At 36.8% G+C, this 57,815-nt stretch overlaps 4 protein-coding genes and 2 long non-coding RNA genes across 9 annotated transcripts; 2 read left to right on the top strand and 4 right to left on the bottom strand.

Moving 5' to 3' along the window:
- Nucleotides 1–9,359: 9,359 nt before the first annotated feature.
- Nucleotides 9,360–11,719, bottom strand: LOC109793127 (serine/arginine-rich SC35-like splicing factor SCL30A). The gene is made up of 5 exons (XM_020352618.3): nucleotides 11,399–11,719; nucleotides 11,246–11,323; nucleotides 10,688–10,849; nucleotides 10,089–10,214; nucleotides 9,360–9,803 (listed from the first exon to the last, which is right to left on the bottom strand). Exons 1-5 carry the CDS (start codon nucleotides 11,554–11,556, stop codon nucleotides 9,596–9,598), a joined length of 732 nt encoding a protein of 243 aa, XP_020208207.1. The 5' UTR covers nucleotides 11,557–11,719; the 3' UTR covers nucleotides 9,360–9,595.
- Nucleotides 11,720–33,940: 22,221 nt separating this feature from the next.
- LOC114916363 (uncharacterized) lies at nucleotides 33,941–36,514 on the bottom strand. The gene is made up of 2 exons (XR_003804781.2): nucleotides 36,372–36,514; nucleotides 33,941–34,194 (listed from the first exon to the last, which is right to left on the bottom strand). It is a non-coding gene; the product is annotated as an uncharacterized LOC114916363 (long non-coding RNA).
- On the top strand, nucleotides 34,191–36,853 carry LOC109797971 (IQ domain-containing protein IQM2). 2 transcript variants are annotated; one of them, XM_020358164.3, is made up of 8 exons: nucleotides 34,191–34,523; nucleotides 34,620–34,734; nucleotides 34,855–34,920; nucleotides 35,035–35,123; nucleotides 35,230–35,317; nucleotides 35,410–35,649; nucleotides 35,767–35,868; nucleotides 35,955–36,853. In XM_020358164.3, the coding sequence occupies exons 1-8, from the start codon at nucleotides 34,321–34,323 to the stop codon at nucleotides 36,651–36,653; spliced, it is 1,602 nt and encodes a 533-aa protein (XP_020213753.1). In that variant the 5' UTR covers nucleotides 34,191–34,320; the 3' UTR covers nucleotides 36,654–36,853. The 2 variants fall into 2 exon arrangements, with proteins under 2 accessions (XP_020213753.1, XP_020213746.1); XM_020358157.3 differs by having other exon boundaries at nucleotides 34,620–34,920.
- A 912-nt stretch (nucleotides 36,854–37,765) lies between these two features.
- Nucleotides 37,766–43,141, top strand: LOC114916354 (uncharacterized). Of its 2 annotated transcripts, XR_014432705.1 has the most exons (4): nucleotides 37,767–37,970; nucleotides 38,364–41,955; nucleotides 42,117–42,276; nucleotides 42,732–43,140. It is a non-coding gene; the product is annotated as an uncharacterized LOC114916354 (long non-coding RNA). The 2 variants fall into 2 exon arrangements; XR_014432704.1 differs by having other exon boundaries at nucleotides 37,766–37,970; nucleotides 38,364–42,276; nucleotides 42,732–43,141.
- Nucleotides 39,584–45,201, bottom strand: LOC109803803 (alpha/beta-Hydrolases superfamily protein). Of its 2 annotated transcripts, none has more exons than XM_083071475.1 (8): nucleotides 44,951–45,201; nucleotides 44,784–44,876; nucleotides 44,360–44,571; nucleotides 44,127–44,229; nucleotides 42,180–42,252; nucleotides 41,391–41,537; nucleotides 41,153–41,278; nucleotides 39,584–39,874 (listed from the first exon to the last, which is right to left on the bottom strand). In XM_083071475.1, exons 1-8 carry the CDS (start codon nucleotides 45,085–45,087, stop codon nucleotides 39,788–39,790), a joined length of 978 nt encoding a protein of 325 aa, XP_082927601.1. In that variant the 5' UTR covers nucleotides 45,088–45,201; the 3' UTR covers nucleotides 39,584–39,787. The 2 variants fall into 2 exon arrangements, with proteins under 2 accessions (XP_082927601.1, XP_020221068.1); XM_020365479.3 differs by having other exon boundaries at nucleotides 44,085–44,229; nucleotides 44,951–45,200.
- Nucleotides 45,202–47,612: 2,411 nt separating this feature from the next.
- On the bottom strand, nucleotides 47,613–48,912 carry LOC109802789 (acetylserotonin O-methyltransferase). Its single transcript, XM_020364555.3, has 2 exons — nucleotides 48,091–48,912; nucleotides 47,613–47,994 (listed from the first exon to the last, which is right to left on the bottom strand). Exons 1-2 carry the CDS (start codon nucleotides 48,853–48,855, stop codon nucleotides 47,698–47,700), a joined length of 1,062 nt encoding a protein of 353 aa, XP_020220144.1. The 5' UTR covers nucleotides 48,856–48,912; the 3' UTR covers nucleotides 47,613–47,697.
- Between the last annotated feature and the right edge of the window lie 8,903 nt (nucleotides 48,913–57,815).

The following is a 57,815-nucleotide window of genomic DNA, read 5'->3' as shown; positions in this document are numbered from 1 at the left end:
ACGGGTACGGGTACGGGTACGGGGCGGGTAAGTACATACCCGTACCCGTACCCGTACCCGATTCAATATATCGGGTTTTACCCGTACCCGTACCCGTACCCGGTCAAACCGGGTATTCCCCGTCAAAGTCGGGACGGGTTCGGGTATTACCCACGGGTACGGGTATATTTGCCATCCCTAAAGAGGAGCCCTCCGCTATCTTTTTTCAGCCGTGTAGAGGTGATGGAGGGCCGAACCCAGATTTCGTATATTTGGACCAAGGGTCGAGCAAATACCAGTTCTTCTATGTGTATGATTACATGTTCCGGGATTTGAAGATCACTCTACCTTTTGATGATTATTTTGTCAGTATATTGCGCCTACTAAACGTGGCGCCGAGCTAGCTTCACCCCAACACTTGGGCGGCGATGCAAGGGTTTAGGCAGTTATGCTTGGCTCTTGGTATCCGCCCCACTCCACATCTGTTCCTACACTTATATTCGTCTCGGCCAACGAAGAAGATTAAGTGGTTGTCCCTGGTTCGGCACAGTGATTGCCTGCTACAGCCTTTCACCACCTTGTATAAAAATTTTAAAGTAGGATTTATGAAAGTGATGATTCGGCCAGAGCCAGGGAACAAGTATTTTTTTGATGCCGAAGGGAGATCATTGTTTCCATTGTACTGGACTCGGAAGCCGAGGAAGTACGACACGGTCTCCAAATCTCGAATGTCCTCGGAGGAGAGATTGAGTCTGAATTTTTTGGAGAAGTTGCCTCGGCCTTTGCCGTGCCGTCCTCTGGTCCGGTTGTGTGAATCGGCCGACGTAGTTGAAGAATTGATTGGTATAGTACCTTTCTTACTTTTTTTAAATTCTTGCGTTATCATTGATTTTGACTAATGATGTGTAGGTATCATGGCAAATCACGGAGAGGACGATTTGGATATTCGCACACTGATCAGGAATCAAGTAGCGGCAACTACTACGAACAGGGCCCCGACCGGTGTGCGCGGGAATCAACCGTCTGCCCAAGGTAGTGGAGCGGGGCCAACAGTCAGGCCGAAAAAAACCCTCTCGGCCCCAGCCTGAAAAAAGATGGCCTGACCCCAGGGCCGAGGAAGAGAGCCGCCGGGCCAAGCAGCGTCGAGGGGCGAGTTCACCTGTTCCGAAAAGCTTGGCTGGGCCGAGTTTTCTGGCCGGCAATGTCAACGCTCAGGATTTTCTGAGCCAAGACTTTGACCTCCGAATCGGGTCAGGGGGTGCTGAGTCGTATGACCTCGGCTCAGAAATGGAGCTTCTTTTGTGAATTCCAAGTGCGTGCTGTGGCTTTAGCCCAAAGCATCGTGATGGAGCCGAATGGCGAGGCCGATGGATTGCGTCGGCAGCTAGCTGAGCAGGAGAAGTCTCTCCAAGAGACGCTAGAGGCGCTTACTGATGCCCAAACGGCCAACACCAAATACCAGGCCGAGGTGGATCGCCGAGGTCGAACAGTTGATGACCTGGCTCTAAAGGTTCAACGTCTTGAACTTGCTTTGAAAAGCAAGACAGAGAAGGTTGCTGTTTTGAGCAAGGAGCTAGAGGCCGAGAGGGTTGCTTTCGGGGCTTACAAGGAGAAAGCGCGCAACAAGATCTTAACTCAACATCAGGCTGGCTTTGCTCAGGCCGCCCGACAAGCATGCTTCTTCAGCGACTTCCCCCCTAAATTTCACCTCGACATGACCAAGGACTTCTTCCAGGGGAAGTTGGTGGACATGACTTCTATCCCTCCTGACCAACAAGCCGATGAGGAGGCCCCGGCATGGCCAGCTGGGCCGAATGAGGAGGTGACGGCGTACGAGGAGGGTGCGCCGGAGGATGGTCCGGTTCAGGGGGAATCGGAGGTTAGGTCTTAAGCTTTTTTCTTGGTTTTTGTAATGTTGGGCCGATAGTGCCCCTTCTTTAATGTATCTTTTGCAAGGCCGGTAGTGCCTTATTGAATGAATTTTACTTTCGTTGTCGTTGCATATTGGTGTAAATTTTTCTTTAGATGATAACAACTCGATTGATGTAAGCCGCCTCCTTATTCGAGAAAGATTTCGGGAGGGAAAACTATCTAAAGCCGCATCCTTGGCCGAGAGACATCTCGGGAGGGAAGACTTGTAAAATCAGTGAAAGTCACATCCTTGGCCGAGAGACATCTCGGGAGGGAAGACTTGTTAAATTAATGAAAGTCACATCCTTGGCCGAGAGACATCTCGGGAGGGAAGACTTGTTAAATCAGTGAAAGTCACATCCTTGGCCGAGAGACATCTCGGGAGGGAAGACTTGTGAAATTAATGAAAGTCACATCCTTGACCGAGAGACATCTCGGTAGGGAAGACTTGTAAAATCAGTGAAAGTCACATCCTTGGCCGAGAGACATCTCGGGAGAGAAGACTTGTGAAATTAATGAAAGTCACATCCTTGGCCGAGAGACATCTCGGGAGGGAAGACTTGTAAAATTTTAACATAAGGACGCAATAATATTGACAAGCTTGAATACTGAGAATGCTTTTTCATTAATGGACTGATGCCTTGTTAAAAACCTTGCCGACCAAAAACCCCTTTTCACAATTTTATAAGAGGAAAAAAGATCGGTTCTAGGAAAAAAGTGCATCATTTTACACGTAGTTGAAATGTAAATACAAGTTTAGCTGTAATATGTCTTCAGATGAGTGGAGTTCCAAGTTCTTGGTATGATCTTGCCCGACAGTTCTTCTAACTTGTAAGCCCCATTGTGGAGGGCATGTCGTATCCGGAATGAGCCATCCCAATTGGCCGCCAGCTTTCCTTCAGAAGAGTTGCGCCTTGCCGACCCGGTTGCTCCCCACACGAGATCACCCTCATGAAATGTCCTCGGCTTTAGATTGAAATTAAAGCGTCGGGTCATGCGTTGTTTACATGCCTCGGCCACTATCTGCGCGTTCGTTCGTATTTCATCCAGAACATCCAATTCAGCTTGGAGTGAGTCGTCATTAGACTCCTCATGAAAGTGTTGTCGCCTGAAGGACGGTACCCCTACTTCAACTAGGATCATCGCATCCGCGCCGTATGTTAGGCGAAAAGGCGTCTCCTTGGTGGTTGATTGGGGGGTGCATCGATATGCCCAAAGGACTTCTGGTAGCTCTTCGGCCCATGCTCCTTTTGCCGAACCGAGTCTCTTCTTGAGCTCAGTGAGTATAACCTTGTTGGCTGCTTCGGCCTGCCCGTTTGACTGAGGATGCTCCACTGATGTGAATCGGTGTCGAATGCCAAGGTTTTCAAGGAAAATGTTGAATTTCTTATCAGTGAATTGAAGACCATTGTCCGACACAATGGCATACGGGATGCTGAAGCGGGTAACCAGATTTTTCCAAACAAACTTCTGAACGTTGTCTGTGGAGATGCAGGCGAGCGGTTCGGCTTCTATCCACTTTGTAAAGTAATCTACTGCGACGAGAAGGAATTTAACCTGACCTTTTGCAATAGGGAACAGACCGAGCACGTCTATCCCCCACAAAGCAAACGGCCACGGGGAGCTGATACTGTGCAACTCGGTAGCCGAAGCGTGGATGAGGTTTCCATGCTTTTGACATTGAACACATTTTTTCACAAACTCAGCACAATCTCCTTTCAAAGTTGGCCAATAGTATCCGGCACGCAGGACCTTGGCTGCCAAGGTTTGCCCCCCGGAATGAGAACCACAAATACCTTCATGGACTTCCCGCATAACATAATCGGCTTGTAGGTTGTCGACGCATTTGAGCAACGGGGTGGAGAATCCTCGCCTGTTAGCTCGTCGGCACTATGGAGTACCGAGCCGCTTGTGTTCGTATCTTTTTGGCTTCTATCGGATCAGTTGGTAATTCCCCTCGGACAATAAAGCTCCGGATGGCCGTCATCCAGGTCAATGTCTGAGTGTCAGTTACTATGCACTCCAGGTGAATGGTTGTGCGCAATGGTCCTGGTTTCCGGCTGCTGGCGAGCCGAGCTAACTAATCGGCTCGTTCATTATTGCTTCGTTGGACGTGTCGTATCTGAACCTCAGTGAAGTCGTCCTTGAGTTTTTGGAAGAGGTGGTAGTATTGCAACAGATTGGAGTCTTTGACCTGAAAGTTATCATTGACCTGTTCGGCCACGATTTTCGAGTCGGTCCAGCATCTGACTTTTTTCACGCCCATCTCGGTTGCTAACCGCATCCCGGCCAGCAAGGCTTCATATTACGCTTGGTTGTTAGATGCTCGGAAGCCGAAGCAGAGGGATTGTTCTATGGTGATGCCTGAGGGACTAGCCAGAATTATACCTGCCCCACTTCCTTGGGCATTAGAGGATCCATCGACATGCATGGTCCATGGTTCGTCTTCAAAACGACCTGGAGGAGTGAGCTCGTTGACAAAGTCGGCTAAATGCTGTGACTTGATGGGGCCTCTTGGCTCGAAAGATACGTCAAACTCTGTAAGCTCGACCGACCATGCCATCATCCGGCCGGCAATCTCTGGTTTTCTTAGGACTTTTGCAATTGGACAATCAGTTCGGACAACTATCTTGTGACTTTGGAAGTACTGCCTGAGCCGGCGGGCGGTGTAGATGAGCCCTAAGGCTACTTTTTCTATCAACTGGTAGCGTCGTTCGGCATCCTGTAGTGTCCGACTGATGAAATACACCGGTTGTTGTTCGTCTTGCTTCTCTTGAATCAGGACGGCACTGATTGAAGTGCCGGAGACAGCTAAATACACAACCATGTCGAGGTTGGCAACTGGTTTGGAAAGGATCGGAGGTGTACTGAGACGCTCCTTGAATTGTTGGAATGATGCTTCACACTCCGGGGCCCATCTGAACCGCTCCGTCTTCTTTAGTAAGAGAAGGATAGGTTTAGCTATCTCGGCTAGGCAAGGAAGGAACCGAGAGAGTGAGGTGAGTCGGCCTGCCAACTTCTGAACCTCTTTTAGAGTACCTGGACTTTTCATATCCAGAATGGTTTGACATTTGTCGGGGTTTGCTTCAATGCCTCGGTTGAACAACATGAACCCCAGAAATTTTCCACCTGAGACCCCGAACACGCATTTTTCGGGATTAAGTCTCATCTGATGTTGCCGAAGCGCTTGGAAGACATCAGCCAGGTCACGCACGTGCGTGGAAATGTCGCTTGATTTGACGACCATGTCGTCAACATACACTTCCATACTTTGACCAATCTGTTCATGAAAAATTTTATTCATCAAACGCTGATACGTGGCTCCGGCGTTTTTCAACCCAAACGACATGACCCAATAGCAGTAGTTGGCCGTTTCAGTAATGAATGTCGTCTTTTCTTCATCTTGGGGATGCATACGGATCTGGTTGTATCCCGAGTATGCATCCAAGAAAGACAAGAATTTGTGACCCGATGCTCCATCAACGAGTCGGTCAATATTCGGCAATGGGTAGGCGTCTTTCGGACAGGCTTTGTTCAAGTTTGTATAATCAGTACACATACGCCACTTTCCATTCGGTTTCCGAACCATGACAACGTTGGCCAGCCATGTCGTATAGTGCACTTCTCGGATGAATCGAGCATCTAGAAGTTTTGATACTTCAACTTCGATCGCGGCTTTCCTCTCTTCTCCGGCCTTTCGACGCCGCTGTGCAATCGGCTTTGCCTCTTTGCTGATTGAAAGCTTGTGGCAAAGGAAATCCGGGTCAATGCCAGGCATGTCGGAGGGATGCCATGCAAACAAGTCTTTGTTGTCAAGAATTACTTGTCCGATAGCACTCTTTTCTTGTTCAGAGAGGACGGTCCCTAGGTAAGTAAGCTGGGAGTCTGAAGCTCCAACTTGAATGGATTGCTTATCTTCAATAGGTTCTACCCTCTCTTCTTGATCGATCCGGGAGTCGAGGTCCATGGTCGATTGCTGTGACACCAAGTGAACGCCTCTCGGCTCCTTAGGCGCTTCGTCCTTCACTCTTGGTAATCGCAAGCTGGCAAAGTAGCACTCTCGCGCAATCTTCTGATCAGCATGGACCGTGATGACTCGTCCTGACTCGTCTGGGAACTTCATGGCTAAATGAGGGGTGGATACAACCGCCCCAAGCCGATTCAGGGACGGCCGGCCGAGTAGAATATTATAAGATGTGCTGACATGAACTACCACATATTTGACCGAGATGTCACGATATTCGGCTCCTTCAAACCCAAACCGGGTTGACAACTTGATATATCCTTTTGTCTTGACTCGTTTGCCTCAGAACCCAACCAGAGGTTCATCATAAGGAATTAGCTCGGATTCTGGAATACCCAACTGCTTGAACGTGTTCCAATACAGGATGTCGGCTGAACTTCCTTGATCAACCAATGTTTTACGTACAATACAATTGTGAATTTCAACACTGATTACCATCGGATCATCTTGGTCTGGGTCGATGCCTTTGAAGTCGGCCTCGGTGAAAGTGATAGTAGGAAGGCGGCGATGAGCTGTTTCTACTGCATGCACGTGTCGAACGGCTCGCAGGTGTCTTCGTTGGGCCGATGAGGATGAGCCCCCGCCAGCGAATCCACCGGCTATGGTATTGATGACCCGCCTAGGTTGCGTCGAAGGCTCTTCCTCTCGCCTATCTCTCGACCTACTACGTTCCCTGTATGAGTGCGTTCCCGTTCTCCTCTACTTGGGCTGATCATGCCGCCGAGACCGGTCGGCGTGTCGGGATGAGGTCGGACGGTCTATGAAGCCTTGCAGTTTCCCCTACTTGATTAAGTCTTCAATTTTGTCTTTCAAAGCCGCGCATTCCTCTATGGAATGCCCCTGATTACGGTGGTACCTGCAAGACTTTGTTGTATCAGCCCTGGGAGGGGTCAAAGCTCGTTCTAGGACTGCTAGCAGCTCTGAGGCAAGTGCTTGCTCTAGGACGGCCGATCTGCTTGTATTAAGTGGCGTATATTGTGAGTATCTCGGCCCGCGAGGAGGCTTCTCGCGAGGAATCAGCTCTTTCGGACGACTCTGAAAATTAGTCTCGGCCGGCTTGTCAAGTTTTGCCGACACCTCCGCCCGGGCTTGGTTCCAGAACTCAGCCAATTCTTCCATCTGCATGTATTTGTCAGCTCGCCGACGCAAATCATCCATGTCAGTAGGGGGTTTCTTACAAATGTTGTTGGCGAAAGGCCCTGGTTTCAAGGCGGTGGTAAGGTGGTGCAGAGCTACAACAGGGTTCAGGTCTCGGATTTCAAGCGCCGCCTTGTTGAATCGGCTCATGAACGCCCGAAGGGACTCCTTTTTCTCCTGACGGATGCTAACTAGTGCCAAAGAGGTCAACTGGTGGGGCCGGCTTGTAGCGAACTGAATGGTGAACTGGGAGGCTAATGTCTTGAACGAGTCAACAAAATTAGCAGGAAGCCGAGTAAACCAACTCAGTGCTCGCCCTTTTAATGATGTTGGGAAGATTCGGCACAAGGCGACGTCATCAGTAGTGCTTAGAATAACTTGAGTTAAGAACACATCGACGTGCTCATCTGGGTCGGTGGTACCATCATACTTGTCTAGAGGCAAGGACTTCCAATGGTCAAGAAGTGCAGACTGCATGATGTTTGGGGTAAAGGGTCGGTGTGCTCTGGCTGGCGTCGGTTGTATCGGCCGGCTGACCGAAGCATGGACGGTTGGGGCAGCAACAGAAGTATGTGGGATAGAGGTGTGATGGCCGTGCGAGTGGAACGACCCCTGGGTTGTCTCAAAGGGTTTCCATGTGGGATCCCGGTACTGGTTCTTGAGGGCAGCATTCTCTGCTCGCAACGCGGCCATCTCGGCGGCATCTCTTTCCCGCTGCTGTTTCATGGCGGCCATTTCTTCCTTCATTTGGCGTACCATATCAGTCAAGTTTGTCTCCTCTACTGTCTCGGCACTGTCTGCCCCGGACTGGTGCTCATCTTCGGACTGGTGGTCTTCAACGTTGTTTCTTCTTGTCTTTGCCATAATGTCTTCAAAAAGTCTTCACAGCTATCGGTTCAGCCCCACGGTTGGCGCCAAAATGTACCTGTCTGAGGGTACACTCGTAGTCTTCTAGGTGGTGAAAGGCCGAACGGATACTTCTGGTGGACACTTCAGAGGGGGGAAGTACCTGCAAAAGGCACTCCGACGCTCAAGTCAGGACAAGCACGATTTTCTAGGGTAAAGAATAAACAGTGACGTAGCTCGTTACGTGTGACCTATTTATAATACCTGACATGAGCCTGAACATGGTAGGCCTTTTCTGACACTTACCAAATTAGGTAATACGACGCTAATTGACTAATTACGTCTTAATCATGCGCTTATCCTTGTTAACTATGATCAATATTATAATCCTTGCTTTATCCTTCGGCACGTCGCCGAGCCAACAGGTTAGGGCTCGGGGTGTTGAACGTCTTCGGCTGTAGGCCGAGTCGATAAGTATTTGATCGACTATTCTACTGGCATTTGGCTGAGCCAGTACGCTATATATGGAGATGCATCATGGTTCCGTTCAGCTCGGCATTCAGCCGAGCCGATATTGCTAGCGGACTCCTCTCAGCTTTCGACTGTATGCCGAGCCGATGCTAGCGTCAGAATTTTAGGTATGGTTCAGTTCACATGGGTGTCTGACAGAACGACACGTGTTAGTCCACGTGACCGATAAGGTCCTCCCGGTACAATATTTATTTTAAATTTTATCTTATAATAATTAATATTAATTTTTTGAATAGATAATACTGTAACAAATAAACAAATTTACTTTAAAAATTAGTTTATATCATTGAATGCTTTATAAATTGATAATATATCTAAATTCAACCCATAACAAATTTATCTAAACTCAACCCAACCCAACCCACTTACACTCCCACCCAAAGTAAATATATCTAAATTTACTTAATTTAATAATTCATTAATATCAAATTTTAACAATTTAATTATTAAATTAAAAATTCTTAATATATAAATTTAATATACAAATTTATAATTAAAAAATAAAAATTATTTCATACTTTATTTATTAATTCAAATCAACATATAAAATATTTTCATTTATAATTCTTATCATATAAAATCACCGTATAGGTTAAAATTTAATATAAAACAAATTTTTAATAAAAAAAATCTAAATAAACTTGTAAGTAAATCACCCCTATATATATATTCAAAATAACCTATAATAACGAAGAAAATATAAATAAATATGGCACAGTATTTGTTTGGTTGCGTAACGTGAGAAAAAAAATTATAAGTATTGCCCGCTGTCATGTTCTTCGTATTTGGGCAAAGCAAGATTAGGCAGGTAGACTCTAATCCCCTAATCATATTCATGTTAATTATCTGTGGAACAGCAATAATTTGACGACCCAAAACTTGCCATTAGCCGGATTTTAAGACAACAAAGGCAAAAAAAACAAATAGAAAATACTAACAAAGTCCACATCAATATCAAAATAAAACTGGATGAAAAATAGTAAATGAATTTCAAAATCCAACTAGGGCTAGACTTACCTACGATGTTTAATTCAAGCAACAAACATCTCTGATATATGAAACCACAAATTAAAACCAACTCCATCGTATCAGTTCAGTCCACAATAAACAGAAGTAACTTGCCCAAAATCCAGCATCTAAAAGTCAAAGGAAAATCTTTTCCCATTCTCACTGACTGGGGGACCTACCACGGGTTGGTTCCCTTACATCACGGTTCGGACTTGGACTTCTGCTCCGGCCTGGGACCTTTGCCGGACTCCGACTTCGGCTTCTTGAGCCCCCATTATAAGGTGGAGATCGAGAATATGACCTCTCTCTACTTTGTTGCGAATAAGATCTTTCTCGGCTGTACCTTCTATCCTCTGGGGTGACAGACCTACAGAGCAGGCAATGTATCAAAAAGTGTAAAATTACCTTACATCCATTGGCCCTTACCACCCACCAGATTAGCTGTTTACAGGGCTAATCAACAAAACCCCACTCAATTAAATCCAGTGTTTTTGGCATTATCTAATCACATGCATAGCCATAGTCCATGTCACAGAGTCTCAAATATATGAGATAACATACTACACTGACCTAAATACAACATTTAACAACACCTGCTCTTTAACAACATGCATTAAAAATAAAGAGTGATTTATTATTACTGGTCACATACCTTGAATATTCCCTTCGTTTAGGAGGAGGGGAATAATAATCACGACTGCGAGAACGAGATCTATGACGTGGTGGTGGAGATCGAGAGTAGCGGGGAGGAGACCTCCTTCTATCATAAAATCGACCCCTATTTAGAGATATTGAAAATAGACAATCAGAATTCCAGCCGACCTTAGCTACAATAAAAAGAAACTTAAGTTGGCAAAACAAAAAACAAAGCTTAATCATTACTTTCAAAGGAAACAAGGGCATTTTAGGACCAGGTAAATTAGAGCAGGCATATGTTTGGTTGGGATTAATTTTAGGGAGACAATCGTTTATTTTTTCATAATATCTTGAAGGAAAACAGCTAGAATGCTAAACAATAAAAGGAGCAGCAGTTCAAAGAATATCTGCAATACTTTCCAAACAGCAAATTTCAAGTGGGCATTTCATTTATATGAACCTTTGCAGTCATTTTTGGCCACATTAGGATATGTTCATGAAATGTTATCCCAAATAACAAGATTATGATTATGATCATGTGCAAATATATGAAAAGTGAATGCGCCCAACTCTGAAAGAGTGAAAGTAAAAGCAATAATTAGTAAATGATAGTACCTCCTCTCTCTTGACCTCATCTCAGTTGGCTTCTTCCTATTCTCCTCAGCAAAGACAACGGTGAGTTCACGACCAAGAAGAATTTGACCATCCATATGATATTTAGCATCAGCAGCATCGGCGGGATCGACGTATTGAACAAAACCAAAGCCACGGGGTTCCCTGCAAAGAGAAGAAAAGTGAAAAGGCAGAGTGAGAAGAGAGAAGAGCAGGGTGAAATAGTCAGGCAATTGGTAATGGGAAGGTGCGCAGTTTAGGTGGAAATAGGCCCCAATGATATGGATAATAAAGCAAGCAAGCACTAGGCTGCTGACCTTTGTGTAAGTTTAAAGATGAGTGGAAAATCTTCAAGACTTGGAACTCTTCATAATGTAATGAAAGTAGTAGCTTGAAATCTTCACTAGGAATAAGATCTTCTACTTACTTGATTGATGTCTTCAAAACTCAAAATCACCTAGGAAACTGGCTATTACAATGGTAGCAGTCTCTAACGGTTTAAAAAGATGACAGTGGATGCAGAGATTGGGAAGAGGGGAGGAGAGAAGGGGAGTGACTCACCCAGTGTAGTAATCCTTAGGCAGGTAAATGTCTTTGAGAGGACCAAATTGACCAAAAGGTCTGCGAAGATCCTCGGGCCTGGAAGAGAAATTGGAATAGGTTAGAAATGGGAATGAATAAAGAAAAGGTAAAAAGAAAGGGAAAGAGACGCGCCTACAGTCATGGCGAAGGTTACGAACAAGAAGGCTGGTAGGGAGATCTTGCTGTCTGGGACGAGGAGGGTAGCGGCCCCTAGGGCTGGGGCTCCTTCCTCCTCCTCTTCTGCTATATCGAGGGGGCGGAGGCGATGGACTGTAACTCCTTCCTCTCATTTCTCTTCTCTTCTGCAATCAATAACAATCACAGATCCCTCTCTCAATTTCTATTCTCTTCCAACACCAATTTTACCTTTCCCTTCTTTAACCTAATCGCACCTCTGCTCCGCCGCCCCGCCTCATATGCATCTAGGGTTATCCTCCGGCCCAACTTTTTTGGCCCACTTCACCTATCCAACTCTCTTTTTTAAACTCCCCCTATGTTTCTCCTTCACTTTATTCTTTTTACAACATTTTTTTTTATCTCATTTATTGTGATAAAAAAAAATTCTCTCATATTTATATCCTTCACTTGTACATATTTTTTGTTTTTAAATATTTTTTTATTATTTAATAATACTCTTCTTAAAATATTTCTCTTTTAATACATGACCTTTCACTTATACAATTACATTATTTTTTATATTAATAACAAAGATAATTTTAAAACATTTTATAAATTAATAAATTTAATATAAATAACTAATTTTTTAATATATATATATATATAATCATTTTTTCTTATAATAAAAAAATTAAGAAAATATGGAAAGATGGGACAAATATTTATAAACACAAAAATCAACCCGTAGATACACATACAATTATTTGACTCGATTTTTTAGCATAATCATTTTCATAAACTCATTCTTTTACTTTACTTTTGAATATAGTTATCTCTATTTTTAAGCATAGTCAATAATGTAATTCTTAGGGTGTAAGTAATTTCTAATAAAAAATACACATTTCCACGATTTTTTTTCTTATCAAATAACTTGTGATTATTTTTATTTTGTTTCTTTCAATTTTTTTTCTTCTAAAATACATCAACTCATATATATTAAACATGAATCTCCTTATATAAAATTATTTTTAGAGTTTTTTTTTTAAAAAAAATTTCATGAACTAATATTTTAGATTGTTCATTACACATGCTAATAATTATTATATATAACTTAAATTTATAACAAATCATATATATATATATATATAAATGTTATATTTATTAAATATATAAATTATATTTAAAATTTTGTATAAATAGATAATTTTTAACCATATCAATTATATTTTAAAATTTTTAATAAATAATTTATATCATAGTATTATATTATCGTTATTTATTAGTAATTTATTTTAAAAATATTGAAATTTAATTCATAAAATATTTGTGATAAATTAAAACCACATAAGATAAGAAGTTAAAAAATTTCTAACAACTCTTTCATTAAAATAAATCCTTAAGAGTGTGTTTGGATGGAGAATTTAAATAAGATAATTCATTTGTTTAAAGAATTTTAAATTTTTTTTTTGTGAAAAACTTTGTCTGGATGAAGAATTTACAAAGAATTTGAAATCCAAACATTTGTGAAATTTCTTGAAATAGTAAAATTTTAAATTCTCCCAAAAAAGTAAGAATTTGAAATTTCTCATTTTTTTTTTCTTATTTCACTTATATATTTCATCTTATCTCTTCATGTTTTCAATCATTGAGTATTAAAAAACATTTTTAAAATTATTGAATATTATCTGTTCTTACCGGAAATCTGCTGTAGAGCTGATCCGCCGGGTAAGATTGATGAGTCTCCTTCGCTGGGTGTATTGGTGCTCCGAGATGGGGGAGGTACCTGCAAAAGAGACTCCGATGCTAAAGTTAGGGTTTGTATGAGTATGAGTCTCGTATATATGTAATGCACATACCTTTGTGTGAGTTAGGGTTGTCTTGGGCCTGAGATAAGATATGATATGATACGATATCCTATAATATGATATGATCACGTTGTGACATAATATGGCATAATTGGAGAACGGTTTTGGCCTGGGACGAGATCTCCGGGCTTGGGCGTGGTCTGTCCGGATTCCGGGCTGACGTTGTTCAACGCGTGTCCGGGATGACCCTTAAATGTCAACCCGGGCTGAGAGTCGGGGTGCGAAATGCGGTCAGTACACTAGCCCCCCGAGCTCCGAAGGCCGTAGGCCGAGGAGTTAAGGTCGGGCTCGTAAGAGAAGAGGTGGCTTTGCGCGTACGCTAGCTGGAGGCTCGCCACATGTCGCGACTGTTTATGCTATGGAGACGTTTGATTGACGTATTGGGGGCAGTGACGGTTTTATAATAATGGTTTGGTAATAAGTGTGTCGTTGGGTGTGCCTTTCAACTGACACGTGTCGCGTCAGTTTTGAATTTCGGGGAGAGTTTTAGCCTTTTTCTCTTCTCGCGCCTCTTTCCTGTCTTTCTTCTGACTTCTCGAGTACGAGAGCTTTTCTTGGTTCCCTTTACCTCCTTTCTCTTTTGCGCTTCCGTCGCCGTCGTCGTTTCCGGTAGTCCCTTCTTTGGTAGGGTTGTTTTCTGAGGAGGAGTACCAGGTACTTCCTTTTTATTTGCTTCTTCTCTTTTTTCATGGCCGGTGGAAGTGGTGTCGGATCCTCTGCGTCTGCCAGGGGCAAGGCGCGTGGCAAGGTGGTGGCCGCCGGAATGGTTACTGTTGAGAAGAAAGATTCGCCGCCAGCTAGGGGTCCAGAGCCGGGCGTTCCTGGTTACGACTGGGTCAAACGCGAGGTGGCCGTGGCTCAGAGCATTTTTCGCTCTTTCCTCGAAGTGAATGCGTTTCGGAGGGCGCATAGGGTTTGCGATTCCTCCATTTCCCACATGATTCGGCTTGAGCCCTGTCAGGCTGATGAGGGCGTGTATATGGGGAGGTCTACTGATCCCCCTCATTTCTATGTATATCAATGCTTTTTTAGGGATTTGGGTGTCTGTCTTCCTTTTACCCAATCGTACAAAAATTTCAAGCAGGAGTTTTTCCGGGTCGCCCTTGTGGGTGTTGACCCTTTGGAAGACGAGGTGTTCTACTTTGGCGGTTTGCCGAGGTTTCCATTATATTGGTGTCCCAAGCCGTCCCGGTTTCACGGTTTGGGGGATCTGAAGGTGACGGCCGCGGAGACGGCCGCCATCAAGAATCTTGCCGCGCTCCCTCGTCCGTTGGATTGCAAGCTCGTCTTGTCGCTTGCGAATTCGCCTTTCAGGGAGAGCGGCCTAGAGAGTGAGTATTATGTGCTCTGGTAGGTTTTTAGGACTTGTGTAGTTGTCGTTTATTGATGTGTTTCTGTTTCTTTTCTGCAGGCATTATGGGCAGAAACTTGTGGCGTCAGCTTAAACACCGCTACAATGTTTCCGAGCTCGAGGTTCCCGAGCCTCCGGAGGAGGATGCTGTCTCCCTAAAGACCCAACGGAAGAGGAAGAGGGGGAAGGAGGAGGTCGACGGGACCTCCGCTTCTCACGATGTCAAGGAGGCGACCTCCCGGGCTGTGGACGCTGTGGATCTCACCGACAGCCCTCCGGCCAAGGAGGCCTCGCCAGTGGCTACGGCGGAGGTGGTAAAGGGTGTCGGGCTTACTGCACCGGACGCCGAGGTGAGTAGTTTATCATATGCACGCGTTTTCAGTGTTAATTCCCCATCTTCGTTTCTTGAGGCGTTATGGATCCCTTTGCAGGGCGGGGTTGGCGTTGCTGAGGTGGAGGTCTGCGTTTTCGAGCAGACCGTCCGAGTTGCCAAGGTGGTAAGTATTGTCTTTTCGGACTTTTCACTCTGGCTTTTTGCTATGTTTCCTGGCTTGTTTGATCTGGGTGATTTTTTGTAGGCAGGAAATGATTCTGGGCTTGAGCTGCAGGCGGGGAAAACCGCTGAGCCTGAGGTGCAGTCGGGAAAAGCCGCCGAGCCTGAGGTGCAGGCTTCCGGGCTGGCCTCCCAGGCTGCTGGGGTGAGTCTGGTTTTTTGTTTTGTTTTTGTTTTTGTGGCTTTCTCGCATGTCTCCTTATCTATTTGTGATGCGAGACTGGTGTTTGCAGGTGGGCTCATCGCAGGGGCCTTTCTGGACCCAATATCTGTCCCATCGCTTTGGGAAGGGGATAGATACGGTGCGGCTGAATCACATGAGCGCTTCCTACGGTATGGATTCATTATGGAGCGCGGGGGTGTCCGCGGAGAGGTTCTTTCCTCAGGGTTCGTTGAGCTCCGATGACCAGGGATTGATTGACAGGGTCGGTCTCGAGGACAGTTTTGATGCTGCCCAGGTCATGCTACAGAGGGTGATAGGCATAATGAGTCACTGGAAACCCAAGTGGGGCCAGCAGCGGGAAGACCTGGCCAAGCAGCAGCAGGAGCTGGCTAAGCGGGAGCAGGAGCTGGCCAAGCAAGAGCAGGAGCTGGCTAAGGTGAAGGGTCGGCTCCAGCCGTGGAAGGAGGCGAACAAGATCCTGAGGGAGGATAACAAGGCTCTCACCGCGGCTCTTGATGAGGCGAAGCGGCGGGAGGCTGAGCTCCAGACCGCGCGTAGCGACCTTGCGCGGGTGCAGAAATCTCTTGAGATTGCATTGCGGTCCAATGAGGCTTATGCTTCTCGGGTGGGGGAGCTGTAGGAACTCGCCACCTTCTCCCGGGCGCGGGCCCGCTCTTTGGAGGACGAGGTGACATCCTCCCGTGACCAAGTGCGGGTCTTAGAGGATGCTGTGGCCTCTCTAAAGGGGGAGTTGGCAGCGGCGGCTGAGGAGCGTCTCCGCAATGAGGCCATTCTGGGCGATCGAGAGGATGAGATTGCTGCGCTGAGAGTAGAGCTCGCAGAGCTGGCAGCGGGGAAGGCGGCCGTGGAAGGACGGCTCGCCGAGGTTGAGCGCTCCGTCGTGGCGGAGCATAAGAGGGGCTTTCAGAAGGCTGCTCGTCAGGCACGACTTCTTGCTCCCGGGTTCGACTTCTCTTCAATGCATGTGGAGAAGGTGGTCCGTCGTGGGAGTATTGTTTTGGAGGATGATGTTAACGACAGTTCCAGTGAAAATGCCTCCGCCTAGGCTTTCTTTTTAATTTTTCTTTCCTTTTTCTCTGGCTTGAATTGATGTACTGGATTTTGTGAACTTTGTTTGTATACATATATGTATGTTGCTCTATTTTGTTCATTTTTGCGTTCAGCTTTGGCTGTTCACGCTGTTTGAGGCACATGCTTGGTGTCTGTTATATGCTTTTGTATCGGGTGATACTTCTACCTTGAGCTGGTGAAGTCGAGGTTCGAGGCCGACCTTAGTTTTTTGCTTGGTAGGGTTTTTCATGGGAGTTCGAACTCGGCCGTAAATGAATGTGTTAAGATTCGTATTCGATCTCGAATTTTGACTAAGTAATTGTTGTGAGAGTTTATGAATGACCCTAGGCTGGAGTCAAGGTCAGAGTTCGACCCTAAGTCGGTCGTGCCGGGGTTCGAATTCGACCCTGGTATCGAGAGTGGGGTGTGCTTTGCCAGGGTTCAGAGTTGTCCTCAGGTTAGTGGTTTGGACTCGACCTTAAGTGAATGATTGGATTAAGGTTCGTATTCTGTGGTGAGGTTCGTATTCGACCTCGGATTTGAATTAGGCGATTTGGTTAGGTTCGGACTCGACCTTTAAGCGGGGACATCGAGGCTCATACTCGACTTTATATGCTAAAGGAGGTTCGGGCGCGACCTCAGACTTTTGTTTGAGTGAGTGTTTCTGTGAAGGTTCGATGACCTTGATTTATTAGCGTCGAGGTTCTGAGCCGACCTCAAGCCGAAGTGTAGTAAATTGGATAAGTGGTCCATGTCCGTCCTTAAGTTTAGGGTCATGTATGTTTCGTCATGGATCGAACTCGATCTCGGATATGCGGTCGAGGCTCGGCCTCCGACTGAGTTATTGAGGTTCGAACTCGACCTTGTGGGGATATCGAGGTTTGTACTTGACCTTGAATTTGCGTGTTGGGGGTTCGTATACCCCTTCGGGTTTATATACTGGCTGATGGGGGTTCATGCGATTAATTGGGTTAAGGTTCGTACTCAACCATCAACGAGAATACCGGGGTTCGTTTTCGACCTCGGATTTTTGCGAATGAATGGGTTAAGGTGCGTGTTCGGCCTTTAACGAGAGTGCTGGGGTTCATGCCCGACCTCGGGTTTGCCTTTTTAAGGTTCGAACTCGACCTTTTATCAAGGATACCGGGGTTCGTGCTCGACCTCGGGTTTGCATTTTTAAGGTTCGAACTCGACCTTTATCGAGGGTACCGAGGTTCGTGCTCGACCTAGGGTTTGCATTTTTAAGGTTCGAACTCGACCTTTATCGAGGGTACCTGGGTTCGTGCTCGACCTCGGGTTTGCATTTTTAAGGTTCGAACTCGACCTTTATCGAGGTACCGGGGTTCGTGCTCGACCTAGGGTTTGCATTTTTAAGGTTCGAACTCGACCTTTATCGAGGGTACCGGGGTTCGTGCTCGACCTCGGGTTTGCATTTTTAAGGTTCGAACTCGACCTTTTATCAAGGATACCGGGGTTCGTGCTCGACCTCAGGTTTGCATTTTTAAGGTTCGAACTCGACCTTTTATCAAGGATACCGAGGTTCGTGCTCGACCTCGGGTTTGCATTTTTAAGGTTCGAACTCGACCTTTTATCAAGGATACCGGGGTTCGTGCTCGACCTCGGGTTTTACGCGCGCGATTGGATTACGGGGGCTCTATTTTCGTGTTTACAGTAATTGATGCGGTAACATTTAAGGAAATGCCATGAGTGAGCGAAAAGGAGAATATTATTAGATAATCCTGCCGTACCTCATTAAAAACCCTCTCCGTTTAGGACGGAGGCGGGAAAAGAGTGCGCAGTTTCGCTTTTACAAATGTGAAATTAGAGTTTAGGGGCATGTAGTGGGGGGACTCTTCTTGCCCTCCTTGCCGGACGCGGAGATCCTCAGGCTTTCGGCGTAGCATTGCCGAGCTGTCTTCTGGTTTGCTCTAACAGAGATAATTGTTCCGTCCTTTCCTGGGAACTTCATGGTGAGGTGCGGGGTGGACACCACCGCGTCGAGATGATTTAAAGTCAGCCTCCCTTTTATGATGTTATAGGAGGTGTTGGCCTCCACGAGGAGGTATCGGACCATGATTCTTCTGGCGTCCGGGGGTGTGCCAAAGGTTGTGAGCAGGTCCACGTATCCGCGGGTGTGGACCCGTTCACCGGCGAAGCCAACTAGGGGCTCTGTGTGCGGCCGGATGAGAGAGTGGGGGACGTCGAGGTTGAGGAAAGTTGGCCAATACAAGACGTCTGCCGAGCTCCCCTGATCGATGAGTGTCTTTTGGACTTCCCAGTTTGCGATTTCTACCCCGATGACCATGGGGTCATCCTGATTGGGGCTGATCCCTGCGTAGTCCTCATCGGAGAAAGAGATTGGTGGTGAGCTCTTGTAGGGGATCGAGGCAGTGGAATGGGCGCAGTTGATACTGTGGAGGTGTCTTTTTCGGGCTGAGCTGCTGGCACCCTCCTCCGGCGAAGCCGCCTGCAATTGTGTTGATTATTCCCCGCAGGGGGGCTGGTTCGGTCTCCTGGCTTATTTCAGCCTGTACTGCGCCATTGGCGTTTTGCTGAGGTCCTGTGGGTAGGTCCCCCCGAGCTCTTGATCTGCGGCCTCTCCCGCTTCCTCGGCCTCCAGAGCCACCTCGGGAGCCTGGCTGTCGCTGAATGTAGTGGCCGAGGTGTCCTGCCTGGATGAGTTCCTCGATGCGGTCCCGGAGTGTGCGGCACTCGTTTGTGGTATGGCCATAGTTTCTGTGATACCGACAGTGTTTGGACTTGTCAGCACTGTTTGGTGTGTGGCCGGGTGGGGGGAGGTCTAGCGGGTTGCTGTTACTGGCTTCCTCCAAAATGTGGACTCTTGGGGCGTTTAGAGGGGTGTAGAAGTCGTACCTCCTGGCTCTGTTTGTCCTGGCTATCTTCTTGAATTGGCTGTCGTTGTTGACTTTAACCTTGTCTTTGTGGCCCTGTTCTGGTTTTGCGGGGCCCTTACCGCGAACCTGGTCGCGAAAGGCCGCGTGCTCCTCCATTTGAATGTAACCGGCGGCGCGGGCGCGCAGTTCGTCCATATCGCGAGGGGCGTCGCGACATAGGCTGTCGACGAACGATCCGGGTTTCAGTGCCATGAGCATGGCGTGTAGGGTGACTTCCGGGTTTAGATTTCGGATCCGGACTGATATGTTAGAGAAGCGCTCCATAAAGGCCCGTAGGGGCTCGTCGTCATTCTGTCTGAGGTTGGCCAAGGCGGCCGAGGTTGTGTGGTGAGGTCGGCTGGTGGCGTACTGTGCCGTGAACCGCCGCACCAAGGTGGCGAAATTGTCAATGGACCCTGCCGGCAGTTGGGTGTACCAATGGAGCGCGGGTCCTTTAAGCGAGGTCGGGAAGACCCTGCACAATATAGCGTCACTGTTAGTGTAAAGGTTTATCTGAGTCGTGTACGCGTTGACGTGCTCATCGGGATCCGTAGTGTTGTCGTAGCGGTCGAGGTGGAGGGGCTTCCACCCGCGGGGTAACGAAATCTCCATGATGCCGTTCACAAAGGGATGACAGCGGGAAGGCTCTTGGCCCTCGGAGACGTGAGTGGGGGCCTTGCTGGTGCCCTGCCTTGATCTGTGTGTTGATGCATGAGACCGGTGCGTGGCGGGCTGCGAATGTGGTGCCCTGGTGGTTGCTTGGGAATGGGGGGCTGAATGCGCCTCCTCCTCATGATCACCGCTGTCGTGCGGTGGCTGGCCGGGGCGATGCCGAGGGAGCTGGGCGCGGATGCGCTCGTTCTCGGCGCGTAGCGCCGCTAGGTCTGCTTCGTTAGCGATGCGCATCGCCGCGAGGTCATTCTCGTGCTGGGCACGCATATTCTACAGGTCGGCGTCGTGCTGTCGCCGCATCTGTTCGACTTGTTCGACCAAACGCCTCAGGGTCGCGGTATCGCTGTCCATGGTAGTTGAGTTGCTCGTGTTATCTGGTGCTCGTCTAATATGGCTTCTGGTAGAAACCATGCAGGTGGCCGATGAGAGCTTGGTCTGATCGACCCCACGGTGGGCGCCAAATGTTCTTACCGAAAATCTGCTGTAGAGCTGATCCGCCGGGTAAGATTGATGAGCCTCCTTCGCTGGGTGTATTGGTGCTCCGAGATGGGGGAGGTACCTGCAAAAGAGACTCTGATGGAAATGGTAAGGAGGAGTGATGAATGTTCTTCTCCTTAGCTCTCCTAATGCACGGATCAACTTCAATGGAGATAAACCGAATGTAGAACACCTCTAGAAGATGTAGAACCTGCGGATTAGGATTCCTAATCCATAGAAGGAAGCATCCAAGCTCAAGCCTCAAGGGATTGCACACTTCAAAGAGAAGGAAAATAGGTTTTCCTAGGGTATTTTGAAGGCACTCTCTAAGACTTTCTCTCTTGGAATTTCGGTGACTTTGAGGGAGAAACTTGGCTCAATGGCTCTCAAATTTCTGAATATTCAAAGTGAATACAAAATGGTGAAGGAAACACTTAAGTAAGCATGGTTTTGCACACTTTGGGCGCCTAAATCAAAAGGTGACATGTGGCGCCCAAAATTTGAATTCAAATTTGAAATTTGAATTCAAATTTTGGCTCCCATGTGCTACTCCGAAAATTCAGGTACCTAAGGTGCATCTAAGTGTAATTTGGAGTGTCATTTAGGGTTAATTTGAGGTCACATGTTCAGCCACCAAAGGTGCAAAACATGTGACTCAAATGTAACTTAAATGGCTTCCAAATTAAACATAATTTAACCTAATTAGCCTACTTTAGTATTCCTTGTATTTTCCTAATCTAATGACCTAAATACAATGGTCAAGCAAATACAATGGAAAGGAAAAATTACAAGAATGAAAATGAGCCCAATATTGGGTACCAAAAGCCCAAAGGCCCATGAAGCCCAAAACTAGGCCCAACAAGCCTAAAACCTAAAATGCTACTCTATGTGGTCCAAAATACAAGACCAAAATATATGATACCTATACTAACATGATGTATACAAAGCATATGAAAATAGCTATAACAAAATATGGCCCATGAAAAGTTCAACTTGGGCCTTCCCAGGCCCATCAGGCCCATTGGGCCCTGACTGGCCCAAACCTTCATGTCTAGCCAACTCCTCTTGGCTCCTTCAATATGTCACCTCTTGCCTTCCTAGGCATGATTCCATCATCCCCTCCCTCTTGAAAAGGATTTGTCCTCAAATCACGAGGATGCATGGAATAAGAAACATCACCTACATACACAACAAACCATGTATAAGAGGTGACATGTTTATGATGAGAAAATGGATTATGGATCCTAAGAGGAGTCCTTATATCTAGCCTAAGAAAAAATAAACTATCAAAATTAGACTCCCTAAAAGTAGAAATAGGCTCCTCTCCTAAGCATAACCTAGAAGTAAAACCTAAGAATGTAATAACACTATGACTAAAACAATGAAAAGAATGATTTTTAAACACGACAATATCTTGCCTAAAATACCCTAAATGGTAGCCTAGGCTTTTCCTAAAATATAAAGAAAAGAATACTAGAAAACGTCCTAAACAATTTTGAATCATATTGTTTGGTAGATAAAATGTCTTGGAAAATCTTGAAAACTCATATAAACTATTTTTGTCTTGTAGGGAAGGGTGCAAATTAAGTTCAAATAAAGATGAACTTCCCATAAGATCAAAAATAGAATATGAAATATGACAAGATGTATCTATCAAACAATATATTCCAAAATTTGGGTGCTTTATTAGAACAACTATGGTAGAAGGATTCCTAAAGAGAGGAAGGCTATCTTCCTTGGGCACCTCCAAGGAAGTAGCACAAGAAGTGGAACTAAATGTAGTCCACTCCTTCTTCACTACATCTTGAAGTTGAGATTCATTTTTCTTTAGAATGATTTGTTCTTGAATCTCTACTTCATGACTAGTGGTAAGATTAGGGTAAGAGTTAAGGTCTTTATTTATGAAGAGAGTATTTTGTAAATGATTTTTAGTGGTAGAACAACTCTCTTCACTCACAAGTCCTTTAGAGGAATTATTTTCCTCCTTACTCTTCCCTAAGAGCAATGCCTTTTTTCTTTCTTTTTCTCTTGTTTTTCTCAATTTTTCTTTTGCTAAAAGTTTTTCTCTCTTTCGTTTAATAATGTGAATTTCTTCCTCTAAAATTGCAATTTGTGCTTTTTTTTCAAGTTTTTCTTTTTCTTTTTGTAAAGCTTCTTGCTTTGTCCAAGGTGTTAGTGATTTAAGCCTTTGAGTAGAATGTGAAAAACCTTTTGGAGAGCTTAATTCACTACCACTTGAGAAATATTTTCTCATGATTAAACAAAAGAATTTTTTTTTGTATATGCTATGCAAAAAGTTATAAAATGTTTTTGGTATTTCTAGGAATGAAAATAGCACTTGGAAGTCTAAGTGTACAAGTTGCACTATCAAGGGAGGTGAGCTACAAAGAGCCACTTAATAACCAAGCCTTTTCAAGTGGAAATCACTAAACTCCTTTGTGGTATTTCCAATTCCCCAAAACTTTTCACAAAAATTTTGAATGCTTTTTCACAAATTGTTTCTTTTGACACTTAAACTAAGCGTGAACAAATAAACTACACAATTCTAGACGTTTCAAGGCAGCAAAATTAAACAATTAAGGACAAGAAACTTAAAGGAAGCAAGAACAAGTAGCTAGTCGGATAACCCTAAGTGGAAGCTTGAAACATATGAAATTTCCAAGCCACTTCCACTAGTACTACACGTGAGATGCTATCAAGGATGTAGATATACCTGACCAGCTTCTTAATACTCCCTCCAAGCTTTACAAATTGATTTAAAATACAAGAGTTTTGACAAAAATGTAAACTAGCCTAGGAAAACAAGTAAATGATGGCTTTAGTGACCAATTAGTGACGGATTGTTGTGCAAATTTTCCAACACTTAACCAAGTGTTTAATCCGCCACTAATCCTTCAATATGATGCTCCTGGACCTGCAAAAGAAACACAACAAAGAGGTTAAAGTGGCTGCCTCACAAGGTGAAGGGATTGGTCACTCAAGTGAAGGAAATTTAGGAGGATTTTGGTCACTAAATTAGGTCAAATTTGGTGATTATAGTGTCCAAAATTTTTCCTACTCTTTGTTGAGCAATGCTTGATCCTTGAGCAAGGATTTAAGGCCACTTCCAGCACAGGAAATTATTGAAAGAAAACTAGACAAGCAACAAAGCACAATTTGGAAAGCTTATACCAAAATTAAGAGTAATATGTGTATATGACAAGACTCAAAGAAGTTCAACAAGTAAAACTGGAAAATTAAGACTCCAAAATGAAGCTAGCACTCAGTTAGAATGAATCCTAGATAGGTACTAGAGTAGATGAAGAAAACAAAAAAAATTTGAAAGCAATTGGACAAGTATAGCAAAAGTAGTAGCCAAAAAAATAACAAGGAACCAAATGAATTTTCACCAATGTACACCTCTCGGCTTTTGTATTTTAAATTGTCTTATATATATTTTTTTTAATTCTTTCTTTTTCCAGTATCAAATTAAGATTCCAGAGAGTGTTTTTGCCTTTTATTTCAAATTTTTCTAAGGTTCCAAGCTATAGAAAACGAGAATACAAATCAGCCAAAAATTAGGTCAAATTTCAAGTGAGAATGATAAACTAGTGCACTAGTTTTAGGTTTTGGTTTGGATTCTTTTTGAACTATTTTTCTTTTCAACTTTTAGGTCTTTTAGGCTCTGTTTTAAACTCTGTTTTCCAGCCTCTTAATCATCATTTTTTTTATAAATTGAATCCACACGAAGAGTGCACTAGAAGTAGGATTACACTTGAAATTTTGAGTCACAAAATGTTTAGAAGATTTTCAAGAGAATGTGATTTGAAAACTTAAAGAACACAATGGAAACCTAACTCTAAGGAAACTTGCTAGGACTAATAGCAAATCATGAACACAATAAGGTAAAAGAAAAAGCACATATAGGAGGCAAAAGAGACACAAATCCGAGAGCAAAATATGAGACAAAATTCAAAACAAAAACAAGGTTAAACATGCTATTCAAGGAATTTGCAACATATAAGGATTAAACACAAACTTCTAAGACAAAACATAGATTCAAAACCAAAATCTAAATGCAATGCATGAGGTCCAATCACGGACACATACAAGGAATGGAGAGACTCAAAATAAAATCAAAATAGCACAAGCAAAAAGTTCCTAAACATTTGATTGTGGAAGAAATCAAGAACAATCAAACAATGGATCTATGGAACAAATTTGATTCAAAACAATTAGATCCGAATAGAAACTCAAAGAAGACATGCAAGAGTACACAAACAGCAAAATAATCGGACAAAACACAAGAGAACTTATCTCCAAGAAGAACCTTGCTTTGATACCAAAAATGATGGAAATGGTAAGGAGGAGTGATGAATGTTCTTCTCCTTAGCTCTCCTAATGCACGGATCAACTTCAATGGAGATAAACCGAATGTAGAACACCTCTAGAAGATGTAGAACCTGCGGATTAGGATTCCTAATCCATAGAAGGAAGCATCCAAGCTCAAGCCTCAAGGGATTGCACACTTCAAAGAGAAGGAAAATAGGTTTTCCTAGGGTATTTTGAAGGCACTCTCTAAGACTTTCTCTCTTGGAATTTCGGTGACTTTGAGGGAGAAACTTGGCTCAATGGCTCTCAAATTTCTGAATATTCAAAGTGAATACAAAATGGTGAAGGAAACACTTAAGTAAGCATGGTTTTGCACACTTTGGGCGCCTAAATCAAAAGGTGACATGTGGCGCCCAAAATTTGAATTCAAATTTGAAATTTGAATTCAAATTTTGGCTCCCATGTGCTACTCCGAAAATTCAGGTACCTAAGGTGCATCTAAGTGTAATTTGGAGTGTCATTTAGGGTTAATTTGAGGTCACATGTTCAGCCACCAAAGGTGCAAAACATGTGACTCAAATGTAACTTAAATGGCTTCCAAATTAAACATAATTTAACCTAATTAGCCTACTTTAGTATTCCTTGTATTTTCCTAATCTAATGACCTAAATACAATGGTCAAGCAAATACAATGGAAAGGAAAAATTACAAGAATGAAAATGAGCCCAATATTGGGTACCAAAAGCCCAAAGGCCCATGAAGCCCAAAACTAGGCCCAACAAGCCTAAAACCTAAAATGCTACTCTATGTGGTCCAAAATACAAGACCAAAATATATGATACCTATACTAACATGATGTATACAAAGCATATGAAAATAGCTATAACAAAATATGGCCCATGAAAAGTTCAACTTGGGCCTTCCCAGGCCCATCAGGCCCATTGGGCCCTGACTGGCCCAAACCTTCATGTCTAGCCAACTCCTCTTGGCTCCTTCAATATGTCACCTCTTGCCTTCCTAGGCATGATTCCATCAGACTCCGATGCTAAAGTTAGGGTTTGTATGAGTATGAGTCTCGTATATATGTAATGCACATACCTTTGTGTGAGTTAGGGTTGTCTTGGGCCTGAGATAAGATATGATATGATACGATATCCTATAATATGATATGATCACGTTGTGACATAATATGGCATAATTGGAGAACGGTTTTGGCCTGGGACGAGATCTCCGGGCTTGGGCGTGGTCTGTCCAGATTCCGGGCTGACGTTGTTCAACGCGTGTCCGAGATGACCCTTATAATGTCAACCCGGGCTGAGAGCCCGGGTGCGAAATGCGGTCAATACATTATCTAATATTAATTTTTAAAATTATTAAATATTTAAAATTTGGATAATATTTATTTTTATAAAATTTTAATTTAAAAATCTCAACATATAATACATTTTTAAAATCAATTTAATTTTTTGGAATCAAATTATCATATCCAAACTAACAATTTAAAGCTTAAAAAATTTGAATTGACTTATCCAAACAAAATATTTTAAGAATGATAGAAATTAAAATCAAAGTAATTTAAATACCAAAAATTTCAAATTCTTTGAATTTGTAAAATTCCTCATTCAAACACATCATAAAACCGCTTTCACGCAAGATAGAAATTTGTATTTAATATAATAAGATTGATTTAAAATTGGTATACAATTTTTTAAAACATATAAATTATATTTTAGACAATAAATTAGAAAAAAATCCTTACAAACTCTCTCGTCGAAAAAAAATTCTTAAAAACATTATTGTACAAGATAGATGTTCATGTTTAATATATAAAATTTGACTTTTTTTAAAAAAACTTTTTATTTAATTTAGTCTTTATTTATTATAAATATTTTTAATTAAATTTAATATTTTAAAATAAATTATCAATAAATAAGATATATTATGTTATAATATAAATTATTTATCATAAATTTAAAATATAAGTATATGTTTAAAGATATCTATTTATCTATAAAAGAGGTGTCATTCATTCTCTTGGTTTACAGAACAGTGGGGACAAAACGATGCGCATGGGACACCTTTTTCTTGCAAATTCAAGCGCGTAGGAATGCATCCTTTCATTGTCTCTAGAGGAAAATCTGTGTTGAGTGAGGGATCTTTAAGTTCCATAGGTTCATCCAATCCCCCTGCACTCTCAATGTATTATTTGAGATGACGTGTTCCATGAGGTGATGATATGTTGTTTTCACAAAGTATGAACCATTCTTGTTTAGCCTCCAAGTTAAAGAGTTTGGACATGAGGGGTTCAACATTGGCATAGCTAGGATGGTTTGAGCATCTTGATGGTTGAAAAGAGATTGAACCCAAAGTGAGTCCCACTTGTGAAAAGTGTGATCAATGAGGTCGTGGACGATGAGAGATTCGTATCCTTGAGGAGCTATAGATGTAACATACGAACTATGAGAGTTGCAAAGCCATGGGTCCTTCCATATATTAATAGATGAGCCATCTCCAATACACCACCTAGTACCTTGCCTGACTAGAACCTGTGAAGCGTGGATGCTTCTCCAAATAAGACTTGGGTTATGGCCTAAGCGGGCACCTAAGAAGTCCCCTTGAGGGAAGTATCTAACTTTGAAGATTCGTGTAAATAGAGCATCAGGGTTGGATTGAAGATTCCACCCTTGTTTCCTAAGCATACCCAAGTTAAAACCATGGAGGTATCGAAAACCCATACCGCCATACTCTTTCCTTATAATGAGTTTTTCCTAGCTTAGCCACTTGATGCCTCGCCCTATGTGGTGGTTGGACCACCACCAAGAAGAGTTCAACATTCTTTGAATTTCTTCTTCAAGGTTGGTTGGTAAGAGGAAGGTGCTCATGAAGTAGCTGAGGATTGCTTAAGCCACTGCCTTGATAAGGGTCTCACGACCAGCCATTGAGAGATGTTTTCCTGTCCAGTGGTTGATCTTCTTCCAGATTCGATCTTTTATATAGGAGAACACTACTCTTTTATTTCGGCCCACCATGCATGGGAGGCCTATAGTAAATCTCTAACTTTTGCAAGTTGATGGCTTGTCCTGATGCATTCTCGTATTATTGGAGAATGGTTCGAAGAGTGGTGCACTCATGTTCAGTAGCTTTGTAGAAAAGGAAGTAGTCATCAGCGAATAGCAAATGTGAGACTTGTGGTGCTCCTCGACAAATCTTAGCCCCATGGAGTTCCCATCAAGCTTCTGCTTGTCGTAATAAAGAAAAGAGTCATTCAATACATAAAATAAAAAGATAGGGTGATGGAGGGTCACCTTGGCGTAGTCCTCGCTCCGGTGAGATAGCCCCAACTCCTTCACCATTTACCATGACCTGGAGCATAGGGGAGGCGTAGCACATTCGCATCCAAAGAGCCCATTGAGCGTGAAAACTCAACTTCAAGAGTAGAGAATGTAGGTAGGACCATCTGACCCTGTCAAAAGCTTTACTAATGTCAATCTTTAAAGCAACCATACGTGTTTGGCCCTGGTTTTTGCACTTCATGTGATGAATTATTTCTGATGCCACCATGACATTGTCAAGGATGGAGCATCTCTCAACAAATGTAGATTGAGTCTGGGAGATGCATTGATGCAGAACATCTTTAAGCCGATTTGCGAGGACTTCTGATACTATCTTGTAGATGACATTACATGGCGATATGGGTCGTAGATCCTTCATGGATGATGGTGCATCGGTTTTTGGTATGAGAACAATGTTGGTCTGGTTTAACGGTTCTGGGAAGAAACCTTGTTCCAACCATTGTTTTCCTGCATGGTAAAGCTCAGGCCCCAACAGTTCCCAAAAATTCTTATAAAAGCCGGGATTGAGATCGTCTGGTCTCAGCGCTTTGTCTGCATGCATTAAGAAGAGGGCAGCACGAAACTCACTAATACAAAATGGCCTTAGGAGATGTTCATTATCTGCAGGGGTGATACGTTGAGAGAGGGAATTCATGATTAGGTCTATCATGTTGTCTGAAGCTGTAAAGAGTGTGTCAAAATACGTTTTGGCTACGCCCATGAGTCCCTGCTGGTCATGCACTACAACATTGTCTTCATGGGTGAGCGTCTGTATAAGGTTAGTCTTTCTCCTTGCACTTGCTATGGCGTGAAAGTACTTAATGTTGCTATCACCATCCTTAACCCATAACAACTTTGACCATTGCTTCCAGAAGGATTTTGCCTGCATGATTAGTGTTGTTCAATTTTAGCAAAATTTGATATACACATATAAAGTGATATGAACTTTCAATCTAACGGTTGGATTTACAAAATTCACAATTAATATAAAGTTGTTGAGTTGTGTAATACTTAGTAAAAGTTACATCAGTGTTATTATAAACCTCCTCATGTATATATTATACCTATAAATTTTAATAAAATTAATATTACATCTTAAAGTAATTTTTTAAAAATATTTAATTAATATAATAATCACATAGTAGTTATTAAAACACATACACATACCATATATATTATTATAGTCATTTATATAACAATATGTAGGGGTGAGCAACGAGTGGGTTCGGGTGAAAAATGTTCAACCCGTTGTAAACCGACTTTGGAAAAATGTGACCCATATTCGACCGATAGAGCTTTCGATTTGAGGTAGTTCGGGTTGAAACGGATTCGAATTTGAGCGAGTGGGTATAATCGGGTTTGAGGTTTTTTGTAGACTAAGTTATCTTAATAAAGGTGAAGCTTAAAGCGTTAAAAAAATTATTTTTAAAATAGTGTACAAAAATAGAATGAAGGTGACAATAGATGGTTAAGTAGATTCGTAGATGGAACATTCACAAACTAAAGAAACAAAAATAAAAGATAACAAAATTCATAGTTGTTACATGCAAAAGAAATCTAAAAGATTACAAAACCTATAAAAACCACAGTCGTACAAGTTGTACTCAAAATAGAGACAGGAAGATGAAAAAGAAAGACAAAGAAAGAAACAAAAAAAAAACTCTAAAAATAGACTAGTGTGTTGAGAAATTGAATGAGGAAGGAGAAGACAAAAGAAATATCTAGGTTATGAGAAAAAGGAAAAAAAATAAGTTACAAATTAATGACTATATTAGGCTAAAACACTAATTTGGTCCCTTATAATAATTGTTTGTTTCAATTTAGTCTCACTTTTATTTTTGGTTTCAATTTGGTCTCAAACTAATTAATTGGTTTCAATTTGGTCCATTAAAAATTAATTGGTTTCAATTTGGGACTTCCGTCCAAATTATTTAAACGGAGTTAACTTTTGCTCACGTGGATGCCACGTAGATGCATACGTGGATACCACGTGGATGCCATGTGGATGACAATTTTTTTTAACATACCTGGACCCAGAACGGCCCGTTCTGAAACCAGAACGGGCCGTTCTGGTTTCTTTTTTGGTGTATTAATTTTGCATTCAGAACTGCCCGTTCCAAATGCAAAATTAACACACAAAAAGTGAAACCAGAACGGCCCGTTCCGGTTTCAGAACGGCCCGTTCCGGTTTTAACTTTTTTTTAAAAACATAAAATATTAATAATTTTACAAAATATATATTATTAATTATATTTTAATTATGTTGTTATATCTAATAAAATAAATATTTTAATAAAAATAAGTAATTTTAAAATTTTTACCATAAAAAAATATTTTTCAAAATTATTATATTTTTTAATAAAATTAATAAAAAATTATCATAACAATACGATTTTAGTTTCTCCCATTAAAAATTAATAATTTTAATATATATATATATATATATATATATATATATATATATATTGCGGAAAAATATAATGTATATTTCTCTGATTTGGGAAAAATACAAAAGTGGTATAAATATAATACAAGGGAATAAATCTGCACACTAATCTATCCCTAAAAATCTGGGAAATAATTCTCCCTATAAATGCTGTATCTAAATAATTAAAGGAGGAGAAATAAAATTGATCTTATTAACATTAAATCTTTACAAATCAGAATTGTATATTCTGATTGATATATGCTGATTTCCAACAGATTCTGATTGATATGTGCTGATATCCAACATATATATATAATGTTTTAAAATTAAACAATTATTTATCTATTCAAATTAACATAAGTTATAATTTGTGATATTATATCAATAATATTATTAATATATTTATAGATAAACTAATATACTTTTACAAAAATATAAGTATATTAATTAGAAATATATATCTGATCTTATATATTTATATTTTTATAAAAAATATATTAATATATATTAATATATATTTATCAAATTATTAGTTTATTTATAAATATAGGAAAAATATTATTGATATTAATTTATTAATAATATTAAAATATTAATAATATATAAATTTTATTTATTTAGTAATAATAAATATATATCATTTGATACATTACAAAAAATTATAATATATGTTAATTTAAATAAGCAAACAATTATATAGTTTTAAAACATTATATATATATATATATATATATATATATATATATATATATTAAAATTTTAAAATTATTATATTTTTAATAAGAAAGACTAAAATTGCACAATCATGATATTTGAGAGATTAAAATTATTCAATTAAAAATGGTGAGACTAAAATTACACAACTATAATTTTTTAAAGACTGAAATTACTCAATTAAAACCTTATGGATCAAAATTGAAGGCACTATTCTCAGTTTTGGAACGGCCGTTCTGAATCCAGAACGGGCCGTTCTGAAGCACTTTTGATGTGTTAATTTTGCACCTGGAATGGGCCGTTCCGAATGCAAAACTAAAACACCAAAAGTGCAACCAGAACGACCTGTTCCAGTTTCAGAACGGGCCGTTCTGGGTCCAGGTGTTTTAAAAAAAATTGGCATCCATGTGGCATCCACGTATGCATCTAGGTGGCATCCACGTGGCTAAAAGTTAACTCCGTTTAAATAATTTAGACGGAAGTCCCACATTGAAATCAATTAATTAATTTGGGACTAAATTGAAACCAATTAATTAGTTTGGGACCAAATTGAAACCAAAAATTAAAGTGGGATTAAATTGAAACAAACAATTAATATAAGGGACCAAATTAGTGTTTTAGCCACTATATTATACTTGAAATAAAGACTTTTGAGTTTGGACCATTATTGTTTAGTTATACAAAAGTAAAAAAAATCTAAACTTATCTCATTTTCGGTTGGATTCAATTTTTAGCGGGTTTAAAAATTTAAAACCGAACCCACCCAATATAACCCGTATAAAATCAAAATTTTAGCCCGATTTATCCATAAGACCCGTCTGAACCCACCCAAAAATAATATTTTTTATCGAATTTTTCGAGTTCGGTTCGGATCTTGGTTTCATGCTCACCCCTAACAATATGACATATTTATTAATTATTAATGTGCTAAATAATCACATTCAAATTTCATCTTGTTTAAAATTAATTTTATTTTTGTTAACCAGAAAATATGTTATACAAAAATGCATTTGATTTATTGGTAAGTTTAAAACACATTACAAAAGATGATTAAGATAAGTCTCATTTTTGTCAAATTTTTAACTATCTCCATTTTGCCAAATGAACAATAAATGGTGCTAGAATTTGTCCGGTCTGAATTTTAAAATTATGAATTTATTATCTGTGTAGTATATTTTGAGTTATATTTTAAAATGGTTAATGTATTTATTTATTTAATTAATGTTTAAAAAATATTTTTTATATATAAAATATAAATTGTTATATTACGTTAGAGTATTTTTAATAACTTTTCTTTATTGAGAGGATTTTTATAAATGCAATTAACTTCATATATATATTTTTTTTTATTTATCATAATTATTTATCATAAGTCTAAAATATAATTTATATATTTAAAAATATTTACTTATTCAAATTTTAAATATAATTTTTATATTTAAATATAGTATTTATTATATAGATAATTTATTTTAAATTTTCATTATATAATAAACATTTTACTTGTGCATTATACAGACTAAATACTAGTTATTTTAAACTAACTTATTCCTTGATACCAATGGATAAAAAAAACTTATTCCTTTATCAAATAAATATTTTATTTAATTGAGTCTTGTAAACTTAATCTTTTAAATTAAGTCTCATTTTATCTTTTGACTTGATTTTTTAAAATTGTTATCTTATTTTGTTAACCTAATGGTTTAATTTTAGGTAGTTTTGAGATACTGTCATTCTCATTATAAATAAAATAATTTCAAAAGGTTTTATAGAGGTCTTTTTACACATATTTATTATTTTCACTTAAAAATTTGCTAATTATGTTACTTTAGTTACTATTGGGAATATCTTGGGGGACTTAAGTATCATTTGGATAAATCCTTAGAGAGTATTATCTCAAATTATTTATTTTTATGATATACAAATTTTATATTAGAAGGTAAATAACAATTGGTGTGAAATATGTATGGAAGTTTCAACGTATAACTTGCTCGGTTGGTCAAAATTCGTGTCGAGCAAGCGTCAAAGGGCAGTATTGAAATTGACTCGATATTTTGATTTGGTATGTACTCCTGCATCTGATTGAAAAGAAACACTCCATGTCCCTCACTCGCGCACATTTTTTGGCATTCTGATCCTTGTGTATAAAATCGGTTAAATTAATATTCAAGTTTCTAAAAAAAAAAGAAGGCTTCGTAAACGTGGTTATCTTTCAATTTCAACATTTGATTTGATCAAACGATATCCAGCATGTACGAATAATCAAGGTCGATAAACGCGCAAATAATACATCTCACGGAGTTTATAAATATATAAGCATGTCACCAATTAAATTATATATAAAGCTCTTTAAATTATAAGATAAAGCTTCTTTTATATGGATGGGGGGGTTAGTCCGCTGGTTTTGGACTAATTGAAAAGCTTGGTGCTTAAGCTACGTTACCACTTACGCGGAGGCACGAGAATTATCTTAGCTAGCTGACATAAGCAGTGGCGAATGCTGATATTGATCGAGTCAACCCTTTACATTGCACTTTAGTTGAAGAAGACTTCAAACGAAAACATAAACAAGAAGAGAAAGGACATATACATATGCTGATAAAACTTTTGAGTTAATTATTCCGTTTGAAGAGTAAATCTTTTATACTCTTCCCACAAAAACTATTGTAATAAATCCAATAAAAAACTATGGTAAATAATATTATTGTATTAAATATAAAAGGAAAGACTACAGATATCTATGTAACATTAAAAGTATGTTTGGATTCACATCAATTTTAGCAGAAACAATTAATTACTTTTGCATTAATTTTGAGAAATTTTTTATGTAAATGGATGCAATAAGTTGAGGATGCCTTGCGTGGGTTTGGAGTTGAGAATTGTCCGTGGCACGTGGTTGGAAAAAGGAAACTCTGGTCTTCTTTCTGTGTTTGTCAAAAAAGTCCATATTTAATTTCTCTGTCTCCACCTCTGCTGGCTGCTGCAATTATATATATAGTGCTATATAAATCTCAAATGAGCGCGAAGAAGATACTATAGTACCTGACAGCATAACTTGAAAGTGCGAGCGAAGCATAACATAAGTATATTCAACTAAGAGAAAAACATGACTGCGTCGATTAGCGAAAGGAGCAGAGTGATGGATGATCAGTCTTCTCTATCAAAGTGTCAATTGGAAAATATTCAATCAGCACTACTGGATCCACACAACCCCCAACATACGGCAGCACTTAAACTGCAAAAAGTATACAAAAGCTTCCGTACAAGAAGAAAGCTAGCCGATTGTGCAATTCTTATTGAACAAAGCTGGTACTTTATTTCCTGTAATGACAATCTCTGTCCTTCTTTACTAGAACCTTCATCAGTTTTAAGCATGTTTTAATTTTATCATTTGTTTTAATACAGGTGGAAGCTTTTAGATTTTGCCGAACTCAAACGCAGCTCCATATCTTTCTTCAACATTGACAAACATGAAACTGCCATTTCCCGTTGGTCTAGAGCTAGAACCAGGGCTGCCAAGGTAATTTTTGAATTCTGCTACTTTGGAGGTCTTATTACCTTCAATAAAGCTCTTTCCGAGGTCGAACTTTATAAATTTGAAGCTGTAAGAAAATTATTAACCATCTCTTTGTCATTGCAGGTTGGTAAAGGTTTATCGAAAGATGACAAAGCTCGAAAACTTGCTTTGCAACACTGGCTTGAAGCAGTTAGTCTATGCATCGATCATACTAATGCTTTATAGTTTATATACTTGTAAATTGACATGTCGATTATTCATTGATCATTATTTACTGAATTGATTTTAATGTGCATCAAACAGATTGATCCACGTCATCGGTATGGACACAATCTACACTTTTACTATGATAAATGGCTCAAGTCTCAGAGCAGAGAACCCTTTTTCTACTGGTAATATTCCTTGTAAAATATACTCGTGGGTTACAATTTAGGCTACTATTTCACATAGATCTTAGATCACCAGGGTTGAAATTAAGCTTATTCTTTAAAATTTCAGGTTAGATATTGGAGAAGGAAAGGAGGTAAATCTTGAGAAGTGCCCTCGATCTAAACTTCAACAGCAGTGTATTAAATACCTGGGCCCAGTAAGCATTCCTTCATTTATGTGAACATCCTCTCAGATATATATACTTTAACTATCTTTTATTTAATTTTTATTCATTGTTTTTCATTCCAGATGGAAAGATTGCCTTATGAAGTTGTTGTGGAAGATGGAAGGTTCTTCTACAGGCAATCAGGAAAGCTCGTTCACACTACTGGTGAAGGTGCACGAGCCAAGTGGATTTTTGTCCTTAGCACATCAAAGACCTTGTATGTTGGCAAGAAGAAGAAAGGTTCATTTCAGCATTCTAGCTTCTTGGCTGGAGGAGCCACATCTTGCGCTGGGAGACTAGTTATCGAACGTGGTGTGTTGAAGGTAAAAATCTAGAAAAAGACATAGTATAGCACTCTTTGCTGGATTCCTATTGCCATAAGTGGCTAATATTTGATATGATATGATCAATTAAATGATTTTATCGTCTCTTTTCAACAGGCAGTTTGGCCTCATAGTGGCCATTATCGTCCTACAGAGGAAAACTTCAAGGAATTTCTTTCGTTCCTTCTGGAGAGGGATGTGCACCTTTCTGATGTCAAGGTATCAGAATTTAAAGGCTTTGCATTCTTTCCTAGTGGTTAGATATGTTTGAACAATATAAAGGAAATTATATTCTCTATATGCAGATGAATTCAGTTGATGAGGAATATCACTCATCTGAAGAGGACTTCACCAAGAACATGAGTGGCTTGAAGGCTGAAGAGAAGGGCAATTTGATGGAAACTGAGAGGTCTTCTGCACCAGTGGGACCTAAGATGAGGCAATTCCAGATTTTTGGAAGAGAACTGACCAATCTTGAAATACCGAAAAGGGGTCATATGCCTGAAGTATTAGAGAATGAAAAAGAAGGTGATGGGAAGAGAATTAAGAGTTTCCAAATGGATTCTCCAGCAGGTGATCAAGAAACAGCACAAGCTTTTGCATCGGAAGTAGATCACACAATCACCAAGCAAAACTTTTCTGCTGATGATAGTCATGGAGGAACTGTTCCAAAAAAGTCAATACTTAAAAGGATTGCCTCACATAAAGAAATGAAATCATACCAATTGGGGAAACAGTTATCTTGCAAATGGACAACGGGAGCTGGACCTCGTATTGGCTGTGTGAGGGGCTACCCCTGCAAGCTTCAGTTCAGAGCCTTGGAACAAGTTTGCCTGTCCCCAAGAAGCGGTTGCCACTCTACATCATCCTTTGCTCCTAGAGTTTCAACTCCAATAAAAAATATATCACTTAAAAAGCTGCCTCGAGGAATTGAGCACAATTCTCCTTTGGTTAGAGGGATATCAGTGATACCAGTTATTCATATATACGACATGAGTGAATAGAATGCCCAATTCGTTTATTCCTTTGTGTAAATAGGAAACAGTACAGTGTACAGGAAACTTTTGTCACTCCTTTAAAATAGGAATTCTTTTGTATGCCACTAATGTAAAATATGGGATTCAATTCAAAGGGAACAACAAATTCAATGAAGTCATGAAAGCTGCTGCAGACCTTTATCCGTGGATTCGGTCATTATTGTTAATACTCCTTACATTTTTTTTCATAGTCATTTTGATATATTTTTTTTATTATTATTTTTTTAAAACTAATAACTTATTAATTTTTTTTTTCATTTTTACTTTTAATAATTAATGTATGTTTACTGAATAATGTATCTATTCATTTTTAATATACATATTTTTTCTCCAACCACCTAAAATATATAACAGGAAAATAGATAATAAATACTTTAAAAAACTAAAATATCAATTATTTTCTTAATTCTTATGCATAACCTTAAACGACAATGAAAAAAAATGGAGGGAGTAGTAATTTTAAGCGATCCCGATGTTATGTAGCCATCCTTTTTATAGAGAAATGTACGTTTTTGGTTTTAACCGCACTTGAATACGCGTTTTTTCGACTAAATGCCTAATTTGGTCCCTCATAATAATTAAAAATTTTAATTTGGTCCCATTTTATTTTTTGTTTCAATTTAGTCCCCAATAATTTAAAAACACATCAATGTGGGACTTCCGTCCAAATTCCACAAATGGTGTTAAATGTGGACATCGTAGATGCCACGTAGATGCAACGGGTATAGTTCTACTTGTGTTAATTGTGCATCTGGAATGATCCGTTCTGATTTCAGAACGGCTCGTTCTGCTTGCCCGTTCCAAATGCACAATTAACACAAGCAGAACGGGCTGTTCTGATTTCAGAACGGGTCATTCCAGATGCAAAACTAACACAAGACATACGTATGCGACTATTAAAGGAGGAGGAAACCTTGCCACCTATGCATCTACGTGACATCCACGTCGTCCACATTTAATACCGTTTATAAAATTTGGACGAAAGTCCCATATTTATGCGTTTTTAAATTACTAGGGACTAAATTGAAACCAAAAAATAAAGTGAGACCAAATTAAATTTTTTAATTATTATGAGAGACTAAATTAGGTATTTAACCCGCGTTTTTCCAAGAAACATGGTAGGGATTTTGCTTCACATCACACAACAAAGTAGCCAGCGTTCACCAGTTCTTGGTGTAAGATCAATCTCTGTTTCTGCACGTGGGATTGAAACGTCGAAGATGTTCGGATGGGGTATAATGACTCTTTACGAAGGAAGGCCGGATTGATCAATGATGCGCGCAGGTAGATAACTCCCAGTTTTTATATAGTGGTATTATTCCCATTAATGAATCCTGATTCCTGGTAGCCCATTAGAGGGGCTAAATTAATCTTTCCTTGAAATTTATTTATTCGCGTAAACTAGTGACTGAATTCATAAAAGTGAACTTGGTTAAATCGCAAAATATAAATTACGATTTACGAATGCAGGTGTGATTTCTTGCTCCTTTTCCGCTTTCTTATTCCCCCCTCCCCCCATTTTTTTTTTCCCGTTAACCCTTCTTAACTCACGTGTGTGGTAACTTAGGGCTTGGGTTAGCCATTTAGTTCTGTAATTGAAATTTTCTATCCCAAAATTTCTTAACACGTTTTTTATTCAAAGTTAATAAACCATTATTGAAATTTCATGGTTGCAAGGTCCACCACCGGAGCCACCCTTATCAGTAACCATCCATTACTATCTGCCACCAAATCACAATATGGAAGGGTCACACTGTCAGATGTAAAACGGAAAGAGGAACGAGCCAAAAGTTTTGTATTCGGATTTTCTGAACAAAGTGAAATTTTTTCTTTCTTATGGCAGAGCTCTAAGCCTCTAATACTATGTTAACAAACATGACAAACTTCAAATAGTAGAGGCAAGCAAATAAAATAGAATCAATAAAAGGTAACTGTACCCTGATAGATCGGTAGCCAACCTTCTTCATATAGGGGAAAATCCGATCTACCATGTTATGGTGATAAAGGGCCATCTATCCTTATAGGTCCATAGCTGACCTTTTTCATAGAGGGAAATCTAATCTTCCTAGTTTCTGGATTCTGGCCACGAAATAATCTAATATATATTCACATATTTGTATCCAATCAAACATGTTTTATTATGAAGAAAAAACCGACCAAGCTTATGATAAGGTTATGAAAGACCTTCAACTATGCCCTCACAGGTTTTAGGCCAATCTATATCCGTATGTCGATCTAGAGTATTATCCGTAGGCTGATCGAGCTCATGATAGGAAAAATCCGACCTATTTGTTTGGTTCATAGTGATAATTTACCTAAAATATAACATAAAGATAAAAATTGCCCACTGCCTTACAAGGTAAAAAGGAAATGAGAATGTCTATATAGGCGGAATAAAAAGATAATGGAGATAATGCCGAAATGTTTAGATCATGGTACAAATATGGACCGAAAAATCAGAGTGGAGGAATAAACAATTAGGTTAAATCAGAAAAGGACGCTCCAAAAGAGGGGTAGATGAAAAACTAGAAAAAAAAAGAAAAGAAAAGAAGCACAAGAATAAAAAATAGAGCCTTTTGAGTGCTCCGGTGACTAGATCAATCTTGTGACCGGAACAATAATTGATTCAATGAATGAGATTGAGTATACAAGTATATTACAATATGCTTTATATACAAGAAGAATACTTACTAATTCTACTAAACAACCAAATTCTTCTAGCTGTCCCGAATTAAATTTCCAATACAATGTATATATTTCCTTGCACAGGATGCATCCACTATCACACCAATTTTCTCTATCCAAATGATCATGATCCAAAGATAAATAAATAATAGGAAACAAAGTGGAAAAATTTTCTAGATTGAGAAATATAATTCCATTGTAACACGAGACAATTATGAAATTATGTAGGGTTCCAAGGCTAGCATTCATGTTGGATAAATTGTCTCATATCAACCACGCATAATTTGCAACTATACAAGGACATAATGCTTATACTGAACAAAAAATGCAACCCGATCTTAGTGGAAGCAAATGGAAAAATGTACACGATTTCAATGAGATCGACAACACCAACAAACTGATTGACAGTGAATCAATTAACAGTGGGAGGTACTAGATGAGGATTTAGCATGGCGTGCCACAAAAGACTCAACAAGTGAGTTCACAAGGTGAGGTGCTTCATCCTTCATGAAGTACACAATTAATAAAGTGAGAAAATTGTCAAAAACATAATGACGTTAAACATTTAACGAGATATCACCATTTTTAATGTTGGAACAGATCCTAAAGAATAGAAATTAAACGAGCAAATACATGTACCAAAAACAAGGACAACAAATTTTATTAGCGATATTATCTACCAAGATTATTGAGATTCTACTAGATGTGAATTTGACTATGGGGTGAAGTTAAATGGTCCTTCCTTTTATTTTATTATGAAAATTTGAATAGTCCTTAATAATTTTAACAATTCTTGTGTCTCTCAAATTAAAAAATACTTCTTTAATAATCCTTGCTATTTATTTTCCTTCAGAAAAAGGAGATTTTTTAGGCATGTCACTTTAAAAGGACACCCAAAATTTAGGATTGTAAACTACACATGAAACTACTAACTAGCCCATAAATCATAATGAAGGGTGAGGAATCAAGATCCTCTCCATTTCTTTTCTTCTCCATTTCTTCCATTGCTAAAGTTTTGGGCATATAAATGAAATGGACATGATAAACATTTGATGGAGAGTACCATTTATTTCTCCAGAATCATAGTAATGGAAGAAATGAGAGAATCTTTTACCCAAGGTGACAGGGTGGCAAGTATAACTATGGGATTAGGATAATATGATTGATCCCAAGAAAATAATTAATTTGACACTAAGAAAGCCAATATCTTAATTTAGAGCTTTTCCGAGACAAATTGAATTTGGCAAGGCCTTCCTGGAGATAGTGAGAGCCAGACATGAAACTAGTTAACCAAGTAGTAAAGGAACCTTCCTTAGCACCAAAACATATTAATACTATTTGATACCTTCCAATAAACTTAAGTTGTTAATATTCACTGTTGAACTTGAGTGCCATTGAAGAGTGATTGATGAATGTTGAAACTAGACTAGTTATAGGTAAATTGATAGGTATTCCCATGTACAGTCATATTCTAAACACCTTACATAAATAGACATTCTCACTTTGTCTTTCTCTCTCCATTTTTCTCTTGCTATGGATTCTTTGTTTTCAATTCTGAAGTCTGAACATGCCATGGTGCTAATATGTTGGCAATATATATTTTCCTAGTGAACTTTAAGTTGATACAAACTGAAGTAAGGCATGAGAAAAAATGAAAATAATCTCCACTTTAAACATGCTAACTCAAAACTCTTACATGACATGTATATGCGGGGCAAGCAAGGGCATGACACATGTGAGTGAGAGGGAGAGAGAGAGAGAAAGAGAGCAAGAGAGAGAACCTGGGGGCAATGTCCAACATTTGGAAGGACAATGAAGTCTTCAACAGAATCAAAATTTTCATAATTTCTTCCAAGTTCAATTGGTTCCCAAGGATCCTTGTCACCCCATGCTATCAAAACTGGGCACTAGAAGAAGAGAAATTACATGAATTATTATGTTTGTTGGATTTTGGCTTCTCAAACTTACATTCACTTGTTTTATTCCCACTTGCTCACCTACTGGTGTTTGGAAGCTTACCTTTACTTGGGGTAGTAGTTCCTCAGGAAGAGGGCCACCTGAGTAACAAATAAACTCAAGAAAGACCTCTGCAGCTCCAGGTTCCAGACCGGGACTAAGGATGATCTGCACTAGCTCATCTGTCACCTTGGAGGTGTCATGATAGCACTGTCAAAGCAATTCATAAGCAATCATTACAATTGCAGTAAGTGCATCCTAAGTTTTCAAATTACAATGCATGATACACCTCGGAGCTGGCCCCTTGCAGCACCAGTGATAGATATCCATCCATAATACTATGGGTGTACATTAAGAAAACTAGGAGGGAATGTAGGAGATTAGAGGCTGTTTTGGGTAGTGTGCAAGGGAAGCATAATCAGCACATAGCGAGGGTGCCTAGTAACAACCTGTCCATGTGACAGGTAGGGCCAGGAAACAGATTTGGGTAATGGGAATGAGATGAAGGGAAAAGAGTGCAGAGGGGAAAGGCAGAGAATTGTGGGTAATGTTTGGGAAGGGAGGACGCCCACCCACCACCCCTCCAAGTGCCTACACTGTTTCTACATTTATTTTGTGCTCCTGTTTTGTAAGTGTAAATTTGTTTTTGTGAATCTCATTCTGTATTCTGGAATTATTCCCATTTTCTGTAGTCAAATACCTAGGCTCTGTCTTATAAATCAGATTAATTTAAATTTATTCTAATCCATTAGCAGTCTCATCCTATGGCATTTCCTTTTCTTTTTTCAGTCCATCATACTTTTAAGGTGAGTTTTTAAACAGATGAAATTGTCTGTTAAGCTAGAGGAGTACCTGACAAAGAATGTTCCTCACAGATTCTTTTGTGGCTACAGCTTTATAGAAGAATTTGCCTACAGCAGTATCCCTACAGCATAAAGCATGATAATGGGTAAATCCTCTGTCAAGCCTTGAAAACTATGAAGTCCCGATAAAGAAACTTGTGTTTCATTTAAGGGTGTGCAAAAAAACTGAATCAAACCGATTTGAATTATAAAAACCAAAATATTTTTTAAAAATACCAACCTGGATCACTTTGTAAAAGTAAACCATACAAGAGTATAAAGTGGATAACCGAGTTAAATCAAACTAATTCACTTTATAAAAAATGGTTCAGTTAACTGAATTGTTTTTTATAAAATGGTCCGATTCGGATGAAATTGAACCGCGTGATAGACCAATTTTGTATATCTTTTTATGCATTATTTTTTGGTTTATTTGACTTTTATTAATATCATATTGTTATATATTAGCATTGATTTTTCCTAGCGAGTCATTTTGGTCTTAATTGTGAATTTTAGTTAATTTTCGTAATTTTTTCCTGATTTGACATTATTTTTTATGCAGACCATATCTAGAGCTCCCAACGTTGGATTTGGACATTTTTGGCGTCTCTAGAAAGATAAGAGAGAGCTCTACAACTTTTCTATTGGGAGCAAAGACCAGTTCAGACATTAAGTGACCAAAAAATGCATTGCAAAGTTGCGACCCTACACAATATTTTCTTTTTATTTTTTGATTGTAATGTTAGGATTTGTTTAGTGATGTAATTAATTGATTTAATGGTTGGGCCTTTAATTACTCATATTAGGCCCATTAGTGTAGTCTATAAATAAGTGTAACACATGTACACTTACATCATATACCTCATTTTTTTAGAAATTGAGTTAATTCTCCTAGAAGTCTCTCAAAACTCTCTATCTGATTTTCTCTCTTGCTTACATGCATTGGATTACTAAACATGATTATGATGCATGACCAACTTGTTAATCGATTCTAAGTTTCAATAACTACAGTAAAATTCGAATTGCCAATCCTTTTACCGAACGAACTCTCTATTTCTCTTCTTAGTTTAGGTTTTTCTTTTATTTTTCATGATTATGAATTTCATTTTGGATCTAGAACAAAAATTGAAGATTAATTTTAGATCTAAATTTAGATTTAGTTTAGACCTAAAATAACCTAAATCGTCTAATTCAATTGTTCACTATTCTTGAATTTTATTAAAATTATGAAATCTTGATTGCGTTTCATGTTTTGAGCTCGGCACTAAAGCGCTAGACGACATCGGATGAGCGTTACAAGACATCGGCCAAAACAAAGGCCCACTATCTGAACGGATCACAACCGACCTCGGGTCCAAGGCCTAGATAAACCCTAATTCAGCATTACATATACAAGACCCATACACTCACAAATACTAACTTTAGCATTGGAGTCTCTTTTGCAGGTACCACCCCCACTTCGGAACAGCCGACGTACCCAGCGAAGGAGGTTCACCAATCTTGCCCAGCAGATCGTCCCTCGCGACCGATCTCCGGTAAGAACAGATGAAATTCATAAGTCTAGATTTAGATCTGTTTTTTTTATTAAGTTCGTGATGAATTAGGTTGATTGAGAATTCAAATTTATTATTAAACTATGAAAATTTTATTGTACAGATTGAAACCTTGAATCCATATTTCTCCAATTGAATTTTCAATTCCTAATTCTCTATTTGTTGATTAAATATTGTTTAATTTTTAAAAATTCACTTCCTAATTGCGTGATAAAATAAAAATTTAATGTGTTTGTGTTGTGAAGAATGACCTAGGTTATTTTTTATATTGTAAATTTTTAAGATAAATCTAGTTTATTTTTAATAGTGACTAAACAAAGCTATTAGCCTATTACTATGAACAACCCTAGTTTCATTTTTACCTAAGCAATCTCTGGAATGATCTGATGAAAGGTCTTCCATACCAAGGCTGCTTCTTTATATGAAGCATACGTAGAGATATATTGAGAAGGAGAATGCCCCGGCAAATGTGAGGTGCTAGCACAGCTGCCTGAAGACCAACAACTCCTGTAGAACAAATTTTTAGTTATAGCATGAAATCTAAAATATCGGAATAATGAATGGATCAGCGTGTATGAAGAGAAATTTAAAATAATCCAAGCAGAGATTTATTATGAAGGCACATGAAAAGGTTCACCTCCAATAGAATTGCATATAAAGAATGGTTGATCCTTGATGACATCAAGACAAAACTCATTTAACTGAGAGGCCCATGTCTCAAAAGTGTAAAAGGAAGGGTCTCTGATTTGACGAGGATTTGGTTTATCTGAATATCCATATCCAATAAGATCAATGGAGTAAACCCGGTGGGATTGTGCAAGAACTGAAATATTATTCCTCCAGTGGTCACTGCAATTGAAGTAAACTCAACTACTTAGTGACACAAAGTCAAAATAACTGCAGACCTCACCTAGCTAATAGCTAAAAAAGAGCATGCCCACGTTTCTTTCTAAAGCATATATGTAGAAAGCAAACAATTATGTTATGGCCTCCGCATGCAACCACGAGACCGAATTCGAAAAGAGCAGCAATTATTATTTGAAGAATGTAGAGAGACGTACCTGTTAGCTCCAAAACCATGAACTAAAAGTAGTGCAGGGCCATTGTTCCCAGAATGTTGATATCGAATAGAATAACCCCTCCAATTCCACACGCTACAAGTACAATATTTTTATTTACTGTTTAAAAAAGCAGAAAAATTAATCATGTGATTCAGAAAGAAAATTACCGGGTTTGAACCTGGAGCTCTGCTTTGCAAACAATTTGACGGAGAAAATGGATTTTATTTGGAATTGGAGAGCTGTAGCGAGGGAAAGTGAGACTGTTGCTGGTGAATGCCAATGCCACGCCCACGCCCATGGCCATGTCCTTTCTTTTCTACGCTCATTCACTTCCCCTTTCTATCTCATTTCTCGTCGCTCCATTCCTCTGCTCTACTACACGCCACGTACCTTAACTCCCTTCCTCTGCTCCAACACAAATTATCCATTCTAACTTAAATCCTAATTGCATAATTTCTAAAACATGTCTGACTTATCATAATTTTCTTAATTAAAGTTCACTAAATTGCATTCCCTTAATTTAATTACAAGATTTTAGTTATAATTGTTGGTGTAAAAAAACTTTATTATATTAATATTATTATACACACAAAACAATTAATTATTTTTTTAATAAAATTAAAATAAATGCTAAATAATATATATATATATATATATAATATTTTAAAATGAAAATATTTTTAGGAACAAAAAGTCTTTTTATGAAATTTTCTTAAATAATAATATTTATTAAAAAAGTCCCTTAATAATCTATCTTTTTCAATGTATTATTTCAAATTTTATTTATAAGTTCAATTTTAATATTTATAAAGCAAATAATCAACAATTAAAAATAACATTGTATCACATTAGAAATCATGAGTAAACAAACATTTTATCCTTGAATTTGTCATGTGTTAATATAATGGTTCTTGAAACTAAAAAATTTGTAAATAAGTGTCTAAAAGTAAAAATTGACAAAATTAATAAATAAATAAATAAATAAATAAATAACTCTGAAGTGTAAAAGGGAAGTCTAATGAAGAGCACTATAGAAAATTAACACATAAAGAGATATATTTGATAAGCACGTTATATTGACATGGCAACGTATGTTTGTGTTGTTTAGGTAAGTAAAACTAAGTAAAATTGGATCAGGGCTAACTTAAGGTCCAAGTAGATAAAGTAAGGGCTTTAGGCCTCCAAAAAATTTTAAAACATTAATATACTACTATAAAATTAAAAATATTTAATTTTGAAATTATGTTTAAAATAAATTTTAATTAAAAATTTAAAATATCCTTACTGACTATTAAATTTGTATTGATACTAAATACTATTTAATGAATAATGATTTTAGAAATTCTCCTAATCAATAATATTATTTTATTTTTTAAAAAAGATATTAAATAATTATTTTAATAAGTAAAAAAACACTAAAATTCTTTAATAAATATCTCTTTCTATTATTCATGTCTATCTTCTTCTTTTCTTTTTTTCTATCTCTTTGACTACTTCCTGCCTTCTTTGCTTCAATTTGAGTTTTTGACATTTATTTTGAGTGTCATTAACCTATTATCTAATTATTATATATTTCTGTGTGTATCTATTTGAAAGACTTTGAAGGTAAAGGAAATTGAAATTTCGTTAAAATTTTTAGTTTTTACTTTATATCGATACAATGACACATTCAAAAAGAAAACACAAACTCTAATTTCTTTTCCCTCCAATTCCCTTATTATGTTTTTTATACACATTAAAAAAATATATTACCTAAGAAATAAGAAAAGAGATAAGTATAAATATAATGTTATATAATATTATAGAAAAAATCACTAGTGCAAAAATTAGATTTAAAATCGGAGTTTTAAGATCGGTTAAAAGATAACCGATCTTAAAAGTGACGCAGTAACAATTTTGTAAATAATATGAACACTTTTAAGATCGATTAAATTTTAACCGATCTTAAAAGTACTTTTAAGATCGGTTATTTTATGACCGATTTTAAAAGTGCTACTTTTAAAATCGGTTATTTAAGAACTGATTTTAAAAGTATCGTCAGAAACCTTTTATCTTTCCCTCCATTCTCATTATTTTTGATTTTTTCCTCCATTCCTTTTTTTACTCCCTCGTGCTCTCATCTAAAGTCTTCAACTTTTCATTTTTTTTGCAAGACTACTATATCAAGGTAACATTCTTATGTTCTTCTCGTTGTTGGTTTATTCTAGTAAATTTTGAATTTAGGATTCTGGAAGGAGAACGGCCCGTTCTACAAGGAGAACGGCCCGTTTTGCAAGGAGAACGACCCGTTTTGCAAGGAGAACGACTCGTTTTGAATAGGTTTTAACTCATGACAAACTATGTTGGAACGGATTGTTCCAAACGACAATTTTAGGCCTTTTTTAACAACCTAGAACGGCCTGTTCCAGTTTTGAAACTACCCGTTCTAGTTTTATTTTTTTCGAAACCAAAACTTTTCAGATCGGTTATAAAACAACTAATCTTAAAAATTAACTTTTAAAATCAGTTAAATATCTGATTTTAAAAATCTAACTTTCAAAATCGACTCTTTTAAAATCGGTTAGAGAATCAATTTTAAAAGTTAAAAATAACTAATTTTAAAAGTTTCATTTTTCACTAGTAAATAATTAATAAGTACTCATATTTTTTTTTCAAGAAGTATTAATAGAGTATAATATATATATATATATATATATATATATATATATATATGAATTGTAGTCTATATTTTTTTTATTGATATTAAAGTCTATATATATAACATCACATTTAATATTATTATACAATAATTTAGGTCTTACACATACAATATTCATGACTAGGGATCCGTGCAAGACGAATCATGTATGTTTTATTTTTAATCAAACTATTCAATAGATTTCCGTAAGAAACTTGTTAAATTTTGGTGATTATTTTAGTAGAAAGCGATAATGACGGACTGCACAGCATGAATGGGTTTGACAGTGTATGAGCTAAATCCTGCCATTTTGATCACATATTCCCACTCTTTGAGTGTGCGCTCTTTGCCGAAGTTAGTGTGCGCCATCATGACCATGTCCAACATCAATCCTACGTCATTCAACCCGTCATGTTTCCCTTCTTCAATCACCGACTCCACAATAATAACCCTTCCATTTTCCTTTGGGATGGCTTCCCTACACTTATTCAAGATTTGGATGCACTCTTGGTCAGACCAGTCGTGCAAAACCCACTGCATGCAGCAAGCAAATATAACAATCTGAATCATTAATTCATCGATATATATATTTATAGTTAAATTGAGAGTCTAAGTGCACAAATTAAATACCATGAAAAAAGCAGCATCAGCCTTTGGAACACTCAGAAACATGTCACCTGCCACAAGTTCGACGCCATCGCACTTAGAGGCCTCGGCAATGACATGAGGGAGATCATAATTGATGCATCGAATCCAAGGGCAAGCCTTGGCCAGGATGCTCATGGCGGTGCCATTACCACCACCCACATCAACCAAGGACTTTACACCATCAAATGCCTCGCTGCAACTTTCAATGACGGTAGGCATAACAAGCTTAGCATCACATGCCATAGCCTCATTGATGAGGTTGCTGTGGTCGAGATGTGCCTCAGCATAGCGCCACACGTCCTCACCATGAGCCTTTGCGAATGAGGGATTGCCATTGACCAAGACACGAGCACTTAGACTGTGCCAAGGTGCCAACATTACAGGATTACTCTCCAGCAAAAGCATACCAGCCATGCTATGTTGACCGTTTCTCATCAAACGCCGAGACAAAGGTGTTTGAGAATACCCCGTGGGTGTCACTTTGAATATCTTTCGGTGCACTAGGAAGCGCATGATGCGGTTCAGAAGTAAAGAATCACAGGCTAGAGTTGATGATAACTCCTCTAGTGTCATGGGACTTGCATGCTTTTCTATGGCTTCGGCTATGCCAAGCTCAATCGCACATTTCACAACTGCAAGTTCCACAAACCCAAATATGTACTTCCAGATATCTATTTGGGCTTGTGCTTCTTCTAATTCCTCTTCCTTCTCCCACCTTGACATTGCCTCTCTTTCTATTTCTCCCATCTCTCTCTTACTAACCTTGAAACTTGCAGACCTTCATTTATAGACGCTAGAAATTAACGCATAAACGGCGACTCCTTCCACTTGAATTATAAAACTGATGCACCGATACTATTATTTTAATTTTAAAGCACATAGTATATCATACATGTAAGATATGTATCAATATTTATGTAATATAATAAATGTATATTTATAGTTTTGATGAAAATTTATAAATATTAAATATATAATTGTTATTTTATAAAACCAAGTTAAAAATATATTTATTATAAATTATTAAAAATAAATAATTTATACATTATTTTATTATAAATATAAATAATATTATTAATTTCATTTTTTTTCTTAAAATTATTGATATAAAAGATAATTTTCATTTTATCAAAAATCAATATTTCTATATTTTTACATTAAATATGTATATATATATTATTTAGTAATAATGAACATTTTATAATTTTTTAAAAATTTGAATAATTTATTGATATATATTATCAATAAATATCGGTAGAATATTTGAAAGTATTAAAATTAAATAAAAAATTTATAATATTTTTAAAAATTAAATATCGGTAAAATATCTTTAAATATCATATTAAATACGTATCAAATATAGATTAATAAAACAAATTGAAGTGTCGGATATTCATGGTATAACTTATAATATATCATACCCACGCCTTATATTACTTCTCGAAATTCAAAATCCAAATTATTCTGCAAAAGATTATATCCTGTCACGAGGCTTGTCTGTATTTTGATCAAACGTCATATACAATTGTATCATGGAGAGGTTATAATATGTACATATTAAAAAAATTCCATATCACAATTCACATGTTTATGTAAAATTATGCACGACTAGAACATGGGAGCTTCTACTGCTCATGACATTTACTTTTTGTTACTTTATTAATTATTAGGATCAACACGGCTTATTTTATCGTCAAAAGAAAGATATTTTTTTATATATTGAATTACAATTCAACGCATTGTTATTCTTTTTAAATATTTTATTTAGAAATATAACGAATAAAATTAAATATTACAGAATATTATACATATTTGTTAATTTTTGTTAATTATTGTTATTTCTTATCAATAATTATATATTGAGGTGAGTTCGAATTAATTGTTGACAAAACTCTGATAATTAAGAAATTTTGTGAGTTTTAGACTTTTAGAAAAAATTTTTGGATAGAAATCTAATTTCATTATGAAGGATAAAATATATAAGATTTTTTTTTAAAACTTAAGCTTTATAAATTTATTTCTTAAGAATTTTCAGTGAAATTGTATCTTTGTAAACTTAGGTGGGGAGGGATTGGGCTATTTGTAATCTTTCTTATTTTTACCAAAAAAAAAAAGTGAAACTCTTAATTCAAGAATACTAAAAGTGATTCTTCCTTATTTTTTCTCATGACCGAGCAACATATTTCCTTCTTGTTGATATATATTGATGACATAATTATAACAAGTAGCAACATGAGCTTTCTTGTGCCATTCATTAAACAATTAAATGTTATGTTTGCCCTTAAGGATCTTGGAAATTTGCACTATTTCCTTAGGGTAGAAGTGTGCATAGATACTGTACCGTCTCGGTCGGAACCCGATCTGATATCCTTTACAGGTTTTGATCCGATGATTCTTGAATATGGGTCTTCTCGGTCGGACCGCGATCTCACCCACCCCCTGGACGAGCTCGGCCAGGGTGTACTCGGCCATGGTGAGATCGGCCAGGGTGTGCTCGACCATGGTGAGATCGGCCAGGGTGTGCTCGGCCATGGTGAGATCGACCAGGGTATGCTCGGCTTAGGAGAGCTCGGCCAGGGTGTGGTCGGCCAAAGTCCGAGTGGGTCTCACCCCTTGGACTGGTCCGAGAATCAAGGATGAAAAGCCTATCTTTGATAATCAAATATTCCCAAGGAAAACCGTTATGGAAATCCTCGCACTCACAAGGCCCAGGAGGCCCATGAACAGAAAGTATAAAACCTAAAACCCTAGAGCTAACACGGCAGATTACACTTTTGAATGCTCTGGCTTTGATGCTTGACCTAGGCACAAACCCTAGTCCATCCTTTGGTCGGAACAGATACATAGGTTTATATCTCAAACAAACTAAATATATCATTGATCTTCTAAAGAATTTCAATATGGAGAATGCCTCATCTTGAACTACTCCTATATATGGTGACAGACAAATCTTTATCTAAAGAAGTTGAACCAATAAAGAACCCAATAGTTTATTGAAGCACAATTTGAGCATTGCAATATTTAACAAACACCAGACTCGACATTTCCTACTCAGTAAACCAACTTAGTCAATATATGTAGGCCCCTACTACATTGCATTAGCAATGCTTCAAACACACAACATATAATTCCTTTCACAAAGACAATAGACTCATAATAAAATTAAACAACACCAATCTACATCAAAAGATATAATTCATATCAAACACTAAATCATACAAAAACCCATCAATTTAACACTTAACAAATGTCAATTAATCATCTCAAATCCATGAAAATCACAACAATTATCACCATATATACCACAACATGAATCATATAATCTCAATTAATTCATCAAACACATTCAATTACACATTCGAAAAAGGCTTATGGCTTATACATGCCTATAGATTCGACACCTCTTTCTTGTTACCTCAGTGATGATTCAATCGTTACTTTGAACTTTCTTCAATGGCCTCCTTTAAGTTCTCCTTTTACAGGCGCTCTTAGGGTTCATAATGACACGAAAGGAAAATCTAGCCCTTATTTTTTTTTTCAATAAGCCTTCAAGTTGGGCTAAAAAAATAATCCAACCTAAAACTCCCCTCCCAACGCACAACCCTTTTTCTTTTATTTTATTTAATAAAAATAATTATTTATATTTATAAATTCAATTAATTAAATAAATAAATAATATAATATAATTTTGTTATTTATTTTATTTCTAAAACTTTGGATGTTACGCTCTATACCCAGTGGAAATTGGTCAAGGACCTTTTTGTGGCACTCTCCACACCCAGCATGAAAATTCACACTTGACTCGTTAAACGTGCACTTGATGCTACAACAGATTCTTTACTTCACATAATCGTAAACCTTGCAAATTAGGGTCTCCAAATCCACCTTATTTTTTAATTATTCAATTAAGCAACAAAACATGTCTAATTCTACACATACAACATATATTCATCATTAAATCACTCAGGTTCATTCAATTGCACAAGAACTCCCAAATCATTAGGCAACCTTAATCCTCAAGATACAACACATGACATATAATGGATTTACATCACAAGTCATGAAATTCACAACATTACATATTCATACAACAATGATCAATTCAATTTGACCTCAATCTAGTTAAACACATACAATTCATCATTCTAGAAAGGCTTAGGGGTCGTTTCACTGTCCGTACCCACTATATGTTCCCATAGTGAAATATTCTCACTCCCTCTTTTACTTTAGGTGATGATTTGTGAGGCATAGACACGCTCCTTCGCTACCTTCATAGTCATTAGCTACTATTCGTGCTCTTTAAGGTTCTCCTATATAGTTTGCAAACAATCTTAGAGTTCAAAATTGACACACAAAATTGACTTAACACTCTTCTTATTTTAATGAGACTTTGGATTAGACTCAAGAGTCCAACCCAAAGACTCCTCTCTCACCTACCACATACTCTTATTTTATTTATAAAAAAAAATCATTTATTTATATTATAAATTTAATAATTAAATAATTTAGTTAAGCCTATAATATTGATATCATTTAAACAATTTTATTTTATTTATTTATGAATATTACAACTTATATATTTAATGTATATATATATACATGTATATATATATAGTATATTTAATATAAAAAGAATTTATAGTAATATATCATTAGTGTAAAAAAAATTATACAATTAGTCTATTAAAAATTATGATTTATATAATTTTTTAAAATAAATTTATATGATTTATAAGATAATTATCATAAAAATTGATAAATTTATTATTTATGATAAATAATTATGTAAATTTATTAATAATATGAGAGTATTTTCTTTTGTGTTTGTACTAGTGTCATCTTAGACTAATCTGATTTGGTCGAGAGGTAAGTAAAATCTGGTTAAGAATTGTTTCAGTCAAAGATTGAACTCGAGCACTATCCGAACATTTTAAGCTTACGTTTAACACATTAATCACTTGTATTTAAGTCCTTGGTTATGAAAGCATATTTATAAATTGATTTGAATATTTACTACTCTCTTCATTTTTTTTACGTTTAAAGTTAAGTACAAAAATTAAGAAAATGATCGATATTTTAGTTTTTCAAAATATTTATTACTTATCTTTCTATTATACCATTTAAGTGATTGAAAAAGAAATAAGTATATTAAAAAAATAAATAAACACATAATCCAATTTTATAAGAGTGATAATAAAAAAAATAATATTAAAACGATTATGAATAAAAATTGCACAGAATATAAAATTTTTAAAAAAATATTATTCAAATATTTTTGGTGAATGGACATGGAGTTTGGTGCAATTATTTTACCACCACTCACGACAACCCAAATCTTGGAGTCCCGACAGAGATCAGCTCTCTTTAAATAAAATAATAATTTTTTTTTTTATATATATATCCAATCATGCAGTAGCTTGACATTCCCCATGTACCACGTGAAAAAAGGAAATATGTTAAGTAAAGTTCTGTAAGGGTTGTCTGGGTTCTATAATTAAAGTAAAATGTGTATAAATATATATTAATAAAATTTATATTAAATTAAAAAAAAATGTATTAAGGTAAAATTTCAACTCGACCGTATTTAACTAAAGAACCGTATATCAAAGTTTGATGAAAAGAAATAATTAGGGATAGATGGCTGCCGCGCATGAATTCTTATAATCTGAACTCATTTTACGTTTTATAGTAAAACACCGTTAAACATTTGTTTTAATCTATACCAATAAGTAATAATAAAGAGGATTATCGGTACACAATTTTTATATCTATTTTATTTTCGGTAATTATTAAAAATCTGTCGTGAATATTAAAACAGTAAAATTATCATGCAAAAGTTATTATTTTTCTATTTTTCACGAAAACACAAAATACTCTTTTTTTACTAGTAAATATAAACTCGTTTCTAATGAGTTTTTTGCGGTTCTTAACTTTTTAATGCAAAAATGTAGGTGAAGTTATTTTCTACTCTTTCTTTTTTATTTAATAGATTTAAGTTTGTTATTTTATAATTAAAAATTCAATTTAATATTTTAATTTTAAAATTTAACACAACCTTATCATTTCATGTAATTTTTTTAACAGCATCATTTTCATGTAATTAAAATTAACAACATCAACTTTTTATATAATAACATAATTAAAGAATAATATATATTCATCAAATGTATAAAAAGTTAATGTTGTTAGTCTCGATTGGACATAAGGATAACATTATCTTATTTTAAAATTAAGGAGGAATAATTATGTTATATCATGGACCAAAGAACTCTTTATTTTGGTATTTAACATATTTATATGATTAGGACTTGAATTAACTATGAATTAAGTTTAAACAATTTTGCATGAATAAATGTTGGCTAAGGATGACGTCGAACATAGTGTTGATCTTCAATTTCGCCCAGACAAACGCTCAGTGAGCACTACCGTATTGGAGTTAGCAAGGGAGGGGTCGCAATTAGAGACCAATGCGCTATCGCACACGGTCACGAAGAAACATAAACCTTAAACCTTTCTCCTTCCTTCTTCCCATTTCACATTCATGCAACCTTCTCCTTCCTTGTCCCTTGTGTTGGTTGTTGGGTTATTGGGATTTAGGTTAAGAGTTAAGACTGTAAGTGAGGGTTTTATTTTGAATGTTCATACTACAAGAAAAATGCTGATTTCCAACGGAAATTTCTGATGGAAATAGGTAAATTTCTGACGGATTTTGCTTTTTTCGATAGATTTTCGACCGATTTCAATCCATCGGAAATATCTATGTATGTTGTCAGTATAACTTGTACAAATTAATTCATTTAAGTCATCCTCAAATATACAATCTCATATTTATACTATAATAATAATATATAATAATTTTATATTATGAATAATAATAATAATAATAATATATTTAATTATTCTTTATTTATATGTACTTACTTTTATAATTAACATCTACTTATTTTTATTTAAAATTATAATTTAAATTATTTAATTTTATAATTTATAATGATAATATAATTTATAAAATTATAAATATTTATTTATTACATACTTATAAATTAAATTTTAATATTTTAAATAAATTATTAATTAATTTAATATATTTATTTACCTTAAATCAAACATATAAAATTTAAAAAATGTATTTATCCTTTTTTTTTTCTAATTATCAACTATTAATAAAATACTAACTTAAAATCTTATCTAATTATATATAATATTTTCATATCAAATTTAAAACCAAATATTAGTTATACAAAAATATTAAGATCATATAGTAAATTGTCAATAAGATTTTAGTTAAATAATTTAAAATAATTAATATTTCAATTATATTGTTAATTAGCAAATAATTTATTCCAAAACTAATTAATTTTTTATATTAATTATTAGTAAAATTTAATAACTTTTAATTTAACAATTAATTGGATCGATGAAATTCAACACACCATGAGTTATTGAGCGGAATAACTTTACCAAGAGTTATTTTGTAAGTTATCTTAAATCAAACATATAAAATTCAAATAATGTATTTATCCATGTTTTATTTTTTAATTATCAACCATTAATAAAATACTAACTTAAAATCTTATCTAATTATATCATAATATTTTCATATCAAATTTAAAACCAGTTCTTACATTTTCGACAAATATAAATTTGTCTGAAATATTCTATCAATAATATAACTTTTCTTACAAAAAATTTCTCATCAAAAATATAAATTTTTCGACAGATTTAATTTTGTTTTATAAAAAATCATCTTCGATTAATATAACATTTTGTATATATGATTTAAGAGTAAAATATTTTCAATTTAACGGTTGAATTTACAAAATTCACATTTAATATAAAGTTATTGAGCGGTGTAACACTTAGTAAAATTTATACCATTGTAATTATAGTTCCCCTCATGTATATATATATATATATGTGTGTGTGTGTGTGTGTGTCTATATATATATATATATGATTTAAGAGTAAAAAATTTTCAATTTAACGGTTGAATTTACAAAATTCACATTTAATATAAAGTTATTGAGCGGTGTAACACTTAGTAAAATTTATACCATTGTAATTATAACCCCCCTCATATATATATATATATATATATATATATATATATATATATATATATATATATATTAAATGCGACTTTTACAATGTATTACACCGCTCAATAACTTTATATTAAATGTGAATTTGGTAAATCCAACTGTTAGATTGAAAGTTCATATCTCTTATAGATTATATATACAAAACTTTATATTAATCCAAGATGATTTGATACTTCATTTTTATAAAACAAAATTGATGTAATATATTCATTTCAAAATACACTAAAATATGAACACTTGGATTATCTTCCAGTTGTTGTTCAATTTTAACAAAATTTGATATACACGTATAAAGTGATATGAACTTTCAATTTAACGGTTGGATTTACAAAATTCACATTTAATATAAAGTTATAGAGCGGCATAATACTTAGTAAAAGTTACACCGGTATAATTATAACCGCTTATATTATATTATATATATATATATATATATATATATATATATATATATATATACACACACACATACATATATATACAGCGACAGCTGCACGTTTGGAATAGTGAGACACTTGCCCTCACTACTATTTGACATATACATAATTTTTTATCTAAAAAAATAATATATTTTAAAAAATAAAAATTATATTCTAATAAAATAAATATATAGATTCAGAAAAAAAGTTTATTTATTTGATATCTGTCAAATTTTTGAAGGAAATTAATTCTCATGTGATAAAAAATTTTTCTTAATAATGAATTAATTTTTAAAAAAAGTTTAATTATAATATATATATATGTATATATATATATGTCTTAATATTCACATATATAATGTAATATATTAAAACAAATAATTTTTTGATAAAATAAAATTTGTAGCATGCATGTTTTTCTTTTGTGTTTTTTTATTTATTGTATACTTTGATTGAAAAAATCAAAATAGTAAAATTGTATACATTGATTAAAAAAATCAAAATAAGAAAAATCATAAGATTTATATTCCATTTAGAATTGTTATTATAAGATATATTTTAAAATAAATTATCATCTAAAAATATATATTAGATATTAAAAACATATTTATATCATAAATAAATTAAACTTTATTTTTATAAATTTAACATATAGATTTTTATATTTTTAATAGTGTTAAATTATTATAAAATAAGTCTATATGATTGTAGTTCTACCCAAATATTTAAAAATTATCTATGATAGATAAATAAGTCACACTTAAAATATATATTTTTAAAGAAAGTTAGGTTTAAACCAAGTAAATTATAATAAAATATAGTATAACCTAATTTATTTTCATCTTTAATACTAATCGTAGATATAAAAAACTTGTAATAAATAATTATAATATATATTTATACCTTTAAAAGATATATAAAATTTTTAATACTACAAATATATATAAGAAATTAAAAATAATAAATTAAAAAAAGAAATTAAAAATATAAATTAAAAATAAGATTTCCGACGGAATAATTCCGTTGGAAATTTTTCCGACGGATTTATTTTTTCGTCGGAAGATTCCGACGGAATTTTCTGTCGAAAAGTTTCTGTTGGAAATTTCCGACGGATTTATATTTCTGTCAGAAATTTCCAACGGAAAATTTCCGACGAAAATATAAATCTGTCGGAAATTTACAAGAA

Source organism: Cajanus cajan, chromosome 3 (assembly GCF_000230855.2).
Source record: "Cajanus cajan strain Asha chromosome 3, NIPB_CcT2T_4, whole genome shotgun sequence".
NCBI classification, from domain to species: Eukaryota; Viridiplantae; Streptophyta; class Magnoliopsida; order Fabales; family Fabaceae; genus Cajanus; species Cajanus cajan.
The sequence above is the reverse complement of the archived record's forward strand: the minus strand, read 5'-3'. Positions and strand labels throughout refer to the sequence as shown.

What these genes read in the sequence shown, in the direction of transcription:
- LOC109793127 (XM_020352618.3), bottom strand. Translation starts at nt 11,556, where the DNA reads ATGAGAGGAAGGAGTTACAGTCCATCGCCTCCGCCCCCTCGATATAGC. An exon ending in AACCTTCGCCATGACTGTAG is followed by an intron (nt 11,324 to 11,398) that starts GCGCGTCTCTTT and finishes TTTCTCTTCCAG; the next exon opens with GCCCGAGGATCTTCGCAGAC. An exon ending in ATGAGGTCAAGAGAGAGGAG is followed by an intron (nt 10,215 to 10,687) that starts GTACTATCATTT and finishes ATCTCTAAATAG; the next exon opens with GGGTCGATTTTATGATAGAA.
- LOC109797971 (XM_020358157.3), top strand. Translation starts at nt 34,321, where the DNA reads ATGACTGCGTCGATTAGCGAAAGGAGCAGAGTGATGGATGATCAGTCT. An exon ending in AGAGAACCCTTTTTCTACTG is followed by an intron (nt 35,124 to 35,229) that starts GTAATATTCCTT and finishes TTAAAATTTCAG; the next exon opens with GTTAGATATTGGAGAAGGAA. An exon ending in TGCACCTTTCTGATGTCAAG is followed by an intron (nt 35,869 to 35,954) that starts GTATCAGAATTT and finishes CTCTATATGCAG; the next exon opens with ATGAATTCAGTTGATGAGGA.
- LOC109803803 (XM_020365479.3), bottom strand. Translation starts at nt 45,087, where the DNA reads ATGGCCATGGGCGTGGGCGTGGCATTGGCATTCACCAGCAACAGTCTC. An exon ending in AACTACTACCCCAAGTAAAG is followed by an intron (nt 41,279 to 41,390) that starts GTAAGCTTCCAA and finishes CTCTTCTTCTAG; the next exon opens with TGCCCAGTTTTGATAGCATG. An exon ending in ATGTTGGACATTGCCCCCAG is followed by an intron (nt 39,875 to 41,152) that starts GTTCTCTCTCTT and finishes TACTTCATGAAG; the next exon opens with GATGAAGCACCTCACCTTGT.
- LOC109802789 (XM_020364555.3), bottom strand. Translation starts at nt 48,855, where the DNA reads ATGGGAGAAATAGAAAGAGAGGCAATGTCAAGGTGGGAGAAGGAAGAG. An exon ending in CTGATGCTGCTTTTTTCATG is followed by an intron (nt 47,995 to 48,090) that starts GTATTTAATTTG and finishes TGCTGCATGCAG; the next exon opens with TGGGTTTTGCACGACTGGTC.